The 72,089-nt window shown below is 46.5% G+C and overlaps 1 protein-coding gene and 1 long non-coding RNA gene across 2 annotated transcripts; one reads left to right on the top strand and one right to left on the bottom strand.

Annotated features, from left to right (window-relative positions):
• Positions 1–12,274: 12,274 nt before the first annotated feature.
• LOC127348211 (uncharacterized) lies at positions 12,275–12,787 on the top strand. Its single transcript, XR_011750219.1, has 3 exons — positions 12,275–12,368; positions 12,477–12,529; positions 12,641–12,787. It is a non-coding gene; the product is annotated as an uncharacterized lncRNA (long non-coding RNA).
• A 36,071-nt stretch (positions 12,788–48,858) lies between these two features.
• LOC139834520 (disease resistance protein Pik-2-like) lies at positions 48,859–70,099 on the bottom strand. The gene is made up of 5 exons (XM_071824846.1): positions 69,961–70,099; positions 69,398–69,806; positions 52,781–53,236; positions 49,572–51,766; positions 48,859–49,355 (listed from the first exon to the last, which is right to left on the bottom strand). The coding sequence occupies exons 2-4, from the start codon at positions 69,595–69,597 to the stop codon at positions 49,606–49,608; spliced, it is 2,817 nt and encodes a 938-aa protein (XP_071680947.1). The 5' UTR covers positions 69,598–69,806; positions 69,961–70,099; the 3' UTR covers positions 48,859–49,355; positions 49,572–49,605.
• Positions 70,100–72,089: the final 1,990 nt, after the last annotated feature.

Genomic DNA, 72,089 nt, shown 5'->3' with positions numbered 1-72,089 from the left:
CTACCTTTGTACAAGCTGTTGAAGAAAACAGACAAATTTGTCTGGGACGACGCAGCAGACGCAGCACTTCAGGGGTTGAAAGAAATTCTCTCCTCCCCGCCTATATTGGCATCTCCGGAAGAGTCAGAGCCTATGCTCCTCTACCTGGCAGCTTCCAACAAGGTTATCTGTCTCGTCATCGTGGTGGAGCGAAAGGAAGAAGGATATGAGTACGGAGTCCAAAGACCAGTCTATTACATTAGCGAGGTCCTGACGGAATCCAAGCAAAGATACCCTCACTTTCAGAAGCTAGCCTATGGAGTGTTCCTAGGCAGCCGGAAGCTGAGAAACTACTTCCAAGAGCATCCCATGATAGTTGTGAGCAAAGCTCCATTGTCAACGATCATCAACAACTCCGACGCAACAGGGCGCATAGCGAAGTGGGGAATAGAACTTTCTGCCTTCGATATCAACTACAAAGCCAGAACTTCAATCAAATCTCAGATTTTGGTAGATTTTTTCTTCGATTGGACTGAAGCGCCGGAGGGCACACCTGTGCCGGAACCTGAGGCTTGGGTCATGCATTTTGACGGATCGAAGCAGCATCAAGGCTCGGGGGCTGGAGTTACCCTGAAGTCACCTACCGGAGAAGAACTGCAGTATGTTCTGCAGATTCACTTCGAAGCTACAAATAACATGGCGGAATACGAGGCTCTACTACACAGTCTGCGTATCGCTAAGGAAATTGGGATCAAGCACATCATATGATGTGGAGATTCTGACTTGGTGGCACAACTAGTAGCCGGAACCTGGAACGCCAGAAACTCCATCATGGCGGCCTACAGAGATGAAATTGATGAGATCGCCAAGTGCTTCCTCGGATACGAAGTCAAGTACGTCAGGAGAGATGACAACACAGCGCAGATATGCTATCCAAGCTCGGATCCGGCAGGAAACCCATTCCGCCTGGAATTTTCCTTGAGCACCTACGGATACCCTCAGTAAAGGGCGCTAACCCGGAAAACCCAGATGTGGCAGTGTCTCCGGCTAAGGAGGTGATGGTTATCATTCCGGCTTGGATGCAGCCTTTCCTGGACTACCTCATTGATCAGAAGCTGCCGGAGGATGAAGTCCTCGCGCGACAGATCATTAGACGAGCAAGGTCCTACACAATAGTCGATGGACATCTCTATAAAAGAAGTGCCAACGGGGTCTTTATGAAGTGTGTCTGAAATCAAGATGGCATCGAAATCTTGAGAGAGATCCACATCGGTGATTGCGGGCATCACGCCGCTCCCAGGTCCCTCGTGGCAAAAGCTTTCCGGCAAGGATTTTACTGGCTAACAGCTAAAGAAGATGCTGAAAAGATAGTCAAAACCTGCCGTGGTTGCCAGTACTATGCTACACAACCAAATGCTCCGGCTCAGGAGCTGAAGACCATCCCTATCACTTGGCCGTTCGCGGTCTGGGGGCTTGACATGGTCGGAAAATTGAAGAAATCGTCTCCTGGCGGTTTTGAGTACCTCTTGGTCGCTATTGACAAGTTCGGTAAGTGGATCGAGGCAAAGCCAGTGAGAAAAGCCGATGGTGCTATGGCACAAAAATTTGTTTGTAGCCTCGTAGTGAGATACGGCATCCCACATAGCATCATCACAGATAACGGCACGAACTTCGCGCAGGGAGAATTGAAGGATTATTGCAATGACGTAGGGATCCAGCTCGACCTTGCCTCTGTGTCTCACCCACAGTCCAATGGACAGGTCGAACGAGCCAATTGCCTCATACTAGCCGGAATCAAACCTCGCCTTGAAGAACCGCTGCAGCGAGCAGCCGGAGTTTTGGCTGAGGAGTTAGACTCTGTTCTGTGGAGTTTACGAACTACCCCTAACAGGTCAACTGGATTTACGCCTTTCTTTCTAGTATACGAATCTGAAGCTGTGTTGCCCTCCGACATCATCCATGATTCCCCGCGAGTTTCCGCCTACAATGAAGAAACTGCTGACGAGGCTCGACAGCTATCTGTGGACCTGATCGAAGAAGCTCGGAACTTAGCTGACCAACGTTCCACCATCTACTAGCAGAAACTCCGACGCTATCATGGCCGTCGAGTTCGGAACCGCTCGTTCAAGGAAGGTGACTTGGTCCTCCGCCTTCGGCAGGTGAAAGAGCATAAGTTGCAATCTCCATGGGAAGGACCTTTTGTCGTCAGCAAAGTGCTGCACAACGGATCTTACTACCTCGTTGATATCCGCGAGTTAAAGGATAGACCTGCCAATTGGCATCGGAAACGCAAGAGGGAGGATCCGGGTGACGTATACGATGAAACAGACCGTCCCTAGAATATAGCACAGCTACATCCTTTCCACACTTAGCAAATTTTGCATTACATACTTTGTAATAATTATGATACATGATCGATGAAATAAAGCATATGGTTCACTCTTTGAGTCTTTTACCTCCTTTACTTGTTCATTTTTGGATCGTGTTTGTTTTCCGACTAAAACCGTACAGCTGGATCTTTCCGTCTAGGCGTGTATGAAAGTTGTGATTTTCAAAATCGTCCATTAGGAGGTGAGCTTAAGTTTTCTGGTGGATAAGTTTTTTGTTGCGAACTTGTGGATTCCTGGTAGCGACTTCCGGCACCTTGGCTGGGGGCTTGTTTCCGCGGTTATGGACGGACTGCCATTAGGCTTCGTCGCCGTCGGCGAGCGTTTCCGGCTAAAGGTCTTCCGGCTCGTGGAAGGTCAAATAAGTAAGCCGGAAAACATAGAAACTAGCACTTGCTTTCCAAACAAATGAAACATGCATATATAATTTAAACGGATCGCAGGATAAGTTTTTTCCGCCCACATGCATATGTTTCGCCCTAACTACTTCAAATACTTAAAGTTTTATTACAAACCCACGAAGGGGCCAAAATGATGCGTCTCATTGTTTTTCAGGAATCACTCTGAGGACTCCGTCTTGTCGTCGGAGGCTGCGTAGGTGATGTCATTGTCAGAACCATCATTGGATTCATCGCCTGACTGATGCGCGCTGGACCCGGAGCCTTCCGCCTCGTCATCTTCCTCGTCGTCGGAGAAACCAGCGGGAATGTCATGCTTCTTGTACCACGACGAGTGATCCACTCGCTGGGCAAAGAGCGTGTCAAAACCTTGAGTCTCCGCGAGGGCTTGCTTGACGTTGGTGCCCTTGGGGACTCCGCGTGCGATCGTCGCGAAGTTCATGGCGGGAAAGTATGCTTTCGACAAGGCTAAGGCAATCGAGGCAGCTCCGCGAGCTGAGGACTCTTGCCAGTCCCTGATAAGATCCGGTACCATCTTCATCAGCTTCGTCATGGTATCGATGACTGTGGTGCGGGCCCTTTTCAGGGACAGCTTCCGTGCAATGCTCCGACAAGCGTCAATAAGGTCGCCAATGGAATTTCTGGCTTCTTCATAGGCTTCGGTCTGGGAGAGTCCGTCATCTTCCTTCCATTCAAATCCCAGACATGTTGATATGCACAAATTAGAATGCAATCAGGTTCCGGGTCGGGGAGAGAAGAATACAATACATATCGGAATTGTGAAGTCCTTACGGAAGATCAGCTCATCGATATCCGTCGCCTCCGCCTCAGCCGCCTTCAGCTTAGTTGACAGAGTCTTGGCTCTGCTGTTGCTAGCCTTGAGCTTCTCAGCCATCTCCGACATAGCCTGGGCATGCTTCTCCTCTAGCTCTTTTTTGTTTTTAGTCTCACGTTCATGAGACTCCTTGAGGGATTGCTGGAGGGATTCATGCTCGGACTCCAGAACTTCGAGATTGGCGGCGAGTGCGTCGACGGAGGGACGTTTGGCAAGCTGCTCTGTAAGGCGGAAAGCAAGTTCAAAGTCAAAAACATATTCAAAATAACAAGAGTGCGTTGAGGAACCTTTGGCATGGCGGAAACATACCCTCGTTGTTTTTCAAACGAGTTTCAAGAAGTATGATGGCTTGCCGGTCCTCCGCCTCCCTTTTGTTTAGCCTCTCAATCTCCGCCTTCTGCTCTAGAACTAGCGTCCGCAGGTCCTCAATTAGTTGACGGGTGTTCTGTGAAGAAAGTAGGAATGGTTAGCCGGAAATTTAAAATCTGGGGGGCTGGACGCGAAGTTAAAATTCTTCTTGTGCTAGGAAATTTCAAGTTTCCGCCAAGATTAAACCAAGATATACAGTTGAAGCATCGGCTCACACATTTTTACTTGGAAATATCTAAACCAATGCTTGGGGGCTAGTGCTACCTGGCGCACGGCTTTGTGCTTGGCAAAAAAGACCCGGAGATTGTCCTCTAGGGTTGCTAGGTCTTGTTGCTCCGTGTCCATCGACCCCCACACTTCATTCATCAGTTTGGTCATTTCCGTATGACGCTGGTGTAGGGGAACCTTTTGAAGTACCAGAAACAAGTGTGGGTGCGTTTGGGGCGTACCAGTAGCACCACTTAGCAGCAATTTCTTTGTGGCATCATTAGCCATAGCTTCAGCCGAGGTGGATTCAGGCTCTTCCGGCGGAGGTTTGGACGAGGAGGCGTCTTTGCCGGAATCTGCGGTAGGTTTCGGAATATCATCAAGATTGATGACATTCTTCGGATCCGGAACAGCAGAGGAGGAGGGCTTAGGCGGAACCTCCACTTCCAGGGTAATTGGCATAGTGGCAGGCGAGGGCTTGGACTTCTTCTTTGGGGGCTTGTTTCCGACAATCTTGCTGCACAACAAAAAAGAGCGTGGCACTTAGCAGATTTTGAGTCAAGTCGCAAAACGTAAGTCGGAAACTAAGTTTTTACCTATTCTTGTGGAAGAATCGTTCGAGGCTGGCTTGCGAGCACGGCGCTGGGAGTCTCGCGCGCACGTTTGGGTGCCGACCCGGAGGCTGCGCCTCTCTTCCGCTTTGCGGGAGGAGGGCCTTCAGGATTTTCCGCGTCAGACGCGGCTTCCGGGTTCGTGGTGCCGGAGTGCGGGACCCGGGTCAAGGTCCCAAGATCCTTCTCCTCGAGGGCTTTGAGCTGTGTACACAAGATAAAGTCCTTAGACAAATTCGCAGGCATCAAGGGAATGATGATTAGTCGAAAGACTTACCGCGGTGCCGGCGCCATCCGTGTAAATGTCAAAATAACACACGTGAGAGTGAACGTCACGCGGAATATTGATCATAACCCGGATCCGCTTGTCCAGGGCATCGGAGGAAAGATTGTCCTTGGTGGCGTGCATGGTGTCATCGCGGCTGCTGTACTCGCAGATCAGACGATCGCGGTGTTGGAGAGGCTGGATCCGCTTGGTGAACCAGGAAAGCGTTAGGTCCTTCCCCGACAAGCCGGACTCCGTCAGCTTGCAGATCCGCCGTACCATCCTTGTCAATGTAGGTGACTCGAAGATATGTGGACAATTAGTCCAGGCGGGGGTCTCGCTGGCGGGCCCGTCCTTGAACGCCGGCAAAGTCTTCGGGCTGGCCGGATCTGAGACGTCCTTCACGTAGAAGAACCCTCCGGACCAATACCTCACGGATTCATGACGGTCCGTGTGAGGATAGACGCGGCCGGGGCGGATCTTGAAAGTTATGCTCCCGCAGGTGGCGAGCGATCAAGTCCGCGGGACCGTCTCCTTCTTGACGGAGAAAAAATATTGAAAGAGGGCTAAGTCCGGAGTTACCCGGAGATGACCCTCGCATAAGGTGTCATGGTTGGCGATGGCGAGGACGCTGTTGGGCGAGATGTTGTGGGGTTGCAGATTGTATTCCCTGAGGATTTCTGAGAAGAAATCGCTCGGGGGCAAGGAAAATCCGCGCTCTACCAACGCCCTGGTCAGCACCCATTCTCCGGCTTCGGGCGCTGGAGTCAGGGCACCCGGAACCACTCTCCAGGATCCGGGTTGCAGAAATCCCTCCGCCTCGAAGCTGCGGAGTTCATCTTCAGTGGTGGTGCAAGGCCACCATTGCCCCTTGACCTCGCCTTCGCGAGATCGGGCCTTCAATTTCTTGGCGGCGACTTCTTCCACCTTCTTCTCCATTTGTTTCTTTCCGGCCAAGTCCGCCGGATTGGAAGTGGCTCCTTCAATGGTCTTGTCGGATCCCTTGGTAGGATCCAACTGGACGGGGATGAATGGCGGAGGAGATTGGCGTTGCCGCGATCGGTTCCGATTGCGATGGAGGCGGAGTAGAGGAAGACATCTACAAATTGAAAGAAAACTAAATTAGTCGGAACTACTGCTACACACTAGTCATCCCTACCAGCACCGATGAAAGCTCGAGGCCGGGATACTTACTGGAGATGGCTGCTGCGGTGGTCGGAGTCGCCGGCGATGAGGTATTGGCTGCGGTGGCTCTCCGAAGTTAAGAACACGAAGAACTCGACGCGGCGGCGCTGGCTCCGGCGAAACTCCGACAGACTCCGGCACAGCGGAAGCAGGAGCTCGGTGGCGGCGCTCGACTGAGAGGTGAATCGGGGGAGAATGAGGTGATTAGAGTGTGCGGTGGGGATATTTATAGGCGCGGGATGAGATTCGTGCTCCGCATCTTGTGGTCGGAACGCAAGCGTCACACCGTTGGATGATGGACACGTGTTGAAAACCCTAGCGGTAAAAATGGCTAAGGATCAAAGTTACCGTTTGAATTACCCGAAAATGGCGCCAAGATTGGATGGAACCGTTTGAACCTTTCAAGGTTCCGGGTAAGGATTTCAAATGACAAGCCGTTGTCTCTGCAGGGTAGTAACCCGGAGACTCGTTGTAATGATGAGGTCGATGGATGAAGTCCCGCGGGATGAAGGATCTTTCCGGCATGCAAGCTGGAAAAGTAAAGTTTCATGAAGTCGGAGTTCTTCAAGTTTCCCCAAGTTTCCGGGAAGATTGCCAGACATGAAGATGGTTCGAGTAAGACGGAAAAGAAGAGGTGAATCTCGGAGAACTCTGGGGGCAACTGTTGTGGGTATACTTCATGGGTGTACCATCGACAGTGGCTAGATCCGGCAAGCCCGGGTGGCCCATAGACGGTGATGGTGGCGTATGGCCCATCGGGCGGCCTAGTTGCTGTTGATCAAGATGGAGGAAGTCCAGCCCAGGAACAAGGAGCCGGATCCACCGACCTACTCTGGAAGTCGGATCCGGCCTGGCCCATCAGGGGTATCTGGATCCAGTACGGCGTATAAGGAAAGGCGGATCCTTGACGTGCACGGCAATGTATATTCCGTAGTTAGGCAACTTGTATTCCGGCTAGGACTCTTCGTGTAAATCCTATATCCTGGCGCCTTTATAAGCCGGATCCCGGGAGCCCTAGAGGCAAGACAACAACTCATTGTAACAACGCGAAAGCGCCAAGATAATTCCAGACAAGCAGCAGTAGGCCCTGTCCTCGAGCAGGTGTTCTGAAGCTGGGTAAATCGCGTACCACCATCCCGAGGACTCTCCGCCCAATGGCCCCTACTTCTTCTCCCCCTCGTGAGGATCCCTCCTCCGAGGTACCGTCGAATAGGAAACGACAGCCGCCATTGCAGACCCTAGCCCGGGAGGGTTCTGAAGCACTTCCCGACACCCTGTCGGAGGGGGAAATCATCGCCGGAGGTATCTACATCGCCATGCCCGCCTCCGAAGTGATACGTGAGTAGTTCATCCCTGGACTATGGATCCATAGCAGTAACTAGATGGTTGTCTTCTCCAATTTGTGCCTCATGTTTAGATCTTGTGAGCTGCCCTACATGATCAAGATCATCCTTATGTAATGCTACATGTTGTGTTTGCTGAGATCTGATGAATATGGAATAGTATGTTGAGATCGATTATATATTCTTCTCATATGTTATTTGTGATCTTGCATGCTCTCCGTTGCTAGTAGATACTTTGGCCAAGTAGATGCTTGTGACTCCAAGAGGGGGTATTTATGCTCGATAGTAGGTTCATGCCTCTAGTTTTCTAGAAGAGTGACAATAACTTCTAAGATTGTAGATGCGCTGTTGCTACTAGGGAGAAAAAAACAATGTTTTATCCAAGGGTAATTCTATTTTTTACTTTACACACATTGCTTAATGCGATAATCTGTTGCTTGCAACTTAATACTGGAAGGGGTTAGGACGATAACCGGAAGGTGGATTATTAGTCATAGACGCAGTTGGATTACGGTCTATGTATTATGTTGTAGTGCCCAAACGAATCTCATAGTAATCATCTTGTCATCTATAGTCGGTATTCTGTCAATTGCCCAGTTGTAATTTATTCACCCAGCATGTTATTTATCTTTATGGAGAGATACCTCTAGTGAACTGTGGACCCTGGTCCTTTCCTTTACACTGATAAATTCAACCACTGCAATCCTGCTCTGTTTACTTACTGTAAGCTCTGTTCTCTTTAATTACTGCAAACATCTTCTTCCACTCGATACATTTAATTCTTTGTGTTCAGCAAAATCGGTGAAATTGACAACCTCAGTGTAAGTTGGGGAAAAGTATTTTGGTTGTGTTGTGTGCATGTTCCACGTTGTTGCTCACGCCGATAGTGCGCCCTGCCACTAGTCAGGTAGCAACACCTTCAGAAGTCACGTCTTTCTCCTACTGGTCGATTAAACCTTGGTTTCTTACTGAGGAAAAACTTGATGCTGTGCTCATCATACCTTCCTCTTGGGGTTCCCCAACGGTGTGCAATCTGCGCTCATCAATCGGTTATATAGCCTGAGTCGGACATAAAATAGCTTCGATTTGCATTATCCATAGGACATCTTATATGTATCAAAATCGATATCAAAATCAAAAAGATGAAAGTTGTACGATCCAATTTCTCGATCCAATAGAAACCCGAAGAGATGCATATGGTACCGAACTAAGAATAAGATAGATATGTCAAAATCAGTCTGATTACACCTATTTCTAATCCTAATCTGATTACACCTATTCCTAATCCTAAATAGAATGTAAAGACGTATGTATTTCTATGAAAATGGATTGAACTTATAATCTGATGATCGAGTTGGTTTCGTGATTATAAGTTCATAACCCTAGCGCCCATTTCCATTTTAAGCGAAACAGATCTACTAATTCTTTTATTTCAGTTAGTAAGAGAGATCTTGAACTAAGAAAGAAATAGACCTAGCAGCTATATAAAAGAGGGTATCCTGAGCAACTGCAAGAATCAAAGAATAATAGTCAATCTCTATGTATTTCGTGCGAGAATGAAAAACTAGATTATAGATAGGTAGAACCCAAAATATCACACCATAAACCAGGATTTTCCTTGAGTTTGACACCAAGTTCCTGGAGAAGAGCTTCAACCCATATCAATTCAGAAGTAGAATTTGCAAGAGCCTTGTATTCAGCCTTTGTACTCAAATGCGAAAGTATGCCTTATTTTCTAGCACTCAATGAAACAAGGTTGGGACTATCAATGCTGGGGGAACCGGGGTTTCCCGTGCACCGTCCCCGTGGGCCAACTAAGACTGTCGCACGAGCCGTGAGCGAGAAGATGCTCCAATTAACGGAAGGAGGGCCCTAACCGGGAATCTCGGGAGAGCCGTCACAGCGGTGGCCGACCCGCTTAGGCAGAAGCAGGGGGCGGGCCCAGAATTTTGATTATGGGTATTCAAAATTATAAAAGTAATTATTATATGAAACAAAGTTAAAAAAATGATTTGATTATATGGAGTAATGATCACATATATCTCATATTTTCTTGCGAAACCCTCACAATGAAGGATATTTTGTGCTTGAGAAACATATGAATTTACCAAAATAAGTATATCGAATGTGTAAATTCTTACAATTTCTAACAATTGGAGTTAACATGAAAACGTAAGAGTAGAACAAACACTATATGATCTTACTATAACAAAAATAGATGTCCCCAAGTTATTTTGCAAAATGCATACGTGGAGGTTGAACTCAAGACCCATTGAATAGATAGTTCAACCAAACCATCCGCGCTCCTCAACAGTCATGTCATAATAGGACCGTTTTGATTTTTATATATTCTCTAGAACATGTATATGTATACATATATATCAATATTTTTTTAAAATTATTTGGGTATTCATTGAATACCCTTGACTTGAAGTGGGCCCGCCCCTGGGCAGAAGGATCGTCCGCGGAGGCGCATGTGTCTCGTCCTCTGCCTCGCCGCAAAGCCACCAGCTACTCTATGTTGGGCCGCAACGAGCGCACAGAGCCTGCACCTCCCCCCCTCCGTCTTCGCCTCCGGAGCCGGCGAAGAGCTGGATCCCGTGAGACACCTTCGACGCAGGCCTCAGCGAAGCCGATATAGCGGAGTCCATCCTCTAGAACGTGCAACATGATGTCGACACGGAACGGGAAGGAGAAGAGAAGTAGGAGACTAAATTACATAAAACTACCACATTTGGGGCAACTGTTACCGCTTGGTACCAATGCTGGTAATTTTTTCACATAAATACCACTTCTGGGGCATGTCGCAACAGATTGTACAAATTTTTGGTTGATCAAGTTTTAACAGCACAACTGACAGGTTGGGCCCACATGTAAGCGATGACTAGGCAGTACACATACACTAGGAACTGAGGTGGATGTGCGGCCCACCTGTCAGTGCCCCATCTGATATCCCCTTCTCTTCTTCCTACACCCGACCATCTCCCTCCGGCCAGATCCTTTGTCACATGCCCTCCTCCGGCGACCGGCGCCGCCCGGCCACTGGCTACCGGCACGGCCCCCGCTGCCCTCCTCCGGTGAATGGTGTAGCCCCTGCGCACCATCCCTCTGCCGACTGCAAACCATTGCCCCAGCGCGCCGCCATTCCCACCATCGGCGGCGGACCGACGAGAAGCAGGACGAGAAGAGCTCACCGCTGGTCGTGGAAGGCCGAGGCACCACACCGCGCTCAGGCGCGAGGACCAGGACGGGAGGGGGACGCCGATCGCACCGCCGCAAAATCCCGATGTCCGGCGACCACAAACTCTTGCCCCAGCACGCCGCGATTCCCACCATCGACAGTGGACCGACGAGGAGCACGACATGACGAGCTGGCCACTGGCCGTGGAAGGCAGCGGCGCCACGCCCCGCTCGGGGACGAGGACCATGACGGGGGGGCGACACAGATCGCGCCGCCGCGGAATCCTGATGTCCTTCCATGGCGGTCCTTCCTGGAGCAAATTATGCGGGCTTTGGCTGCGGCATCGGCTCTTGGCCGCCAGTGCAGGGGAGCTCGCGGCGAGGCGAGCTGCCGTTCCTGCCAGCGAGCAAGTGACCTACCTTCCCGACGGCAGGGATTCAGACTTAGAGAGAGACCAGGATAAGGATGACAAGTACGGTCCACTGCCAGTTCAACATAATATCCACCTGGACTACCTAGTCATCACATACATGTGGGCCCAACCTGTCAGTTTTGCTGTTAAAACTTAATCAACCAAAATTTTGTGCAATCTGTTGCGACATGCCCCAGAAGTGGTATTTATGTGAAAAAGTTACCAGTGTTGGTACCAGGCCGTAACCGTTGCCCCAAATGTGGTAGGTCTATGTAATTTACTCGGAGTAGGAGCCAGTGGTCGACCCGTAGCAGGCGACGATACTCGAGTCTTACCGCTTGGCGCACGACCAAAGGAAAGCCTCCTACACCCAAGAGCGGGCGGACCAGCAGCTTCTCCAGCGCGCCATGGTGGTCTTCCGCAAGCGGTTGGCTACCGAGGAGGCTGGGCGGCTCCTCATGGAGGCCGAGCGACAGAGGATCCTTGAGCTAAACGCTCATACGCTCGCCAAAGAACGTCGCCGCGAAGATGAGCGGCTCGCCCTCAACACCGAGTTCACCATGAGGCGGTGGTTCACGTTGATCCAGCGGACCGCCTCTGCTCCGTCGACCTCCGCGAAGAACGACGGCGAAGCTGGACCGTCGCGATCGCCGACAAACGACTAGTAGGATTTTTTATTTTAAATTTAGTTGCTTTCATTCAAAACATGTAACATATAACGAAATTTGAATGAAATTCTCATTTTCTACCGTGTTTTGTTGACCATATCATCAAAAGGCTCCAACCCGAACTCAATGGGTGGCGCCGCGGTGGTGCCGTTGGACGCACTGTCTAGACCAGCCGAACCATGAGATGCATCCTAACCATGGGCCGACCCAAAAGAATAGAAACAGATCGTTTGGGTCGTCGGTTTGAGTTGGCCCGCTGGAGATGTCCTTAGGAAGGTCGGTCTTTCGCACGTATCAGCCCGAACAGAGTCGTGGCCCATCAGAACATAGTCGTCGTCCAAGATGGGCCTGAGCCCCGAGGCAGGCAGACAGGCGCCGCCGATCGAGGGCCAAGTGAAGCTAAGCAAACTCAAACCCTCGACGGGACGCGACGACAGCGGAGCGGCGAGAGGTCGGAGGCCAATGCTGCTCCGGTTCCTCGGCCGGATCTGCGGCGACGCCGTTGGGTCGGCGGCGAGGAGGCTCCACGTACGTAACCCTCCCTCTCCACTTCCCCCCCTATCTCTCCTTGCGCGTGGTCCGTGTTCGAGGGATCAGGTTCACGGCCATGGCTAATTAATCCATCGACCCGTGCAGAGAGACGTCGGCGACGAGGTGCGGGAGTGCTATCGCGCCCTTTACCACCACAGGTTATTGACTTAATCGTCTCTCTCTCTCTCTGTCTCTGCTGCCCCCAAATTCTCTCCGATTTCACTCCAAACATCCGCATTTAATTCGGTTAGGTTTTCCTTCCACCGCAGGAGGTGCGTTCAATTTCGCGCGGAAATGGATCTCTACGCGGGGGTCTGCCACGAGGCCGCCCGTTCCGCTCGAAAGCTGCGCAAGAACGTGGAGGACGAGGGGGAGAGCTTCTGCCGCGACCTCTGGGCGCAGAGGTTCTTTTGTTTCTTTCCACCTACTAGTCATTATAATTCATAAAGAAGAAGAAGAAGAACTAAATCTCACTCCGCGGTTTGCTTTTGTCGGTGCAGGTGTAAGTGGAGCGTGGGCAGGGAGACACGGCAAACGGCGACGTGGTACAGCTCCCTTGCTGGCTTGGCTGCTGTGTTGGCCACGCATGGGGGGCTGTATGCGACATGCGTGTTTTTTTTTCTTTTTAATCTGCCGACTCAGCGGAGCGCACGCAGCTCCCTTGGGTGGATCGCGGTCACGTCGCCCGTACCTAGCTTCTTTAATTATCCGTTGAGCCAGCCGAGAGTGGTGCGCGCGGCGGCTGGCGACTCTCTCTCTCTCTGTAGCATCCGCATTTAATTCGGTTCCGTTTTCCTTCCATCGCAGGAGGTTCGTTCGTTCAATTTCGCGTGCGCGGGGGTCTGCAGCGAGGCCGCCGGTTCCGCGCGAAATGGATAAGCTCCAAACCGGACAGCAGCGTCTTGCCTCCAAGAGCTTGAGGACGAAACAAATCTGAGGAACTGGAGACGAGAGGAAGGAGGTGGAAGAAGGCCGCCTCCCTCGACCTTCTCTCCTCGCCTCGCCTCCGGGGGAGAAATGAGGCACGCACGGCAGCCTCCCTCCTATTTCACAACTCGCTCTGGAGAAATAGATTCGGTTGTCTCTCCAGTTTTAACCCCGTCCCGTACGACCTTCTCTCACGACGCGTGGGACAGGCCAGCCGTGGGTCCACACATCAGTTGGCGACCAAGAGAGGGTCACTACATATTTACCGCTCTGGCCCTCTGCCCACTCTTTTTTCTTTTTGACCATCTTTTCCGTAGGGGTAGCCGGTGATGTGTTGTTTGTCTCATTTCGAAACCCCTTTCACCATTGGGCATTCACTTCTTACCAGTTCCCAGTCTATAGGAAATCTGAAAATTATTAAAATATAATTGGTAATGTACTTCCTTCTGAAATTTACCTCAACTTTATCAAATTTTGCATGTATCATAAAAAGATATCGAATATTTGTCTAAATTTGGATATAACTGTACATAAGATTAAAAGAGTGTCACGTCTAAATTTACACAAAATTACCACATTCTCTTATGGACAGATGAAGTAAATTGAATCCAAATTCAACGCACCATCTGGAAATGAAAAAGAAAAGGAGACAAATTTAACCATGGATAATGCCTAATGTTATTTGGGCCATCAATTTGGCCCCAGTGACTTTGTTTCTCCACCTACATGTTCAGTTTCGTTTTGAAATTGCTTTGACATGGCAGGCGGGTACAAGTTCCGCTAAAAAAAAGCAGATAGATTCAAAGCCCTCCAACTGGATTATTTTTTTAGAATCAATTGGATATAAGTTGACACCAGGACTTCGTTGAGATAAACACAGTACAAAGCATTACTAGGACATGCACTAACAATATCACAAGCTAGCTAGGTTCCGCCACAGCAACAATTTGTATCCACTACATATTTAAGGGATGCTACTCATTATACTTAGAGAAGATGTTCATCAGTTCACAGGAACTGCCATTCTAGTCATTCACGTACACAATAGATCGATATCGCCAGAATGCATCAAACTTTTTTCAACCTCACGCGTCTACAGAAATCTTGCTAGGTTCCATCTCAGAATTGCCCCGCCACCCTCCACGTCTAGACATCCAGGGCACATTTCCATGGTCTTGTACATGCAGTCGTGCTCCATCATCAAATACTCCTCGTATCTCCACTTCATGGCTTCCTCCTTGAGGATATCCTCAGCAGCAACTCTCTGATGCCTGCGATTCAGTACAAGTCAGAGGACGGAAATTCATTGATCTGGTTAACTGTTTTAAAACAGCTAGGAATGCCAAATGTACAGATATCCAAGGCAGGCAGATTAATTCCGTACCTGCATTCAAGAACATAATTCACTTGTATCCAGGATGTCTTTACTGCAAAGGATCGAAACTTGAGTAGTTCAGATATTGGGAGCAGAATTGTCTCTTGTTATTGCTGTCTGGTGATAGCTTAAACGATCAATAATTCATCTTGCAGTAACTGGAATTAGTATCATTTTTTTTGTGAACTGCTGCATTCGTGGCAAAAATGCCAAACACCTCTTAGGCTCTTGGACTGGCCTCTATAGTTGACTATCCAGGTAACTTTGTTCTTATACGGCAAGGATCATCACCGTTTCACTGATAGCTAAAAACCAGACAGGAACAAGCTAGACCTAGTTTTTAACTGGTGTTACACTTTTCTTCAAAGAAATATGGGGTACTATGGAAGCTGTAAACTAATGATATGGCCGGTAGATATCTCTCTAGTGGAGGATGTATTATCTAAACTTACACAATGTGGGGCTTGGTTTAAAGATTCTCATGGTATAGTAGCTAGCTAATTTATATACTCCTACATCTTAATCTTAATCTTAATCAGACCTGGGCATATAGTAATTTATAAATCAAATGTCACCTTCTGCATTAATATTTAATCTAACACAAACATTCAATGACCGCAATGAACAGAACATTCTCCATAGCTAGTTCTAAAAAATATGTAGCTATAACAGCATTAGATGGCAGCATACACGACCATTTCAATTATGTATGGAGAAACAAAACATCTTTAATAAAATTTACTGACGCTCCTGCATGCCACTGGATAGAAGGGAACATGCTGTTCCGGTGCGGCAAATTTGAGGACATAGTTTATTCCATGCAAGCCAAGGTAGGTATATCCATTTCCTTTTCGTTGCAAAGTATCAAAACTTGAGCAATTCAGATATCAGGAGCACAATTGTCTTGTGTGATTTTTGTTTGCTGATAGCTAAAACAATCAATAATTTGTCTTATTGTAACTGGAATTAATATCTTTTTTTGGTGAACTGTCGGATGCATGGCAAAATGCAAAACACCCCTTAGGCTCTTGGACTGGCCTCTATTATTGACTGTCCAAGGTACCTTTCTTTCCCATATGGCGAGGATTGTCACCGTTTGATTCATAGCTAGAAAAAGAATGACAGGAACAAGCTAGACCCAGTTTTTAAGTGGCGTGACATTTATGCTGAAAACATATATACGGTACTGTGGAAGCTGTAAACTAATGATATGGCCGGTAAATATCTCTGATGGAGTTCAACCATTAATTTAGCTGATTATTTGGGATGGAAATCCAAAAATAGATATGTTTGGCTAGTGGAAGAAACCGAAGTAGGCGTCAGCGGTCTTTGCCTTTAAATACCTCGACCGATTTCCATTGTTTTCCAGCGCAAGTACGCGCCCCTGCTCTACGTCGTTGGGCTCCGGTTTGGTGAATTATCTCTCTTAGCCTTGTGAATTAATTTCTCTCGCAGTCTCACGCCATATTCTTTTCTAGGATCGATGGCATGGGGAGGCCTCTTCCTGAGCCTTGGCCGCCCCTCGCCGGAGCAGCAGAAGTCCTGCCTCGCATCCGCCAGCGGCTTCAACTACGACGCTGCTCTCCATGGTGCTTCAACTCCAAAATCAGCAACTGCATTAACCTCTGAAGACACAGACAGAGCGCTCGCAGACCGCGGTTTCTCGGTGAACCGTTTGCGTGTCCTCGTCGGCTCTGGTGCCGACACCTTCCTCCGCGCCAAGTCGGCCCTTCTATCTTGGAAGTAATCCTGAACTAGAATTATTAAACCTAACTATGATTATGGAAGGCGTTGGGTACTGTCAGTTTTCATCTCACGATCTCACCCAGGGAGAAGCTGCTCCTACTCTCCCTTTGGCAGTCCATCTGCACTGTACGATAAACATAGTCTTAAGTCGCGAATATTCACGCGAGCGCACGCGCTATTTGTGTGTGATTCATGTGCTTCTACTACTATCTAGAAGACAACAAAAAGCTCCCCTTATAAGTTGGTCTTCATCCTCTTGGCTTAGCAAGGTGGGACTAAACATTGGAGTACCCTTCTATGTTGCTCTCGTATTGCCGTTTGGGCCTTTTACAGGATTCTGCTTGGGCTTCCACGGAAGAAAACTGAATTGAAAATGGACCTCGCCTACTTGTTTTCTCTACCTTGCCGCAGGCCCACCTTGTGTAGCCTGTGAGTGAGTGTGACACGCACTATTTAATTCCGTCAACTGCCTAGATTGTAATACCTTTATATAACATGCATGCAACATGCAGCTCACGCTTGAACGTGCATACATGCTCCTAATCTCTTTCACAAATACTTTCTCTATTCACAAATAAATGTTGTATATTTGTCCGATTTATATCTAAAGCGCTTCTAGATCTATGCGAATCAGATTACGTCACTTATTTACGAATGGAAGGAGTAGAATGGAAAAGACATTTCTCGAAAGAACTCCGCTAGCTCTTGACTATCCAAGTATTGTGCCCTTATGGCCGGCGTGTGCCGGCAAGACACATGGCGTCATTTGGCCGCAGTTCCTCGACTCGACGCCGCAGCGGCCCGCGAGAACAAGCTAGCATGGCGTGGTGTGTTCTTAGGTAAAACCATCCCAACATGCATCTCGCTGCGTGTGATATCTTCTGCGTCCTGAAAATATGCCTACTAGTTCAGCTTCATGCATCTCATAGCGTGTTGAACATCGCCCATTAGCTGATGGATCTAGAGTGTTGGCATATATAGTTTCTACTGCCGACGTCGACGTTGTGCCTAGGGAGCCGCTGAGCTGATGGATTCTGCCATGGCATATATGTAGCTACTCTATTTTCCGGCAGGCCAAGTGAACAAAAAGATAGCTAATTAGACTTTTTTTAGTTGCTATAAATTTTGATCAGCAGATCGATGATTCTAAACATTATGCATTCACATTATTCCAGAATCAACAGATCGATGATTCTAAACATTTTGCATGCATGGCTACCTCATGTTTATACGATGGCATGCGACGATTACCATCAATTTATTCTTCACGGAATTAAATTGCAATGATCACTTGACATCGATCTCCAGCCGTTATGGATCGAATATGAGCCAAAGAACATGGAATAATTAGCCCAAGCGGAATGCTAGTTGATTTTCCCCCATCGGCTCGCTTTTTTGAGCATTTTGAGCGCACCACCGGTACCGGAGTAGCATGATTATTCAGCGAGGAACAATATGCTAGAGCGGTTACCGAGACGTGTTAAAATTGTACTCCGGCCCAACCCCAAAGGCCTCGGGGCTACCTCACACCGTTCACACTCCATCTACCCTTCCGCCCAAACTTCGGGGCATCCCCCGAGACCAATCTATTGTCTTTGCTGGTTTCCCGCACATTCTCTGACTGGACCACATCACAGTACTCTCTGCATGGGTCATTCATGCCCGCCTTTATTTTTCCCGCCGAAAGTTGCACCAAGACGCTCGTGTGCCCTAACTTTTGCATACGACATCCAGTCTTGCCAACGGCTCTACAAATCTCTCGGTAAGCTAGGGTCCCAAATACACACGCAATGAGTCCACTTGAAGAATCATAGATAATAGAAGCATAAAATCTAGTTGAAGCTCGAATTTGCATTTTAAATTGATTGATTGCAATATACTCCAGTTTGAGAACTTTTTTTCATCTGCATATGCTTGTCCAAAAAAAGGGATTATTCATGCCCACTCGCATGCCAATTCATGCCCTGCCGCGAGAACACCCAATTCGTCTGATGCATGGAGACAAGTGAGAGCTCACGTAGCCACACTGCAGCGACTAGCTAACGTATAAAGCGTAGTAAAAAAATGATTGCCAACTGTTTCTTATCTATGCGGACTCCCAAATGACAAAAGAATATCCCCTTCATCTTTCATAAATATATATAAGCACTAGTTATACTAGTTAATCAATACAAAACTATATACGAAAATTCGGCATGACCACGCCTATTTTTAGACATCCAAACCTGCACAACAAACGACCCATATATATATATATACCTCAATTCAATTTAGGCCACAACACAAGTGACAAGCTACAGCACACACAACCAACAAGAAAACTCCACAGCATCAGAGAGCAAAACAACAAGGCAAAGCTGATGAACGTCATCATCAAAGTTTTCCGCAGTCCCATCCTAGGACAGGCGGTTATTACAACACATGAACGCATGAATGGTTGCTGTTGTTAAGGGCTTCTGCCTTTCGGATCTGGACAACCATATGTCTCACGGACCAAGACACGTGAATGATGGTGTATCCCTTGGATTGTTTCCTTCCGAGTGATGGATGTATGCCCTCCTCCTTGTTGTCCTCTAACAAAGAAGCAGAAAAAATGATGGTCAGCTCTATAGTGAACTTATTTACCAAGACTAAATATGTTTAGAGCAGATTTAGTTAGTAAGATACAACAAGACCATGTGCATTCGTGACTCAAAAGTACTCCAATGTCAGATAGTATCCCAACCTACACCTACCAGGGTCATGAGTAACAACATAATATATAGTTAAACGGATTTTAAAAATAGCATCAAGTGCTTCAACTAGTAACAGGTGAGAGATGTATATATATATATAGACTAGCACTCCAACTCAACATCACCAGTAGAACAGAAGATATAAGTTCCAAAGAAGAACAGAGCATATAATCTTTAGAAAATAAATACTCAATTTTTCAGTGTCTAGACCAGCAATAAGTTTCTGTAAATTAAGTAAAACTTCACGCACAAGATTTGAGAAGCCCACGAAATTGCTAGCTATCCCAATGAAAAAAAAAAGATTCTGATTTTCTACCTATCTAGCTTGAATGTTCTGCCAGTGCAACAACAAGCACACGTACCAACTAGGTAGCTAGCTATATTCTCACCCATTTCTTCTCTACACCGACTTTTCAAAAAGATCACATGAATTTCTCCTCGATCTTCAATAATTATATAAGTACTATTTCTGTTTCAAAATAACTGTCGCAATAATTACTAAAATGCGGCACTTATTTTGGAGCGGGGGTAGTACCAATTAAGTTAGTTAATCAACGCAAAACTAATTCGCAAGGGCGTCCAAAAACTCGGCATGAGCTTGCTTGTTCTTTGGACATCCAAACCTGCACACCAAACAATTACATATACTTCGGTTCAGACTAGTCACAGCACGTGTGACGTGTACAACCAACCGGAAAACCCCGCAGCATCAGGCAGCATAACGACAAGGCAAAGCAGACCCACATCATCAAAGTTTCCGCAGTCCCATCCTTCCACGGTTATTACAACACATGAATTAAATGATTGTGTTACGGTGCTTCTTTCTGATCTGAAATCTCGGGAAGAGGCTCGATGCGTTATGACCTACCATATGCATAGCAGACCAAGGAGCATGACTGATGGTGTCTCCCTTGTTTCCTTCCCAAGTGAATGGTGCAACCAGCTGCAGGTTCCGACTACTGCCCTCCTCCTTGTTATCCTCCATCAAGAAATAAAACATGGTGGTCAACTCTAAAGAAAATTCACCAAGACTAAGATAAATTTGGAGCAGATTCAGTAAGATAGAACAACAGCATGCACAGCAAACTCTAAAGCAAATTTAACAAGACTAAATATCTTTGGAGCCGATTTAGTAAGATACAACATCAGCATGTACAACAAATAAGCAATCCAATGCCAAATAATATCCATACCTACCAAGATCAGGAATAACAACTTTTTTTTTTGAACGGCTCAACGGTGGGGCAAACACCCACCTGAAACTTTTTTCATTATTTTCAAAACACGGGCGAGATACAACGGAATGAGTACAAAGTTATTACAGGGGACACACGGGCAGAACACACCGAGGGGGGAAACTCACGCACACATGAGGCTAAACGAGCGAGTTTAAGGCCTCACACACGCTCGCACACCAAGCTTCCACGGGCAGACGGGGCATATAGTTAAATGGAAAGAACATCAACTGATTCAACTAATAACATGTGCGACATATATATCGACATCCAAAATAGATATATGAGTACATAGGGAAAAATAAGAGGACGATGTTCTAAATTGATTAGCAAAGGTCATTTGAAAAACCGGCATAACCTCTACTGTATTTTGAACATCGAAACCTGCACAGCAAACTAATATACTTCAATTCTGAAAATTGATCAAACCAGAGATTTTGCAATTGATGCAGCAGCTACAGGTTCCAGCTGCCTTACCCTTCCTGTGTCATCTTGTCATCCTCCTCCTCTTTCTTGAATAAGAACAAAATAGGATGGTCAGAACCACAATAGTAAAAACTCCTAAATATATGCCTATGTAATTTGAACCTAGACAGATGAATCAACAGAGAATAACATCACAAAATTGTATTCCTGATTTACTAACACTACTAGGCTAGCGCCACCAATCTGGTAAATTCTTGTAAGTACTAACAAGCTGCTCCAATTTTGCTGAATGAATCGTTAATATGACCATCTTCACATTCTGAACCATGAACATTTACAGCTAATAACACAACTATAAAATCTAGGCTACAAGATCTACTATGCCATATCAGATGGAATCTTCTTTACATTTGTAATCTGCACACAGATTTACCGTGATTGAACAAGACACCCAGAATATTTTAGTGCAGCAAGTAAACTGCAGGAAGCACCATATATACGTGACTGACCCCAACAGAGACTCACAAATTCACAATGATTTGTAGTACTCGTTTTCACTAGCTCACATGTTAGTCCATCCTCAAAATACAGCTGTGTCTTTTATCAAACTTGCAACAGAAGATGGGGAAGAAAAGCAAAGAAACTACCTTTGGTTGCTGCTGGGCGTCGTGGTCGGGGTCGGGGTCAAGCTGCACGAGCTCTTCCTCCTACTGGTACAGTCAGCACGCAGCAGCTTCGAGCGCCTGCCTTGGTGTCCTCCTGCACGAGCCTCTCCTTGGCCGTGCCGGTGAGCACAGACCAGCAGCAGCTCTTGATCTCGTCCATTTCTGCACCGGAACAAGGTTGAGAGAGACGAAATCGAGGTCCAGAGGCAGGTAGGAGAGGATATCGAGATCTTACCGTGGGCGGCGAGGTCGACGTCGACGCCATGGAGAAGTCCAGCGCGTCTCCTCTGCCGCTGCAGGTGCTGATTGGGCGCCCTGCCCTCTCCATGGCCGGCCGTGGATGGCGCAGCTACAGCCGGAAGACGGTCTCTCCTTGCTACGGCGGCGGCGGGTGCCAGCACCGGGCGGAGTTCCTCGACGCCGGTCAGGCCTGCATCTAGGGTTTCGCGGCGGCGCACGGAATCGTGCGGGACTTGGGGGGAGGGGGCAGCTTTGTAGTAGAGGAGGAGGGGCGGCGAGGTTGGGACGGCGCGGCAGGCCGGCGAGGAGCATCACGGCGGCGAGGATGAGACTTGGTCCCGTTAACAAAGGGGATTAAGGAGTGAGGAGGATGAGGATTGAGCAGTTCACTGTCGCGCTCGCGCGTTTGGTTTGGCCCCGAAACTTCGCGCGCCGAACGAAAACCTCCAATTTCGTGTGCCCGCTCAATATTCTCCATTTTTGGCGTGGAGTATAGTGAATTTGGTGCCCTACAAATATTTTCGAATTTGGCGCAGCGGAACCCGATTTTTTCAAGCAATGGTCTCACTTTTCTTCATGTTGAAATCTCCAAGAAAAGCAAATGCAATTTCACCATGTCAAAAACTAACGGCTCCCCCGCCGAGGGTCCTCTCCCAACTATATCTCACCGATCATCGTATTTTTAGGGTGTTCCTTTCATCTTCTCGTAGGCTGAGCGTATTCTTGCATGTGACACATCTAGATACCTGGAGATCTTTTCATGTGTCGTAAAATTGAAGGAGATTTTTTTTTCACATAGTGAATTAAAACTTCCCATGTAGCTACATATATATAGCATGCACTGATTTTACGTATGCGCTTGCAAAAAAAGAGATAGCACACATCAGGTTGGTTTGAACCGATATAAGGTGGATCGACACATGCCCACATTGACACCCTAGAAGGTAACGATGATAATTGGTTTGCAACGACGAACGGTGCTCACCGGTATGAAGTTGATCTTTTACGATGAGCATCGATCGAGATTGATCTAGTTAAATTTTTAAATAGCAAACTTATTACCAATTACTACGGTTTCCTCAGTTTACTACCCTGGAAGGTAACGACGATGATTGGTTTGCCACGACAGACGGTTATTCAATTTTATTACCAATTACTACATTTTCCTCAGTTTAAATAGCAAATCACCTAATACGTGCAAGATTGATCTAGTTAAATTTTTAATTTTCTTGTTCATTATCATGGATTTTGGATAGGTAATCAATTGTACGTGTCTTGTACTTGATCAATCTGGAGTAGCTAATGAAGACAAGCGAGAGCTCCAGCGGTCGATCGTGTCAATCATTTGTAACTAGCTACATTTATCGATATGCATGCAATCATACAGACCTAGCTAGGCTATATTCACATGCACCAGATCGGAGACCAGCGGCAGGCCCCACTGACATGCTCATGCATGCAGCAAAATTTATTTACACTAGTGCACATGGATTAGTTCAACAAAAGTGACCTTAATTATAAGGAATAAGAGCATCTCCACCGGCAGCCCCAAAATAGACGCCGGCAGGGGCGCCGGCACTACCATATGGGGGCACCGGCACAGCATCCTCTATTTAAGGACGCTGCTCCCACACCGGCGCCCCCAAACCGGCGGCCCCGATAGATTTAGAAAATCAAATTCAAATTTTGAAAACGATATTCATACGAAGTTCGAACAAAATTTGTACAAATTTAACGTGAATTCAAACTAAAAAAAACTAAAAAAAAACATCTAGCGGCGCTGGGAGTCGAAGGCGCAGAAGTCCAGGTCGTCGCCGCTGGATGACCCGAAGGACCAGCTGTCGACGTCGTCGGCCTCCTCCTCGTCGGCCTTCTCCTCCTTTGGCACCGGCAGCTCGGATGGTCCGGCGATGTCGACGTAGTTGGTGCCGTGGTCCCTGGCGGACCACACCGCCGCCTGCCGCGGGTCGATCGCGATGTGCAGGTAGTCTTCGTCGACGGAGCGGCCGACAATGTACTGTAGGGCGGGGAACTCCTCCTCATCGCCGTTGCCACGGAGGGCCGCCTGCGCCTCGGCCTCCTTCTCCCACCATTGCTTCTTCGCCGGCGGAAGTGGTGGCGAGGCATACTCCTCCTTGACGCGGGAGCGGCGGCCCGACCCCGTCGTCCGATGAGCCAGAGCAGAGGACGCGCGCCTCGCCTCGTCGCGGATGACGACGCCTCTGGAAGGAGGCGCGGGCGTGGCCGAGCGCGTGCGCGCGACGGCAGATGACGATCCGGTGCGCGAGCTTCCGGATGCCGCGGTCCTTTCTGGTGCCCTCTGCAAGGTCGGCGCCGGCGCCATGTTCACCGCATGCGCGGCTCCCGTTGCCCGCGGACGCGCGGACGGAAGCCGTACTGGCGGAGCGTGTCGTCGACGGAGCGGCCGTACCACCAGGCACGGCGGCCAACGTTGTTGAAGCGGCCGCCCGAGCGGTTGTCGTTCGCGCGAGCTCGAGGGCGCGCTCATCTTCGAAGCGCCGTGCCCAGGACGGGTTGTCGAGGGCGTTGCCCGGCAGGTTCCTCTCCTCCGGCGTCATCTAGGCCCGCCGTTCCCTGGCGAGGGCCCGCATCTGTGGTCCTGGCGGTGGCGGCGGCGGCACGGCGAAGCCGCCGTTGGAGACGTGCCAGCCGTGCAGCAACTTGTAGTGCACTGGCACGGGGATGAGGTGCCAGAGTACGTCGGCCTCGTCGAAGGTTAGCTGCGCCGAGCGGAGCACGCCGCCGCCGTTTCCGCCGGCCTGGTTGTTGTGCGCCATCGCGTCGGCGGGGTGCGTGGGAGGTTCGCGCGGAGGTTGACGGCGGCGGCTAGGGTTGGACGGCGGGGAAAAGCGAGAAGTGTGCGCCGGTGGGGTTTTAAGGGAGGCGGCGGACGCGCATTGAAGGTGCGTGGGTAAGGTAGGTGGACGCCGCGTGGCCAGTCGCCGCCCTCGCCGTTTGGGTTTCCGCGCGGGAGGCCATTAACGCCGATGACCAACCTCCCCGCGTTGTTTCCGATGCGAACCGCCGCATCCTCTCGCTGACAAGGCGCCCCCACCCGCGAAAATCGTCGTTCCGCGAGGCGCCGGCGCATCCAATTCGCGCCCTTGGCGAAGGGGCCTGCACGGGGTTGCCGGCGATTCTATTGGGCTCGAAAATTGGCCGGCGCCGTTTGGGGCGCGCCGGTGCGAGCCCATTTTCGCTCCCGGCCCCTAAAACGCTATCGGGGCCGCCGGTGGAGATGCTCTAAGGAGCTAGCTAAAAAAGAGCTACTCTTTTCATTTATGAATGGATGTCGAATATTTGTCTAAATTTTAATCTTTCTATACACTAAAGAGTATCTATATATATCTAAATTTAAATAAACTTACAGTATCATTTTATGAACAGGTGTAATATACTAATTGTCGGGCGTGAAGATGACCCAGCCGGATACTTCTTCCCAGGATTAACCAAGCGTATACACATGTATAGTGGGCCGGCAGCATGATTAATTGGGTTCTATCCTTGCTAGCTAGTTTGGATAGTTGAGTAGTTGACCCGTGTCTGAAGACAAGTGAGAGCTCGAACAATGGACTGTGTCATCGATCTTTAGCTATAGCTTAATCACCTTAATGGGCACTCCCTCCTATCTCGTGGTTCTGGAGGACTATGGTAGTTAGCCACATCTACGTACTAATCCAAGATAAGTTAGCTAATTTATCTAAGGATCCAAACGGGTGACAAGTAAATTGATCTAAACATGTTAAATTAAAAAAATCTACTTTTTCCACATTGAGTGTTGATTGGGCTTATTTTTTCAGTCGCTATTTTTTACTCGAGGGATCCGAACAATACATTTATTGGCAAATAATGGATATCTCGATATTTGACCGTCCTAACTAAGTTACACAAATTTCAAGCTCGAAATTTTTACGAACAAAACTACTATCAAGCAGTTGATTCCAACCAAGGATGGCATATGCGCGTCCACTATCGACCAACCACCTACTGACCCTAGGAGACGCAGACCCATTTTAGCGGGTTTTCTTATTTATCTTGCCTACAATATAGATGCATATCCGTTTATATAGATCTTAATCTTATGTTAGTAGTGGCTCCCTCCTAAATAAGACATATATATTTCTTACGTAAATTCCATAATTTTTCCACTGGTAGTTATTAATTAGTATCTCACAATAGTCATTAGTGTGTCAGTTACTAAAGCTGGTATAGGATTGTACCGGGCCACGTGTCTCCCCAGGGAAACTTGCAAGGTGCATAACCTTGCCACGATCGATACCTGCACTCCCCTCCTCGCTAAATAGGCTACCGAAGGTGTACCTATTTTAGCTACCACCGACGCACTAGCGTATGCCACGATAACAGTCCGGTGGTAACCAGTTACCGCCGGCATAAAGAGTCGGTCCGCCATCGATAATTGAGAGATATCCCTAGTGCAGAGGTAGTGCGCCGTCGTTATTTTAGTTTAGGATTAAAAAATCTCGTCTCTTTGCGTGTCCTATTTAATTTTATTTAAACTTGTACTACAACTTTCCAACTAGGCCCCTAAAGAAACAACTCTAAAAGCAATCGGGTCCTTAGAAGGCTCAACGTCGGCTTCGCGTCGGTCGGTGCTACCTCCCGGTGCGCCATCAGAGTCGTTCTCGCCGTTGCCCTTGGGCCATCGAAGCGCGAGTCGTACCCCCTGTCATGGTGCGTGTCCTCCACCGGTTCTCCTGCACATGCGCCTCTTCCCATCGCTCCTCTCGAGCCGCGGCGCTCTGGTCGCCGCCGGAAGCAACAACAACAAGCATGATGGAGCACTGACGTGCTAGAGCACGCTGTTGTAGGGTCGTTGAGTCGCGCCTCGATGGTGGCCGCACCTGGAAGAGGCGTATGTTGCATCTGATCCCGCTACCTCGATCTAGACCCACGTCGCTCCTCGATACAGGGAGGACGCCTTCCCGCGGCAGATGCGAGGAGCCCGTCCGTGGACTTGGCACATATATAGTGGATTTGGTGTACCTCGCCATTGCCGAGGAGGAGCAACGGCGACGTGATGGGGCCCTCCGCAGCACAAAGCAGCAAAATGGTCACGAGGCCCATCAACGCGACCAGTTGGGAGGGATTCCCGTGGCGGTCGTCTGCAGGATTGGGTGGGTGGGGTGTGTCCGCGTTGTGCGTTGAGCATGTGTTGGTGTGCGTTCATGGGCTGAACACCGTATGAGTGGAGGACAGGAGGGTTGGGTCAAATATTTTTTACAGCCCAGCAGTGTCGGAGGGTCGTTTTAGGGAACACCGGTGGTGTTGACATGCACCCGTATACTCATATATTGCTGGGTAGGACGTTTTTAGGTACGCCGGTAGTGTCATGTTATCACCAGCGCATCGAATAAGTGCTACGCCGGCGGTAAATAGCGCTGTCGCACCACTTGTTTGGTGCGTCGGTGGTACATGTGCAGCTATAGGCTCTTTCATAATAGTGCCTCCTTCCCTATTATTCGTCATCCCCTTCGGTGGTCCCCACGACATCTTCCCCTAGATTTCCTTCGATGAAATTGTGCGATGAATCATGGGAAACCCTTACTCGTTTACGTTGTGAAATGATATTGTAAATAAATGTGGTTTAAAGAGCAAAATCCTTAACATAACTTTTAATTCCCAATTTATTCCATGAAAAGCTAGGGGTAGATACCTGTGGGCCCACTTAGGACGGTTTCCCATGATTTCGCGCGAGAATGGGCAAAAATGTTCTTGCCATTTTGCATGGGGGTCCAACCGAAGCTATATAGTGTTTATGTTGCGAGACAAAATCAATGTAACATATCATTCTTATTCAATTTTCTAAGAACTTTGCCACTTTTGGGGCTTTTCATATTTATGTGACCTAATAGAACACAAAAAAGTGTAAATTTACATGGAATCACCACATTCGATGAAAATCTATGTGGTGGACATCGTGGCTGCTATCGGATAGGGGGCGCATGAAATCACACGAAGAAGGGTCAAAAACCCTTACTCTTTTGCATTCGGCCATACTATGGGTATGTAAGGGTGGTACAAAAATGTAAATCCAATACACATCTTTAAAGTAAAACTTGCTTCACAAACATGACTATACCACATGAAGATTCTAACTTATAGTGGATAACTACCATTTCATGGGCACCGACCCAGTTTTCTATGAACTTTGCCACTTTGGGGGGTTTTCATGTTTATGTGACCTATTAGAACACAAACAAAGCGTAAATTCACATATAATCACCACCTTCGATGAAAAGATAGTGGGGTGGTCATCGTGGCTGCTACTGGACAGGGGACACATGAAATCACACGAGGAAGGGTCGAAAACCCTTAATCTTTTGCATTCGATCATACTATGGGTATGTAAGGGTGGTACAAAAATGCAAATCTAATACACAACTTTAAAGTAAAACTCGCTTCACAAACATGGTTATACCGCATGAAGATTCTAACTTATAGTGGATAACTACCATTTCATGGGCACCGACCCAGTTTTCTATGAACTTTGCCACTTTGGGGGGTTTTCATGTTAATGTGACCTATTAGAACACAAACAAAGGGTAAATTCACATGGAATGACCACCTTCGATGAAAAGATAGCGGGAGACATCATGGAGCCTTCCGAACAGGGGCACATGAAATCACGCGAACAAGGGTCAAAACCCCTTACTCTTTTGTAGTCGGTCATAAAATGGGAGTGTAAGGGCCGATTTAAAGTATAAATGCTTCACAAACATGATAATACCACATGAAGGTCCTTACTTATAGTGGATAACTACGATTTCATGGGCATCGACCGAGTTTTCTATGAACTTTGCCACTTGGGGGGGTGGGGGTTCATGTTTATGTGACCTACTAGAACACAAAAAAGTGTAAATTCACATGGAATCACCACCTTCGATGAAAAGATAGTGGGGAGACATCGTGGAGCCTCCCGAACAGGGGCACATGAAATCACGCGAAGAAGGGTCGAAACCCCTTACTCTATTGTAGTCGGTCATAATATGGGAGTGTAATGGTGATGTATATAGGAAAATCCTAGCACCACTTTAAAGTAAAACTGCTTCACAAACATGATTATACCGCATGAAGGTCCTTACTTATAGTGGATAACTACCATTTCATGGGCACCGACCCAGTTTTCTATGAACTTTGCCACTTTGGGGGTTTCATGTTTATGTGAACTATTAGAACACAAAAAGTGTAAATTCACACGGAATCACCACCTTCGATGAGAAGATAGTGGGGAGACATCGTGGAGCCTCCCGAACAGGGGCACATGAAATCACACGAAGAAGGGTCGAAACCCCTTACTCTTTTGTAGTCGGTCATAATATGGGTGTGTAAGGGTGATGTATATAGGAAAATCCTTGCACCACCTTAAAGTAAGACTGCTTCACAAACATGATTATATACCACATGAAGGTCCTTACTTATAGTGGATAACTACCATTTCATGGGCACTAACCCTTGCCACATGGGGCGGGTCATGTTTATGTGACCTATTAGAACGCAAAAAAGTTTAAATTCACATGGAATCACCACCTTCGATGAAAAGATAGTGGGGAGACATCGTGGAGCCTCCCGAACAGGGGCACATGAAATCACGCGAAGAAGGGTCGAAACCCCTTACTCTGTTGTAGCCGGTCATAATATGGGAGTGTAAGGGTGATGTATATAGGAAAATCCTTGCACCAATTTAAAGTAAAACTCCTTCACAAACATGATTATACCGCATGAAGATCCTTACTTATAGTGGATAACTACCATTTCATGGGCACCGACCCAGTTTTCTATGAACTTTGCCACTTTGGGGGGTTTTCATGTTTATGTGACCTATTAGAACACAAATAAAGTGCAAATTCACATGGAATCACCACCTTCAATGAAATGATAGCGGGAGACATCGTGGCTGCTACCGGACAGGGACTCGTGAAATCACACGAAGAAAGGTCGAAACCCTTACTCTTTTGCATTCGACCATACTATGGGAGTGTAAAGGTGGAATAAAAATGTAAATCCAATACACAACTTTAAAGTAAAACCGGCTTCACAAACATGACTATACCGCATGAAGATTCTAACTTATAGTGGTTAACAACCAATTCACCATGTATTCCATATGGTATATTGACATGACTTCTACCAACGCCACCGAGACACATCGAGGGGGAGGCGACTATAGGGGGCTAGGATTCGGCTGCCAAAGGCACCCTTGTGAGTTCAGTATGGGTCTAGCTAGCCCCTCTTTTCCGAGTCTCACTGGATCATGCAATGGTGGAGCCATGTGATATCGTTGTACCTTCAGAACGCATCAGTTACATTCCCTCCATCCCTTGGGCTCTGGCCCCAAGGTAGCTATGCAATGTTCATAGTGTCTCATGGTAGCGCGTTTGTTTTGGGCACAAAATATGTCACATGTTCAGATCGTTTCATCCCTACCTATTACGCCATTACTTCTTTATGGCCAGTAGAAAAGAAGCCGATAAGAGTAAAGTGGTTATAACATGATTTGTGGAGACTTTAGGTATGTGAGATATGTTACAAATAAAAGAAATTGTACTTAAATGAATAAAAGCGCTCTTAGTTTACTTCAGTAGATCGCGAGTCTCCAAAACCTGATGCCGTAGGTTCAAATCCTGCGGAGTGTGAATCCATCTATCTTGTGTCGAAGTAGAGTAAAAAGTTGCGTAGGCATCCTGTGTATCCTTGATATTCGACCAGGGTGACAACGCTTGAGTGCCTCATGGTCTTGTTGGTGTATTGTTATCCGGCTTCGCTTGCAGCACAATCGCGTAGTCTCGGCCATCGAATGTCTTTCGGTCATGCCGATGCGGCTAGCTCATGGATGTTCTTGTGCTCGGTGTTTGCATACTTCCCTCGTTTCTTCCGGGTCTCCGAGAATCTGGCAAGTTGTCACGAGGTGTCCTCTCTTGCATGTGGTCATATCGCGCAATTAACTAATTTGTGACATGCCCGTATTGATGAATATACACACATAGAGCTAGCCAACCCGTTCTCACCACCACCACCACCCCCCCCCCCTCCTCCGGTGCCGACCATCCGTTTTGTGTCTTTCGAGCTCATGGTCATTGTTAGCCAACAAGATGATATGAACTGTCCATCCTAAATCGATCCAACGCTTCCCGGCTGTCTCCTCCGAAGCCAAAATATTAGCTTTGGCGCTTAACAAATTTAGATTGACCAGGCGGGAGACTCCGAAGCGGAAATACTAGGACTGGATTAGCCGCGCGGGAAGATAGATATATTTTGTGGCCCTTCCCGAGTCCGAAATATCTGCTAAAAAGACAGATATTTCGTGGCCCATCGATAGACCAGCCCACTTCCACGTTTCTTTCACCTCCCACCCACACCACCTCTCCTCTCTGTCCCCACCATCTCCGGCAGATCCTGGCCAGCTCCGGCCACCCCTCCCGCCGCAGACCACCGCCTAGCATCCCCTCCTCCACACCTCCCGACGTCATGGCCTGGAGCCACCCATTCACAGCCGCCCATCCGAACAACATCCCGGCTACCCAACCCCCTCTGCCGCCGGCCACTCACCCCGCTCTCCCCAACCACCGGCACCTCCTTCCCTGCTCCCGAGATCCCTTGCTCTCCGGATTCCATCTCTCGCGCGAGCCCCCTCCGCCGGCTATCATCTCCCTCGCCGGCGCCGCCCACCCGCACCCCTAGCACGTCCCCTCCGCCTTCCTCTACTCCCAAAGCCCCCAGCCTCTCATGGACGACCCCTGCAGCAGATCGACGACGCATGCGTTCTATCTCGTGCAGCAGCACCCCACCCGCTGGCCGGTCAGTGCATCAACGTCGCCGGCCCACGACGACGCCGGCTCCGGGCGCCTAACAGCACCCACGCGCGCCACGGCAGGGGAGTTGCTGTTCCGGCGTCTACACTAGGTACCTGCTGCTGTCGGGGTGGGGAAGCAGCAGCAGCTGCCGGCGTTCCACGGTCGAAAAGTCGGCGTCTTCCAGGACCTCTAGCTGCTGCCGCCGACCACCTCTAGTTGAGCACCACCAGTACTCCCTCTCTCTCTCTCTCTCTCTCTCTCTCTCTCTCTCTCTCTTTTACATGTTCATTACTGGTGCCATGAAGGTGGACTGTGCTGCCTGAAACGGGGCTCCAAACTGTTGGTTGGTTTGGACTGGAGCCACGATTTCGTGGTTGCTGGTCAGCATGTTCAGTGCTTCGATTCATACGGGCCTGCTCTCAGATGTATTAGCAATTTGGAATCCACTTAAGAAGAAGGGTGTCAGTTGTAGACTAGATTGTGGAGGATCCTGTATGGTGATTGCAATTTAAACTTACTTCAATGTTTTTGATGTCTTGCTGATTGTGAGCATTGAGTTCGATTCAAAAAAAAAAGTCCACCATAGTAGTGCATAAGTTAGATATAAATCCATTGATTCTGGAGTCCCCAAGAGAATCCTGTAGCATAGCTACCTGTCCGCAAACGATTTTATGGAATCCGAAAGCAGAGTGATTGCAAAGTAGTACGTACCAATGTTCACTCGTGGACCATATATATGGAATTGTTTGTGTGCAGAAATACTAGTTGGCATTGCTTTTGCTCGTATTCTTTGCATCATACATACATACATACATACAGGAGTGTCACTGTTGTTTTACTTGCAATATAAAGAGACATACAAGTATTGCAATGTGCTGCGTATTCTTGTGTCTGAAGCATCATGGCGTGTGAACCAACTACTAGTCATTTTAATTCATAAAGAAGAAGAAGAAGAACTAAATCCTCATTCCGCGGTTTGCTTTTGTCGGTGCAGGTGTAAGTGGAGCGTGGGCAGGGAGACACGGCAAACGGCGACGTGGTACAGCTCCCTCGCTGGCTTGGCTGCTGTGCTGGCCACGCATGGGGTGGTGTAGGCCACATGCGTGTTTTCTTTTTTCTTTTTAATCTGCCGACTCAGCGGAGCGCACGCAGCTCCCTTGGGTGGATCGCGGTCACGTCGCGCGTACCTAGCTTCTTTAATTATCCGTTGTTGACCGGGTCAGCCAGCCGAGAGTGGTGCGCGCGGCGGCTGGCGACTCTCTCTCTGTAGCATCCGCATTTAATTCAGTTCCGTTTTCCTTCCATCGTAGGAGGTTCGTTCGTTCAATTTCGCGTGCGTGGGGGTCTGCAGCGAGGCCGCCGGTTTCGCGCGAAATGGATAAGCTCCAAACCGGACAGCAGCGTCTTGCCTCCAAGAGCTTGAGGACGAAACAAATCTGAGGAACTGGAGACGAGAGGAAGGAGGTGGAAGGCCGCCTCCCTTGACCTTCTCTCCTCGCCTCGCCTCGCCTCCGGGGGAGAAATGAGGCACGCACGGCAGGCTCCCTCCTATTTCACAGTGTTAGTGAACATCCAGTTTGCTGACCTAGAAGCCCTGGTGGACTCAGCCATACAGATGGAAGGGAAGCTGCATCAAGCCAATGAGAACCGCAAGCGCAGGATGATGAACCAGAATGGACCCAACCATGCACAGAAGTACCGCAGCAATTCATCGGGAGGATTTACCCCAAGACACAACAAGCCACCTGCTCAGACATACCGCCCAAACTACCCCACCAATAATGGAGGCCACCCGAAGCCCGGAGGCCACAACAACAGCAACAACAACAACAACCACAGCACCAACAACAACAGCAACCACAACAGCAACAACAACCACCCCAATGGAAGCAACAACAACCCCAATACTGCCCCGAGGACTGGAAGCAACGCTGTTCCCGTCACCCCCAAGGACAAGTCAACAATAACTTGTTACGAATGTGGAATTGTGGGTGACTACTCCAATGAGTGCCCCAAAAGGTTAGCCAAGACTGCCCCCAATACCGCTGCACCTGCCCAGCAACAGCGCCGCTTCGCAGCTAGAAGGAACCCGAACAACCGCAACGGCCGTCTCTACCACATGAGTGCCACCGAAGCACAGGAAGCACCCAATGCCATGCCAAGTATGTCTCCTGTTAACCCCTCTGCCCAATCTCTCTTAGGAACCTAACTTTTCTTAAAATCTCGGGACGAGATTTGTTTAAGGGGGAAGGGTTTGTAACATCCCAAAATTTTCAAACAAAGAAGAAAAATAAATTTCCATTTTCCAAATTTTGGAACCAACAAAAACTTTTATTAAACTAAGTAATATGCATAGTATTTAAGCATGTAGGTGTGATCCTTGCCATGATAGTTGCTTGATATGTTGGAGCATATTTTCTAAACCCTAAACCTCACCCTTCTTGTCACCATCCAAGATAAAACAAATAAAAAGAAATTTAAATTAAAAAGAAAAGCCTATGTGGCATATAGCCATAATGGCAAATCTTGACCTAAGCCCTCATACCTTACCCAAATGGTTTGAAAACATTACCAAACCCAATCTAACCCTAAATGGACCCTAAACCATGCCCAAGTAAATCAAGTGAAACAAAATAGAAGAAAAAGAAAATTAAGAATATCAACTCATATGTGCTTATGGCCATTTTTGTAAATCTTCAACCTAGGCCATTTTGAATTGTGCCAATGGTTGGGAAACATCAATGAACCAATAACAAACACTTTGGAATCAAGAAAACCCAAATCAAATCAAAGGAAAAATGAAAATCAAGTGACATATGATAATGGTCACTTGTGCCATTTTTAACATCTTACCCTCTTTGAGCCCCTGGATTAAGAGTTTTCTAGACCAAACACTCCCAACTCTTTGCACCTCATCCAAGACCTCATCAAGCCGAACACTTTTGATGTTGACCACTTTGACTAGTTCCTTTTCTATTTCTTAATATAAGGATGCAAAGTGGTGACATTGAATCAGATTCTAGATCATACACTTTTTGAATTTTCACAAACCACTTCCATTTTTGCACCCCACCACCACCATTATGTGCCAAACATTGTTTAAACCATCTCCATAAAATATTTTTTCAAAATTCAAAAATATTTCTCTTGCGGCCATTAACACAAACACTTGGTGTGCACTTAATGACTTTGATCATACTCTCTATTATTCACTGGATTTTAGACTAAACCCTCACACTTTCTGTCATCATTGACCTCCTCTTACACCCAGTACACCATGCTAGGCCTTAGTACCACAGTACCATCAAAGAAATGATCAAAACTCAACCATGCCGGCCATCATTGACACCACCATGCCATCATCAGCTCATGCACTCTCTGGCCACCCTCACATTGTCAAATAGGCTCACCTCATCCTCCTAAGCACGCTCGTACCCTCCCTGGCTGAAGACAAGCACGGCATTGGCCAGAAATTGACGTGCCCAGACGCGCCCACGACGCCCAGGCCATGCCAGAGCGCGCACGGGCACGGTACTGGACGCGCCAGTGCACACACTCGCCTCGTCGTTGTCGTCCTCTCGCCTTCTCCTTTCACACACGCACGCGCCTACGCACCAGCTAGCTCCTGGACAACCCCACTGGCTCGCGGAAGCCCTGTCGCCGTCGCCATGATCACCGATTTCCGCCGCAGTACCGCACGGCCGATGACACCGCCCGCACGCTCCCGTCTCCCTTTTGCTGCGCCGTCACGCTCACGCTGCTCGCCATGATGTCTGCAACCTCACGCACCCACTCCCTTGCCTCTTCGCGCACCAGAGCAGCCGCGCCATGGACGACCTCCACGGGCACCCACAGCACCCTCGCGTCGCTATAAATAGAGCCTCCCCCGAGCCTTTCTCTTCACACCATCTCGCTCCCCACCTTCTTCTCAATCTCCTCGACCCTCTTCCTCTCCACATTGTCGCCGGAGCAGCGCCAATTGCACGCCGGAGCCCCGCCAGTACATCTGCATGCTCGCCGTCGATTGCCGCCGCCCCAGGACCCGCCGCTTGTACCAGACGCTCCGCCACCCTCGACAACCTCCCCCTGCTTCCTCGCCGACGACCGCCGACCGCCGGTGAGCTCCCCTACCCCCAACCCTCGCCGCGCCAGTAGCCTCCTCTCGCCGGAGACAACGACGCCTCTCGCCCGTCGGATCGTGTTCTAATCGTGCGGCTAGCTTTTCACGTACCGCTTCGGTGCGTTAAGTGCCGCTGACGCGTGGACCCCTTTGTCAGGCGGCCCGCTGCGTGCGAGACGCGCTAGCTGGGCCGGCCCTTTTCCTTTTCCCTCTCGCTGGCCCAATTCCTTTCCCGCGCAAGCCCACTCGTTTGAATTCAAATGAAATCAATTTAGTCAAATTCAATACTGGTACTGTTTTCAAAATTGAATAGAATCAAATCTGCTGAGCCAAATTTGATGAACTTGATATGGTTGGAAAGCCTGTGAAATTATCTATCCAACCACACCAGTCTCAACTTTAGATTTGTGGTAGAAATAATGTAGTAAAAATAACAAGGCAGGGCCTTTTTAAACTTCAAACTTTATTTAAAATTCAACCATAAGTGATTTTGAGGTGATTCCTGCTTGTGACGGTAAAGCACACGTCCGTTGGGAACCCCAAGAGGAAGGTGTGATGCGTACAGCCGCAAGTTTTCCCTCAGTAAGAAACCAAGGTTATCGAACCAAAGAGGGGAGATGAAGGCCACGTGAAGGTTGTTGGTGGAGGAGTGTAGTGCGGCGCAACACCAGGGATTCTGGCGCCAACGTGGAACCTGCACAACACAATCAAAATACTTTGCCCCAACTTAACAGTGAGGTTGTTAATCTCACCGGCTTGCTGTAAACAAAGGATTAAACGTATGGTGTGGAGAATGATGTTTGTTTGCAAAGAACAGCAGAGAACAATGATTGCAGTAGATTGTATTTCAGATGTAAAAGAATGGACCGGGGTCCACAGTTCACTAGTGGTGTCTCTCCAATAAGATAAATAGCATGTTGGGTGAACAAATTACAGTTGGGCAATTGACAAATAGAGAGGGCATAACAATGCACATACATAACATGATGACTAATATGAGATTTACTTAGGGCATTACGACAAAGAACATAGACCGCTATCCAGCATGCATCTATGCCTAAAAAGTTCACCTTCGGGTTAGCATCCGCACCCCTTCCAGTATTGAGTTGCAAACAACAGACGATTGCATTAAGTACCGTGCGTAATGTAAACAATACAAATATCCTTAGACAAAGCATTGATGTTTTATCCCTAGTGGCAACAGCACATCCATAACCTTAGAACTTTCTGTCACTGTCCTAGATTCAATGGAGGCATGAACCCACTATCGAGCATAAATACCCCCTCTTGGAGTTACAAGTATTAACTTGGCCAGAGCCTCTACTAGCAACGGAGAGCATGCAAGATCATAAACAACACATATATGATAGATCAATAATCAACTTGACATAGTATTCCATATTCATCGGATCCCAACAAACACAACATGTAGCATTACAAATAGATGATCTTGATCACGATAGGCAGCTCACAAGATCTAAACATGATAGCACAAGAGGAGAAGACAACCATCTAGCTACTGCTATGGACCCATAGTCCAAGGATGAACTACTCACGCATTAGTCCGGAGGCGGGCATGGTGATGTAGAGCCCTCCGGTGATGATTCCCCTCTCCGGCAGGGTGCCGGAGGCGATCTCCTGAATCCCCCAAGATGGGATTGACGGCGGCGGCGTCTCCGTAACTTTTCTCGTATCGTGGCTCTCGGTACTAGGGTTTTCGCGACGGAGAGAATAAATAGGCGAAGGGGCAGAGTCGGGGGACGCTCGAGGGGCCCACCCCATAGGGCGGCGCGGCCAGAGGTGGGGCCGCGCCCCCCTAGGGTGTGGCCGCCTCGCGTCCCCTCTTCGTCTCCTCTTCGGTCTTCTGGAAGGCTCCGTGGAAAATAAGACCGTGGACTTTTGTTTCGTCCAATTCCGAGAATATTTCCTGTGTAGGATTTCTGAAACCAAAAACAGCAGAAAACAGGAACTGGCGCTTCGGCATCTTGTTAATAGGTTAGTGCCGGAAAATGCATCAAAATGATATAAAGTGTATATAAAACATGTGAGTATTGTCATAAAACTAGCATGGAACATAAGAAATTATAGATACGTTTGAGACGTATCAAGCATCCCCAAGCTTAGTTCCTACTCGCCCTCGAGTAGGTAAACGATAACAAGGATAATTTCTGAAGTGACATGCTACTATCATAATCTTGATCAATACTATTGTAAAGCATATGAGATGAATGAAGTGATTCAAAGCAATGGTAAAGATAATGACTAAACAACTGAATCATATAGCAAAGACTTTTCATGAATAGTACTTTCAAGACAAGCATCAATAAGTCTTGCATAAGAGTTAACTCATAAAGCAATAAATTCTTAATAGAAGGTTTTGAAGCAACACAAAGGAAGATATAAGTTTCAGCAGTTGCTTTCAACTTCAACATGTATATCTCATGGATAATTGTCAACACAAAGTAATATGATGAGTGCAAATAAGCAAGTATGTAGGAATCAATGCACACAGTTGACACAAGTGTTTGCTTCTAAGATAGAAAGAAGTAAGTAAACTGACTCAACATAAAGTAAAAGAAAGGCCCTTCGCAGAGGGAAGCAGGGATTAAATCATGTGCTAGAGCTTTTCATGTTTTGAAATCATATAGAGAGCATAAAAGTAAAGTTTTGAGAGGTGTTTGTTGTTGTCAATGAATGGTAGTGGGCACTCTAACCCCCTTGTCAAACAGACTTTCAAAGAGCGGCTCCCATGAAGGACGTTATCTCTACCAGCAAGGTAGATCATCCCTCTTCTCTTTTGTTTACACATGTACTTTAGTTTTATTTATGGATGACACTCCTCCCAACCTTTTTCTTTCACAAGCCATGGCTAACCGAATCCTCGGGTGCCTTCCAATATTTCACATACCATGGAGGAGTGTCTATTTGCAAAATTAAGTTGCTTACTAATGAATCAGGGCAAAACATGTGAAGAGAATTATTAATGAAAGTTAATTAATTGGGGCTGGGAACCCCGTTGCCAGCTCTTTTTGCAAAATTATTGGATAAGCGGATGTGCCACTAGTCCATTGGTGAAAGTCTGCCCAACAAGATTGAAAGATAAAACACCACATACTTCCTCATGAGCTATAAAACATTGACACAAATAAGGAGTAATAAAGTTTTGAATTGTTTAAAGGTAGCACATGAAGTATTTACTTGGAATGGCAGAAAAATACCACATAGTAGGTAGTTATGGTGGACACAAATGGCATAGGTTTTGGCTCAAGGTTTTGGATGCACGAGAAGCATTCCCTCTCAGTACAAGGCTTTGGCTAGCAAGGTTGTTTGAAGCAAACACAAGTATAAACCGGTACAGCAAAACTTACATAAGAACATATTGCAAGCATTATAAGACTCTACACTGTCTTCCTTGTTGCTCAAACACTTTTACCAGAAAATATCTAGACTTTAGAGAGACCAATCATGCGAACCAAATTTCAACAAGCTCTACAGTAATTCTCCACTAATAGGTTCAAACTACATGATGCAAGAGCTTAAACATGATCTATTTGAGAGCTCAAAACAATTGCCAAGCATCAAATTATTCAAGACAATATACCAATTACCACATGAAGCATTTTCTGTTTCCAACCAAATAGCAATAAATGCAGCAGCTTTCAACTTTTGCCATGAACATTAAAAGTAAAACGAAGAACACAGGTGTTCATATGAAAAAGCGGAGCGTGTCTCTCTCCCACACAAGGATTGCTAGGATCCGAATTTATTCAGAGAATGAAAATAACAAAACGAAAATAAAAGCACACAGACGCTCCAGGTAAAGCACATAAGATGTGACCGAATAAAAATATAGTTTCACTAGAGGTGACCTGATAAGTTGTTGATGAAGAAGGGGATGACTTGGGCATCCCCAAGCTTAGATGCTTGAGTCTTCTTGAAATATGCAGGGATGAACCACGGGGGCATCCCCAAGCTTAGGCTTTTCACTCTTCTTGATCATATTATATCATCCTCCTCTCTTGATCCTTGAAAACTTCCTCCACACCAAACTCAAAATAATCTCATTAGAGGGTTAGTGCATAATAAAAAATTCACATGTTCAGAGAGGACACAATCATTCCTAACACTTCTGGACATTACCCAAAGCTACTGAAAGTTAATGGAGCAAAGAAATTCATTCAACACAGTAAAAGAGGCAATGTGAAATAAAAGGCAGAATCTGTCAAAACAGAACAGTCCGTAAAGACGAATTTTTTCGAGGCACTTAACATGCTCAGATGAAGAAGCTCAAATTGAATGAAAGTTTCGTACATATCTGAGGATTACTCACGAATTGTTTCAGAATTTTTAGATTCTCCTACAGAGAGAATAGCTCAGATTCGTGACAGCTAAAAATCTGTTTCTGCACAGAAATCCAAATCTAGTATCAACCTTACTATCAAAGACTTTACTTGGCACAACAATGCAATAAAGTAAAGATAAGGAGATGTTGCTACAGTAGTAACAACTTCCAAGACACAAATATAAAACAAAAATTGCAGAAATAAAATAATGGGTTGTCTCCCATAAGCGCTTTTCTTTAACGCCTTTCAGCTAGGCGCAGAAAGTGTAAATCAAGTAACATCAAAAGAAGAAGCATCAACATCATAATTTGTTCTAATAATAGAATCAAAAGACGACTTCATTCTCTTTCTAGGGAAGTGTTGCATACCTTTCTTAAGAGGGAATTGATATTTAATATTTCCTTCTTTCATATCAATAATAGCACCAACAGTTCGAAGAAAGGGTCTTCCCAAAACAATAGGACAAGATGCATTGCATTCAATATCCAAAACAACAAAATCAACGGGGACATGGTTATTGTTAACCGTAATGTGAACATTGTCAATTCTCCCCAAAGGTTTCTTTATAGAATTATCAGCAAGATTAACATCCAAATAACAATATTTCAATGGTGGCAAGTCAAGCATATCATAAAGTTTCTTAGGCATAACAGAAATACTTGCACCAAGATCACATAAAGCATTACAATCAAAATCATTGACCTTCATCTTAATGTTGGGCTCCCAACCATCTTCCAACTTCCTAGGAATAGAAGTTTCAAGTTTTAATTTCTCTTCTCTAGCTTTAATGAGAGCATTTGTAATATGTTTTGTAAAGGCCAAGTTTATAGCACTAGCATTAGGACTTCTAGCAAATTTTTGCAAGAACTTAATAACTTCAGAGATATGACAATTATCAAAATCAAAACCATTATGATCTAAAGCAATGGGATCATTGTCCCCAATACTCTGAAAAATTTCAGCACTTTTATCACAAACAGTTTCAGCAGTTTCAGGCAATCTTGCATGTTTTGTATTAGGAGTAGAAACATTGCCAACACCAATTATTTTACCATTGATAGTAGGAGGTTTAGCAACATGTGAAGCATCAACATTACTAGTGGTGGTAATAGTCCAAACTTTAGCTACATTATTCTCTTTAGCTAGTTTTTCTTCTCTTTCCCACCTAGCATGCAATTCAGCCATCATTCTAATATTGTCATTAATTCGAACTTGGATAGCGTTTGCTGTAGTAAGAATTTTGTTATCATTATCCTCAGGTTTAGCAGCCATTTTATTAATTAAAGAAGCTTGTGACTCAGACATGTATGAGATTCGGTTTTCAGCATTTGAAAGCTTAGTTTGCAAACCCGAAATTTCCATATTCAAATTTTCAAGTTGATTCCCTATATTTTTCAACAAGGCAGATTGTTCATTCATAGTTTTAGTAAACAATTGATTTTGCTCATATTGTGATTGCATAAAGCTCTTAGTAGCTCTTTCAATTTCTAGCATCTTTTCCTCACTAGGCAAAACAGATCTACCATAAGAATTACCATAAGAATTACCATAACCATTACCATTATTAGAAGGATATGGCCTATAGTTGTTGTTACCAAAATTATTCCTATAAGCATTGTTGTTGAAATTATTACTTTTAATGAAGTTCACATCAACATGCTCTTCTTGAGCAACCAATGAAGCTAAAGGAACATTATTAGGATCAACATTAGATCTACCATTAACAAGCATAGACATAATAACATCAATCTTATCACTCAAGGAGGAGGTTTCTTCAACAGAATTTACCTTCTTACCTTGTGGAGTCCTTTCAGTGTGCCATTCAGAGTAGTTGATCATCATATCATCCAGAAGTTTTGTTGCGGCACCCAAAGTGATGGACATAAAAGTACCTCCAACAGCTGAATCCAATAGGTTCCTTGAAGAAAAATTCAATCCTGCATAAAAGGTTTGGATGATCATCCAAGTAGTCAGTCCATGGGTAGGGCAATTCTTTACCAAAGATTTCATTCTTTCCCATGCTTGGGCAACATGTTCATTATCCAATTGCTTAAAATTCATAATGCTACTTCTCAAAGATATAATTTTAGCAGGAGGATAATATCTACCAATGAAAGCATCTTTACATTTAGTCCATGAATCAATACTATTCTTAGGCAAAGATAGCAACCAATCTTTAGCTCTTCCTCTTAAGGAGAAAGGAAACAATTTCAGTTTTATAATATCCCCATCTACATCCTTATACTTTTGCATTTCACAAAGTTCAACAAAATTATTAAGATGGGCAGCAGCATCATCAGTACTAACACCAGAAAATTGCTCTCTCATAACAAGATTTAGTAAAGCAGGTTTAATTTCATAAAATTCTGTTGTAGTAGCAGGTGGAGCAATAGGAGTGCATATAAAATCATTATTATTGGTGCTAGTGAAATCACACAACTTAGTGTTCTCAGGAGTATTCATTTTAACAGCAATAAAAATAAGTAAAGCAAACTGAATTAAATAAAGTAAATGCAAGTAACTAATTTTTTGTGTTTTTGATATAAAGAAAGCAAACAAGACAGAAAATAAAATAAAGTAAAGCAAGACAATAAACAAAGTAAAGAGATTGGATGTGAGAGACTCCCCTTGCACCGTGTCTTGATCTCCCCGGCAACGGCGCCAGAAAAAGAGCTGCTTGTGATGGTAAAGCACACGTCCGTTGGGAACCCCAAGAGGAAGGTGTGATGCGTACAGCAGCAAGTTTTCCCTCAGTAAGAAACCAAGGTTATCGAACCAGTAGGAGATGAAGGCCACGTGAAGGTTGTTGGTGGAGGAGTGTAGTGCGGCGCAACACCAGGGATTCCGGCGCCAATGTGGAACCTGCACAACACAATCAAAATACTTTGCCCCAACTTAACAGTGAGGTTGTCAATCTCACCGGCTTGCTGTAAACAAAGGATTAAACGTATGGTGTGGAGAATGATGTTTGTTTGCAAAGAACAGCAGAGAACAATGATTGCAGTAGATTGTATTTCAGATGTAAAAGAATGGACCGGGGTCCACAGTTCACTAGTGGTGTCTCTCCAATAAGATAAATAGCATGTTGGGTGAACAAATTACAGTTGGGCAATTGACAAATAGAGAGGGCATAACAATGCACATACATATCATGATGACTAATATGAGATTTACTTAGGGCATTACGACAAAGAACATAGACCGCTATCCAGCATGCATCTATGCCTAAAAAGTCCACCTTCGGGTTAGCATCCGCACCCCTTCCAGTATTGAGTTGCAAACAACAGACGATTGCATTAAGTACTGTGCGTAATGTAAACAATACAAATATCCTTAGACAAAGCATTGATGTTTTATCCCTAGTGGCAACAGCACATCCATAACCTTAGAACTTTCTGTCACTGTCCCAGATTCAATGGAGGCATGAACCCACTATCGAGCATAAATACCCCCTCTTGGAGTTACAAGTATTAACTTGGCCAGAGCCTCTACTAGCAACGGAGAGCATGCAAGATCATAAACAACACATATATGATAGATCAATAATCAACTTGACATAGTATTCCATATTCATCGGATCCCAACAAACACAACATGTAGCATTACAAATAGATGCTCTTGATCATGATAGGCAGCTCACAAGATCTAAACATGATAGCACAAGAGGAGAAGACAACCATCTAGCTACTGCTATGGACCCATAGTCCAAGGATGAACTACTCACGCATCAGTCCGGAGGCGGGCATGGTGATGTAGAGCCCTCCGGTGATGATTCCCCTCTCCGGCAGGGTGCCGGAGGCGATCTCCTGAATCCCCCGAGATGGGATTGACAGCGGCGGCGTCTCTGTAACTTTTCTCGTATCGTGGCTCTCGGTACTAGGGTTTTCGCGACGAAGAGAATAAATAGGCGAAGGGGCAGAGTCGGGGGACGCTCGAGGGGCCCACCCCATAGGGCGGCACGGCCAGAGGTGGGGCCGCGCCCCCCTAGGGTGTGGCCGCCTCGCGTCCCCTCTTCGTCTCCTCTTCGGTCTTCTGGAAGGCTCCGTGGAAAATAAGACCGTGGGCTTTTATTTCGTCCAATTCCGAGAATATTTCCTGTGTAGGATTTCTGAAACCAAAAACAGCAGAAAACAGGAACTGGCGCTTCGGCATCTTGTTAATAGGTTAGTGCCGGAAAATGCATCAAAATGATATAAAGTGTATATAAAACATGTGAGTATTGTCATAAAACTAGCATGGAACATAAGAAATTATAGATACGTTTGAGACGTATCAATTCCACCTCTCATAATTCACATTTCAAATAACCTAATTGTTTATGCAAAAAGATAACATAGTTGTTTGCATGATCATGGGCTAGAGCAAAATAGTGGCTATGTGGCCATTTCTAGTCCATTTAAGTTATCCAAATTTAATGGTTAAATGGTATGAGAGGTTTCCTCTCATTTAAATCTTTGTCCCAAGTGATTCAATATGAGGAAATGATCTTAGCTATAGCACCTCATACTTGATTACTTTGAGATATTAAATTGTTGCAATAGTAGTGTTTAAAATGCATGAGGTGTAGTACCTCATTTAAATCCTTTTTCCCAAATGATAAATGTGAAGTGTTGACCTTGGTCAACATAATCTCACACTTATTAATTGAGGAGATTAAATCTTAATAAGATTCAATGAGAGGAAATTATTTCTCCAAAGGAAATAAATAGAAAACCCTAATATATTCAATGAGAGGAAATTATTTTCCTAACACTAAGTAGAAAAACCCTAGTTTTGGTTAAGTGATGATTGTGATGATAATAGATCATCTTGATTGAGCCATTAGGGCTAGCTAGTCTACTTAAGTATTGATTGGTGTTTGTTACCTCGTATCCGTTTATAGACGCTAGTACCGAGGACTACCAGGAGGAGGAGGTCTTCTACCAAGAAGAAGAAGAGAACTTTGATTACTACACCAATCAAGGCAAGCTATATTATTGCAAGCTATTACCAAGCTACCCTAATGCAAAGCTCTACTAGAGCAAGGCATGATTGCACTATTATTTTTAAGGATCCAATCCCAAGTTTTACTCTTTACAAGCTTTACTTTGGTTCATCAAAGTTTATTTTTGACTCATGATTCACTTGGTCTAGATATGGAGTAGTACAAGAGCATCACACTTAGCCTAGAGAGCTACAAGTTAATTAGTACCCCTCATGACTAGTTGCTAGTGCTAAAACTAAAAGTGACTACTCTAGATGGGAACATGTGAATCAAATGACTTTGAAAACCTTGGAATGATGAGTCATTCTATTGAAAGATTTTGAAGGTGAATATGACTTGTGAATGACATGGTGAATTTTACAAAAAACTGATGGTTGGGTTCGGATGCGATACCATTCCAATTTTAAAGTACCCCCACAATACCTGATCATGGGTAGGGCTTAACTGGAAATTTATGTGTTTTAGTATGGGTTCCCTCTGAACAAGCGTCATAGGGGTTATGCCGAGGCTGCCTCCGTAAAAGGTGAAATGACGTGAAAATGAGGTGAATGTCCTACCCAAGCCCTGTGCAGTTCCCGAGATAACAGTTGGCTATCACCGGGAGGCCAAACTCATGGGGAGAGGTGCCTATACTAGAGTATGTAAGTGAAAGGTTATGGTTGGTAGTCCGCACACGGAGTGTGATAAATCAGGGCCAGTTAACCCTGACGGATTATTTCAAATGTTGTGGCAAAAGTGTGCGACCTCTGCAGAGTGTAAAACTATTCGAATAGCCGTGTCCACGGTTATGGACGGTTGGAAAGGCCATACTGTTCCGTCATCAGACCCATTTCAAAAATGTGACATGTGAAGGGTGACTTGTGACTTGTAACTTGAAAGGTGAATTTGACTTGATCACAACAGAGTTGTGGGAATGACACTAATGTTCCCACTTGAGTTAGTTAGGCAAATAAAGAGTCTTTTATTACTAAGTGCTTATGAAATAAAACTGGCTTTATGCAAATAAACCTAGAGCTTAGAACCCCCTTACCATTGTTGATAGTGCTTACACTAGTATTAGTTTGCGAGTACTTTAAAAGTACTCATGGCTGTGTCCCTGGCTATTCAAATGACCAGACTATGAAGAGGAGCACCACTACCAGGAAGAAGGACAGCAGGACGTCTACGATAACTAGGACCACTCCTGACGTCAAAAGTTGCCTGTGGAACAGATGGACCGCGACCACTACTTCGCTTCCGCTATGTGTTCTGTAATTGGATCTTTAGATCCACTATGTTGTAAGACTGGATCATGTGATCCTCTTTTGTAAGACTATTATGGTATGTAATGAATGATGTTCTGTGATATCAATCTATTATGTCTCGCAAAAACAATATTCCTGGGATTGCGATGTACGGCATAATGGGCATCTGGACTTAAAAATCCGGGTGTTGACACATGCATTGTATCCCTTATTTGTCTGTCCTGAAAGGTTACTAAGAGCAGGCCAATCATTGATGGTCACGAAAAGCAACGCTCGTAGGTCAAATGGCTCCTGTTTGTGCTCATCCCAGGCATATACACCTGGTTTGGCCCACAACTGTAAGAGTTCTTCAAATAATGGTCTTAGGTACACATCAATGTCGTTGCCGGGTTGCTTTGGGCCTTGGATAAGAACTGGCATCATAATGAACTTCCGCTTCATGCACAACCAAGGCGGAAGGTTATAGATACATAGAGTTACAGGCCAGGTGCTATGACTGCAGCTCTGCTCCCCAAAAGGATTCATGTCATCTGTACTTAGACCAAACCTTAAGTTCCTCGCGTCACCTTCAAAGTCCGGGAACTCTCTATCGATTTTTCTCCACTATGACCCATCAGCGGGGTGTCTCACCATCTTGTCTTTCTTACGGTCTTTTTTGTGCCATCGCAACAACCGCATGCTCTTTGTTTCTGAACAGATGTTTCAACCGTGCTATTATAGGAGCATACCACATAACCTTGGCAGGAACCCTCTTCCTGGGGGGCTCGCCCTCAACATCACCAGGGTCATCTCGCCTGATCTTATACCGCAGTGAAGTGCATACCGGGCATTTTTCCAAATTTTCGTACTCCTCACCGTGGTAGAGGATGCAGTCATTAATGCATGCATGTATCTTCTGCACCTCTAATCCTAGAGGGCAGAGAACCTTCTTTGCTTCGTACGTACTGTCAGACAATTCGTTATCCTTTGGAAGCTTCTTCTTCATTATTTTCAGTAACTTCTCAAATGTCTTGTCACATATACCAGCCTCTGCCTTCTATTGCAGCAACTCCAGTGTGGTACCGGGCTTTATGTTGCCATCTTCGCCATTTGGGTACAACTTTTTTTTGTGATCCTCTAACATGCCCTTTAACTTTCACTTCTTGTTTGCACTTTCTGCTTCTCTGTGTGCATAAGCGATGGCCCGGCGAAGATCATCATCAACGGGCTCATCTGATCCATCTTCATCTTCAGCTTCCCCTGCCTCTTCATCTTCATCATGCCCCGTTGCAGTATCATCGTATTTATGGTACATATCATCATCCTCTTCTTCTTCTTCATTGTCTTCCATCATAACCCCTCTTTCTCCACGCTTGGTCCAACAATTATAGCTGGGCATGAAACCTTTCCAAAGCAGGTGGGAGTGAAGGACTTGCCATTTAGAGTATTGCTTTAAGTTCGGACAATCAACACATGGACAACACATAAAACCATCCGCATGTGGGTTTTCCTTAGCCACACGGAGAAAATCTTTCAGGCCTGCAGTGAACTCGGGTAGGCGTCGGTCAACGTATATCCATTGCCGCCGGTTCATCTACATCATATAATTAAGTTTATCAAAAAACCATTACAAAATATCATAAATAGTGAAATAACCACTGTATAAATGAAGGGGTAAAGTTGCTTACCTTGATCGAGGAGGAAAGAAAGAGGAGAAAGCTTAAGTGTCGCTCCGGCACCTCATATCATTTTTGTTTTGTGTGAAATCAAGCGGCATCACTCTCTCAGACATTTCATCGAGCACCTCTTGTGCATGGGAAAGAAAAACAAACAAGCACACAACCCTCACACCTTCCACCAAGAAAAAATAGAGAGAGGGCTGGCTGGGGTGAGCTGAATATATAGGCAAAAGGGGGCTTTAGCACCGGTTCGTGTCACGAACCGGTGCTAATGTTTACCTTTAGCTCCGGTTCGTGACACGAACCGGTGCTAATCCTTTAGTACCGGTTTCACGCCTGCCACGTGCCTGGCGACAAATCTGTAGCGTCACGAACCGGTGCTAAAGGTCCCGCACGAACCGGTGCTAAAGCTCGGCTGGTCCCCTGCGACGTCCTGGCCGCACGAACCGATACTAATGCAACCTTTAGTCTGGGTTCGTAGCTCGACCGGTGCTAATGCTCTTTGGAGCAAAAAACCAAAGCCCTGTTTTCTACTAGTGTAGTCCTGGTTGGGAAACCGGGACTAAAGCCCCTCCAGAACCGGGACTAAAACCCCTCCAGAACCGGGACTAAAGGCCCGTTTTCTACTAGTGTATTGTGCTTTCCTAGTGTATGAGACCCAAAATAACACACTTTCGATGAAGATCATTGTTGCCTGCAAGTGCACATGGTTGTTCTAGCTGTGTACATCTACGTAGAGTTAGTGTAAAATTTATGAATTGTATCAACATGATGCTAAGTTATGAGTTTAATATAGCATCTTTTATCTAAAAACAAGCACAAACGATTGTACATTTTATGGTCTCGACCAATAAATGCAGTGATGACACAACAAAAATACACATGATAGTGAAAGAAATCCATCTCCAAATTAACGATCTAGGCATACACGCGGGACTAATAAATCGGGATGGAGGTAGTAGTACAGTAGAACTCCATAAGAAATGAATGTCACTATAAATACAGAAGTGTCATGCATAATTGGCAGCGAAACATAAATGTGGGACGGAGATGTCAATTAATACATAACAGCTCTCATTGAGTTACTACTTAATCAAATAGGAATGGTATGTCTTGCTGGTTTTACAATTTGAGAAGATCCATGATACCGTATAGTAAGAGAATTCATGGACAGAGATCCATGATACCGCATGCGCACGGTGGAGTTCACCAAGAAAAGAGGCATGGACTCCATATCTTGAGAGCATCCTTCAGTTCACATATTCATGTGATTCGTACGCCAAACTTTATAGTCAAAGCTGGGTAGCTGACCGAGAGATTTTTCTCTGAGGAAATACACACCCTGGCTTGATACGTGATTCTTCAGAAGAGAAGTGAGCAGTAGTTGGAAAAATGGATGACTGCTTCTGAGAAACTTGTCCCTGTTCTGCAGCACAAGAGTTACTGCCTTTTGCTGAACAAACAAGCAGAGCATTAGGCAACTGAAGACAAGAGTAGTCCACTATATATTGAGGAATCTACATGAGCAAACTATATACACTGCCAGCAATACCAAAAGGAGGTATTTTGATCAATTGATCATATTTTGCTAAGATTATACATTGATTGAAGAACTAAGCATGGTTAAGCTCTGAAGGCCAAAAGGAAAGAAGGGAAACGTGGTGAATACCTTTAGATGTTGCAGTGGACAATGAGACAGCTAGCTAGTTAAATGACCATCTTCTTACTTGTTTTGGTATCAACTTATGCTCCTTCGTGCGCCCCCTCGCTATTCGCTCAAAAATATTCTCCCCCACCTCTACATTTTGTTTCTTATCTTCCTCGCCAATTCTTTTGATTTCAAGTTTGGGGTGGTTGGGAATGAGAGTGGCGGCATTTCTTATTGCTGCCTCCACAGGATCCACCTCGCAAGCCCACATACCCGAACAAAGGAGGGAAACTTCCAGATGCTGGAGAGATTTAATGTGGTGGATGCCCAAATCAGAGCCAACACCTTCCAAAGATAACATATAACCTCCAGGGCATTCGATCTTTAGCAGCTGTAGCTTCCGGACTGCGCCTTCTTCAAACATCAAAGGCCCACAAAGCCTTGTTTGAATTTCCACATGCCACCCCATATGGTTTGTTCGGATGGGGTCATAAATAATGGGCATGATAAAATCAAATCTCTTTAGACTCTCGAATCCATCGTTGCTGATGGTGAATGCTTTTGTGTATACTTTTACTGGATAAAATAGTTCCTCACTGCTTGGACAACCTACTTGCAGTATGAGGTGTACCAGGACTGGCAATTCTTTGAGTGGCTGCAGATACTCCCGACCAACCATATGTACCACTTTGATACTGAGGAATACTAGGCTGGAGAACGAGGGAATCAACCGATCAATCTTGATGGAGAACCAGTCACCCATATTAAGATAGTTGAGATTGCGTGGAGGAGGGCACCATGAGTTGAGCAACCAATCCGTTTGGCGACACGGCATCGAGCTGCTGATTGATAGACACTCGAGGCTGCTTCCTACTAGCTTGGACAGTGACGACACAAAAGATTTTTTGTAATTCTCCAAAGACTCTTCATTGAAATCCCAAACTATGGCTAGTTTCTTCAGTTTGACTAAATTACCTAGCTCCACTACAATATTTACAGAGTTGCTTCTGCAATTTAACGCCCACAACTCCTGCAGGGCCCTCATGGTGCCAATACCGCTTGGGAATTTTACTTCACCAGGCACGAACAGCCGCACCAATTGTTTTAGCTGTACAATGGTTGCAGGCAGTTCTGTTACATATGTGCGACTTAGGTCTAGCGTCTGCAGTAGTTGTAGCTTCTGAATTTCTCTAGGGACCTTGGTGATCTGGCGACATACATATAAATATCTCAACTGAAGTAAACTAACAATATTCTCAATGTGCCCATTATCCTCCCTTGAATATGAATGATCCAGTAGATCCAGTACCCGCAAAGTTTGAAGGCCCTTGAGCGGTGGAAGCTGCATACAATCACCAAATACATTGAGTGACCTGGCATGAGAAAAGTTTCCGATGCCCAGCCATGCCTGATTCTCTTCACAGTTTCCTTGGAGGGAGAGACGACGAGTCTTGCTAGTTGAAGATGTCAACTTTTTGCTATTCACTATAGTAACAAAATTTTCTTCAGATGATAGGGATATGAGGATTTCCAACATGATATCATGGACACGGCAACTAATCCCTCTGCCAGTTATGTCGGCTTCCACTAACTGGATCATATTTCTGTTGACAAGCTCATTGAAGTATCTTTCTCCAACTTCATCCAGATTTTGACCATGTTGTCCGATAATGAATCCCTCGGCAATCCATCTCCATATCAACTGTTCAATGTCGATTATATGATCTTCGGGATATACACTTAGATACAACAAACAAATCTTCAAATGATGAGGTAGATCATAGTAACTAACGGAGATTGCCCTTTTAACCACATCTACCTCATAGTCTTGATTGAGTGGAGAGCTAAAAGATTCCAGAACCCTCTTCCATTCCTGCCGACTAGCTGCTTTGGTTGCCAGTAGGCTAGCTATATTAATTATAGCTAATGGCAAGCCATCACACTTTTTAAGTATTTCACCAGCAACTTCTTTCAAATCTTGAGAGCATTCTTCCTCACTAAAAAATAGTTTTTTGAAAAATAACCTCTTGGAGTCAACACTTGTAAGGGGTTTCATAAAGTAAGCATACTTTTCTTGTGGGAAGCAACAATGCTTAGCTACATCATTTATGCGTGTAGTTATCATTATCCCACTTGTATAATCATTCTCAGGAAATGCATATTTCATGGCTTCCCACGCATCTTTGCTCCATATGTCATCAATTAAAATAAGATACCTGTTAACCGATTAGTGCAAATTGAAGGATTAGGAAGGGGCCTATACAATATTACTACCTCCATCCCAAAGCTTAAGGCTTATATTTTTTTTAAGTCAAACTAAGTAAAGTTTGACCAAACTTTTAGAACAATCTATCAACAAATATAATATTTTGTAGATACCATACGAAAATATATTTAATTATCTATTTAATGATATTAATTTTGTATTTTGCATGTTAATGATTTTTGGTAAAAGCTTAGTCAAACTTCACATAGTTTGACTTTCAAAAAATAATATAAGCCTTAAGATTTGGGATGGAGGTAGTAAGTGTAAAAGCCAAATAATAATGCACTTGAGAGGAATCGAAGTCCGGATATAATTATTCAAAACCAATTATAGAATTAAAACGTGTTTCTCTAATAAGAAGAAATATCCTTGCCATATTCTCTCCTTGGATGGAACATGCAAACTGTCAAATAACTAAGTAACTATGCATGTGAGAAGCATCATAGATTTTTCTGTTGAACTATCAGATGTAGGATGTTTATAGCTTTTTGTACTTTCAGGACAAACACAACAAGGTTATCGTAGATCCACTTTGGTTAAATGTCAAAAAAAATCAAAAAAAAATTAAATATCGGGTGTACATCTACATATTCCATGTACCATATCCTTTTAATCATGAAAGAAATGATTTAGTCTCTCTCGACTAAAGTATTCTTCTCGATCTCCTCTTCCTCCTAAGGTTCCATCCCAGTCAGGTGGTATGTGTCCTTCTTAGGCTTACTATGTTGCCACAATTTTTTACATTCTTTTTATGGTAGACGACATGGCCACAAACCCAAAAAAAATTAACAATTTCATTTTCCTCTCTACTTTTCGAATCTTAAAAAAATCCGACAAGGATGTCTTTGAAATCTATACGTAGTAATGGAAATGGAGCATATAGCTCGAGACAAACTAATTAAGCTAATTACCTTTAATTAGAATCATACAAGTATGTAAACTTAGGAGTAGTGCACTTGCGTACCTGCAGTTTTTTAGAAATTCTCTAATCATGCATATGAGTGTAAGATCTTGTATTGGTCCCAGGCCGAGTTTACTCTTTATTGTCTGCTTGAGCTTCCGCTGATCAGCCGATGCATGGCTGCTTGTTTCTAGAACTTGCAAGAGTATATCCTTAAGAATCTTGTTAGTGTCAGGATTCTGGGACACGGATACAAAAGCCGTACAATCAAAAAGGCTTTTGATTTCCTTGTATACCAGATTCGCTAGCGTGGTTTTACCAAGACCACCAGATCCAGCAACAGAAATGACCTTCCACTTCTTGATGTCTTGAGTGAGCCACTTCACTATTTCATCCTTCGAGGCCTCCACACCGACGAGTCTATCCGCCTCTTCAAAAAGCGCAGGCAGCCTCGGGTCGATAGACATGGCGTTAGTAGTGGAAGTGGAAGTGGAGGGGGACGTCATATTGAACTCAAACCTGAAGCATTGAGTAGTTCAGGCAGTGGTTAGCACACCTGATATATTTATTCATCTACATAAATTATATAATAAATTAAACTAGCTAGCTGAATGTCTGTGCAATGTTACGGAAAAAAAATACTCTCTCCAATCTATAATAAGCATTGGTGGCTTAGTGTAACTTTTTACTATAGTTGTACTCAGCCACCCTCACTAATTATGTATCGGAGAGAGAGTTCATGTAACGTATAGTAATTAATTGAAAGTTATTTACTATGGCCTTTAAGTGGGCAAATATGTCAAATTTGACATTGACGACAAAGTTTACACAAAATGGACCCTGACGGGGGACTTGGGTATGACCCCAAGATGCAACACTTGAAGCGTATTTGTTTGGGGGATTTGCAGCAAGGGAATGGGAGTATAGCAAGCGGACATCTCCTGCTTTCCCCGGACAGGCGGGGAGCAAAACTCTAGCTCAGCGGTCCAACGCAAAAAATAAATCTGTTCGCGGCGATTCAATTGTGGCTTAAATTTGGGCTGAAATTACATCGGCGCGGACGTGACGTGAACGTTCTGCTGTCCTCGCTAGTTGTTAATGGACTTGTCCGTTAGTGAGATATTCGTTAAATATTTATTGGCCAAAATAAATATCTTTACAGAGATGGTTACAGTGGATGTTTAACCTAATCTATGACGGCAGTATCTACCTGTCGTCGCGCGCCCTATCACGGCCGGGGCTACTCGCATTCGTACGGGCTACTGGTCGTCGGTGTGCCCTGAGGAACCGGCGCCGTCACTGCAATGACAGGAGCCCCCTTTGGGCGATTGGGACCTCCGTCCTGTCGAGCTCAGGCTCGTCCGCCTCCACCCTCTACCACGCCTGGATCTCCGCCAGAGCGGCGTTAGAGCGGGCACTCTCCGCTAGCAAGGCCGCCTCTATGTTGGCGTCGTAGGGAGCCTGGTCCCTCGCCACGGCCTCCACTGGCCCTGCCATCACCGCCGCCGCCTCATCCGTCTCCCTGTCCACACGTGGCTGCACAAGGCGCCTCGTTGCTACCACCTGCTCGCGCGCCGCACGCAAGGCCTCCGACGCGGATACTTGGACGGCTTCCTACTGGGCCGCCTGCCTGGCCGTCGCCCTCCGGTCGTAGCCGACCTGCGATGCGATAGTGATCTGCTGCCGGTGGTCCGCGTCACGCCGGATGGTCTCGAATTACGTGAGCAGAGCGCACTGCTCATCGCTCACGTGCACTACGTAGTCCTCGAGTTCGCCTAGCTCGACGGGCGCGTGTGGCTGCACCCCCGATGCAATGGAACGCAAGGGCCTCCTGCGACTCCCGGAGCTGCAGTCGGGTCTCAGCAACCATCGCATGTGCCTACGCCATGTCAGTGTCGGCCTATGCCCTTAGGATGCTCACGTTGACGAGCATCTGCGACGATGCCGCCATCTCGTGGAACATCGCCGCCTGCACCAAATGGCCCCGCTTCTTGATGCACTCGTTGTGCGCCACGTCCTCCCCCTCCTAGGACACCCACTCTGGCTCATCGATGACGGCTTAGTTCGCCGTGGCCTCCGCCTCCTCCCCCATCTCCTCGACGACTGCCTAGTTCGCCGTAGCCTCCTCCTCCTCCCTCATCCCCTCGATGTACGGCCCGTAGAGCTCGTCCTCGCAGGCGTACGCGACGGTCTCCTCCGCCTCAAAGGCCGCCCTAGGGCGATCTCGGCTGCCGCCTCATCGACCGGGTAGCGGGTGCACGCCGTCTCGCTCAGGTGGCTCTAGGCGCGACTATGGTCTAACATGGCTGCTTTCTAGGGTTTGCCCTTCTAGCCGGCAGCGCCGTCCATTTTATAGCTGAGTGGACCAAGAACGGCCGAGCATGCGCATGAATGGGCCCACGAGCAGCAATCGAGTTCGCGCGCATGAAAATCTGCGGTGGGAAGTAGCAACAAGATGTTAATCACTCTGGCCGTCAAATTACGGTGGCCAAACGAAAAAATTATGCGTCGAGTTCTTGGAGTTGCCCCCAATCCAAACGGACACATGTGGCCGGCAGCCGATTTAGTGTCCGTCACCCAACCCAAATAGACAAAAAAAGACACATTTGGTATCTGTAATAGGTCGGACATTTGGTGTCTGAAATAGATCGGGCCAATGGGATGCCCTAACATCCGTTGATAGGTTCTTGGATACAAAAATTGAATAGGGTAGGGGAATGGGACTTCATAGCCAAACCCCCTTGTATCTCTGCCCAGCGCCTACCAATTCCCCATCCCACCAACCTCCATCTCCAGCGTTCCTATTTTCTCGCCGCCGTTTTCTGCACTGCTAGCCGGCGCACCGTCGAGGCCTTCATGACCGCCGCCAACCCCTCCTTCTTCACCGCGTGCATCCCGCCAAATCTCACAAGAGAGAAGTCATGGTCGGTGGCAGCGAGGACGAGGACTGCGGCTGGACTCACCACGCCGTCGGGGGCTCCCGCGGCGGAGGAGAGGAGGGCGAGGAAGCAGGCGTAGATGGCGGCTGCAGCGGGAGGTGGCGAGCTGCTGGTAGAGGATGGAGCGCGCGAGGGTATGGAAGGCGGGGATGAGGGGGTTGAGGTGAAGGCGGGGGCGTAGGTGGAGGCGATGACGGCAGAAAGGAGCGGGTCGACGGCGGAGAGGTGGCGTAGCGCGGCCGCGAGCTCGTCCGGGGCGGACAGCGCGGGCGCCGGAGCTACAATAGTAGATTTTTTTGCTCTATTTGTTATGCGGTTTTGATAATATAGTACAAATAGTTTGCTCCGATGTCTCTAGTGACGTCTCCAGTGAATTTGGATTTTTGCTACATTTTGTTTGACGACGATGCTATAATAGTATAAATCTTTTGCTAAAATTGTTCTGCTGTTTTGCTACCTTATTACGAAATTATTACTACAAGATCTCCGGCGAGGTATCCGATAAGTTTGGTTTTGCTACAATAGCACAATTTTTTGCTACAACATTTTTACAGTTTTGCTACAAATGGAAAATATGTTTGCTACTTGGGGTCTCCGGCGATGTCTCCGGTGAGTTCTTCGGCGAGTTCCCCGTCGATGTCTCCGACGATATCCGTTTTTGTTACAATAGCTCAGCCTCTTTCTTTTATTTCGTTGGTGAACTATTTTTGCTATACTGAAGCAAAAAAATCCGGCAGAAAAAGGACAGGTGTCAGCACGGAAACCTGGGGCTGGGAAATCAAATCGCCGGGGAATTCCTAGCACTGTCCATCCAAAAAACTTGATAAACACACACACGGGCGCGCACCAAAAAAGATAATCTCACCGGTAATTCCCATCACACGCCAAGCTAGGGAATGGCCGAATGGGAATAATAATGAACTTCCCAATCTAACCTCCTAATAAATTCCCTCTAAACTCCCATTCCTTTTCCCTAGTTTTGCCAAACGCGCTGTTAGGAGTTGGTCATCTACTTCGACTAGCTAGTGCCGCTACTAGAATCAACGGCCGTACAAGTGCAAGTACACCTTGTCAACAACACTCGACAGCCACACCGTCTGGACAAGTAGGGGAATAAATCGTCGCGGTTTTTTTGGAACATGGTTACTCTGAATCCCACATGAACAGTAAATATAAATAAATGCTAAATAAAATCGGAAAAGTACCAGCTAAATTTTTGCATGTAGTTGATGGCATGTATATGTGTGCTAAGTTACAAACTTAAATTTGAAAGCATGTAACTTGGGCAAAAAAGATAAAGTACCAGAAAAACATTCTGAGTTGCAGAATTTTATGGTGCATGTTAGGTATTTCTATTTTTTGTGTAGGCCAATCACGTACATATTTTTCCCCGAAAATTGGCACGCATAAGTATCAAGGCTACATGTAGGTGCATGATTTATCTTGAAAAAAAATTATACCAAAAATGCGGTTCTTTGTACTACTACTATTAGAGCATCTCCACCAGCGCCCCAAATAGGCGCCGGCAAGTGCGCCGGCAGTGCGCTGTGGGGCATGCCGGTATTTGCTCCCTCCACTTGGAGAGGATTATCCCGCACCGGCAACCCCAATCCGTCACCTCCAATAGGATTGTTTGATCAAAAAAATTAAATCTAGCAAATAGGGATAGAAATTTGATTGAAATTTTGCAAGTAGCAATTCAAATGTTGGCCCAAATCCAGCCATCAACTCGCTGTCATCGTAGTCCGTCTACCAAAAAACAACTTGGGCTTCATGGCGAAATGGATCAAAGGAAGGGCGTGAGCGGCGGTGCAACTTCCATCACAGGTGGTGTTGCCGATGCCGTCATGGATGTTGATGCCACCGCCACTGGGAGAGGAGGGCGGGAGCTAGAGAGGCGGGCGGGAGCTGGATAGGAGGGCGGGACAAATGAAGCGGCGGGCGGGAGAGGAAGGGAATTAGGGAGTAGAAGTAGAATTTTCGAGCTTTAGACTGCCAGGCGGGGCCGAGGGCTTCCATCCGACATGGCGCGCCCGTTCGGCAAAACGTGCGAAGGAGCCTGCACAGTGTTGCATGCGATTGTATCTGGCTCCAAAACTGGTCGGCTAGTTTTGGTCGGCCCTGTGTGGCCCATAAATCGCGCCAGGCCTTCAGATCGCTATTGGGTTTCACTGGTAGAAAAACAGGCTTCGGGTGAGCCCCATAAGTCGCGAAGCTGTAGGAACCGCGACTAATAGTACCTTTAGTCGCGGTTCGGGAGGCGAACCGCGACCAAAGGCCTGGGCCCAGGGCGCTCGGTGGCCAGCCGGTGCACGTGGGGGTCTTTAGTCGCGGTTGGCCTGGCCAACCGCGACTAAAGGTGCCCGAAGGCCTTTAGTCGCGGTTGGCCAGGCCAACCGGGACTAAAGCCCCCCCCTATATATATACCCATCCAGCAGCCAACACTTAGCCATTTGGTGCCATTCTCTTCACAAACTTCACAAGTGGGTGTTAGGTTTGCTTTTGGTTCCTCTTATGCACATAAGGTGTTTGATGAAATGCCCCAAGAGCATGAAACAAACATGATATGAAGTGTTGGAGCCACACTTGAGCTTTCTCATTTATTTTTCCTCCTCGATCGCGGTTAGCAACTTGAACCTTTGATGTGTCGTTGATAAAATGTGCATGTGCATGTGTGTAGTTCATTGTTTAATTTATATTGTTTGTAGCTAGTTAGTTTAACAAATGCATGATGGTTAATTATATATTTTATATTATAATAATGCAGATGAATCGACAATGGATGTACGGTAACCGACTCTCCGGCGAGTTCAGTACGGGTTTGAAAGATTTCCTCGTAGTGGCTAATGCGAACAAGCAGGGGGGTTTTGTTATCTGTCCATGTGTTAAATGTAAGAATCAGAATGGTTACTCTTCCTCAAGAGATGTTCACATGCACCTGCTTCGGCACGGTTTCATGCCAAGCTATAATTGTTGGACCAAGCATGGAGAAAGAGGGGTTATAATGGAAGAAGATGAAGAAGGGGATGATTTCATCGATGAAAGCTATCTTGCTCATTTCGGTGATACTTTCATGGAGGATGCTGAAGGTGAAGGGGAAGGTGAAGGGGAAGGTGAAGAAGAGGCACGTGATGATCCCGTTGATGATCTTGGTCGGACCATTGCTGATGCACGGAGACGCTGCGAAACTGAAAAAGAGAGGGAGAATTTGGATCGCATGTTAGAGGATCACAGGAAGGCGCTGTACCCCCGGATGCGACGATGGTCTGAAAAAGCTGGGCTGCACAATCGGATTTGCTGAAATGGAAGGCACGGGCAGGTGTAGCTGACTCGGCATTTGAAAACTTGCTGAAAATGTTGAAGAATATGTTTCCAAAGAATAACGAGTTGCCCGCCAAAGACGTACGAAGCAAAGAAGGTTGTCTGCCCTCTAGGTTTAGAGGTTCGAAGATACATGCATGCATCAACGATCGCATCCTCTACCGCGGTGAATACGAGAATTTGAATGAATGCCCGGTATGCACTGCATTGCGGTATAAGATCGGAGGCGATGACCCTGGTGACGATGTTGAGGGCCAGAAACCCAGGAAGAGGGTTCCCGCCAAGGTGATGTGGTATGCTCCTATAATACCACGGTTGAAACGTCTGTTCAGGAACAAAGAGCATGCCAAGTTGTTGCGATGGCACAAAGAGGACCGTAAGTCGGACGGGGAGTTGAGACACCCCGCAGATGGAACGCAATGGAGAAAGATCGACAGAGAGTTCAAAGATTTTGCAGCTGACGCAAGGAACATAAGATTTGGTCTAAGTACGGATGGCATGAATCCTTTTGGCGAGCAGAGCTCCAGCCATAGTACCTGGCCCGTGACTCTATGCATCTACAACCTTCCTCCTTGGTTGTGCATGAAGCGGAAGTTCATTATGATGCCAGTGCTCATCCAAGGTCCGAAGCAACCCGGCAACGACATCGATGTGTACCTAAGGCCATTAGTTGATGAACTTTTACAGCTGTGGGGCAGACCTGGTGTCCGTGTGTGGGATGAGCACAAAGAAGAGGAATTTGACCTACGAGCGTTGCTTTTCGTAACCATCAACGATTGGCCTGCTCTTACTAACCTTTCGGGACTGTCAAATAAGGGATACAATGCATGCACGCACTGCTTACATGAGACTGAAAGTGTACATTTGCCAAATTGTAAGAAGAACGTGTACCTTGGGCATCGTCGATTTCTTCCGAAAGGTCATCCAGTAAGAAAGAAAGGCAAGCATTACAACGGCAAGGCAGATCACCGACCGAAGCCTGCGGAACACACTGGTGCTGAGGTATTTGATATGGTCAAGGATTTGAAAGTCATCTTTGGAAAGGGTCCTGGCGGACAATCAGTTCCGAAGGGAGCTGACGGGCACGTAGCCATGTGGAAGAAGAAATCTATATTCGGGAGCTAGAATATTGGAAAGTCCTAGAAGTCCGCTCTGCAATCGACGTGATGCACGTTACGAAGAATATTTGCGTGAACATCCTAAGCTTCTTGGGCGTGTATGGGAAGTCAAATGATACAAAGGAAGCACGGCAGGACCAGCAAAGTTTGAAAGACCCTGATGACCGGCATCCGGAACGGTATCAAGGTCGTGCCAGCTACGCTCTGACCAAAGAAGAGAAGGTCATCTTTTTTGAATGCCTGAGTAGTATGAAGGTCCCGTCAGGATTCTCGTCCAATATAAAGGGAATAATAAACATGGCGGAGAAAAAGTTCCAAAACCTGAAGTCTCACGACTGCCACGTGATTATGACGCAATTGCTTCCGATTGCTTTGAGGGGGCTCCTGCCGGAAAATGTTCGAGTAGCCATTGTGAAGCTATGTGCATTCCTCAATGCAATCTCTCAGAAGGTAATCAATCCAGAAGTTCTACCACGGTTACAGAACGATGTGATCCAATGTCTTGTCAGTTTCGAGTTGGTGTTCCCGCCGTCCTTCTTCAATATTATGACGCACCTCCTGGTTCACCTAGTCGATGAGATTTCCATTCTCGGTCCTGTATTTCTACACAATATGTTCCCCTTCGAGAGGTTCATGGGAATATTAAAGAAATATGTTCGTAACCGTGCTAGGCCAGAAGGAAGCATCGCCAAGGGCTATGGAAATGAGGAGGTAATTGAGTTTTGTGTTGACTTTGTTCCTGACCTTAAGCCGATTGGTCTTCCTCAATCGCGGCACGAGGGGAGACTAAGTGGAAAAGGCACGATCGGAAGGAAATCAACGATATGTATGGATGGCCATTCTATGACTGAAGCACACCACACAGTTCTGACCAATTCCAGCTTGGTGGCTCCGTACTTTGAGAAACACAAGAATATTTTACGCTCGGACAACCCTGAGAAGCCTGAATCCTGGATTAGGAAGGCCCACATGGAGACTTTCGGCAGTTGGTTGAGAAAACATTTAATGAGTGACGATAAGGTTGTAGATCAGCTGTACATGTTGGCCAAGACACCATCTTCGACTATAACGACTTTCCAAGGGTACGAGATAAATGGAAATACATTTTACACGATCGCCCAAGATAAAAAGAGCACCAACCAAAACAGTGGTGTCCGCTTTGATGCAGCAACCGAGAATGGGCAAAAGGTCACATATTATGGTTACATAGAGGAGATATGGGAACTTGACTATGGACCCTCCTTTAGGGTCCCTTTGTTCCGGTGCAAATGGTTCAAGCTAACAGGAGGTGGGGTAAAGGTGGACCAGCAATACGGAATGACAATGGTGGATTTCAACAATCTTGGTTACCTTGACGAACCATTCGTCCTAGCGAAAGATGTCGCTCAGGTTTTCTATGTGAAGGACATGAGTAGCAAACCGAGGAAACGGAAAGATAAGAAAACGATCAGTACATCATGCGATGATCCAAAGCGCCACATTGTTCTTTCAGGGAAAAGAAACATCGTGGGAGTGGAGGACAAGACAGACATGTCAGAAGATTATAATATGTTTGCTGAAATTCCGCCCTTCAAAGTGAACACCGACCCAAGCATTAAGTTAAATGATGAGGATGCTCCATGGATACGGCACAATCGTAAGCAAGCAGGGACACAAGGGAAGAAATGATGTGTAATAATTTATTGTACCAAACTTTGTTGAATGAATCATGTGAATTATATTACCCGTGATGTGTTTGGTGTCCATTTTCGAATGATTCAATTGACTCGAGATAGCACTGATGATACATGAAATTTGGAGTGACTAAGTCATACTCCTTCATACAGGAAATTTGGAGTGACTAAGTCATACTCCTGCATACATGAAATTTGGAGTGATTTAGTCATACTCCTGCCTAGGCGTATAATATGCATACTCGTAGTCTTCATAGCCGCCGCCGTTGTACTGGTAGTCGTCGCCTTCTAAGTTGCCGGCGTCGTCGTCGCTGCTGTCGTCGGCTAATCGTCGGGCGGCGCTCGTGGCTCGAATCGAGGGTAGCGCAGCGGGGGATATCGCCGGCCGTGATGTAGTCCATGACGCTCTGCAGAGTCCGGCCGTACCACCATAGCCGACGGCCGGCCTCGTGGAAGTTTCCAGGAGGCAGACCGTCCTCCTCATACCTGGCGAGCGCCCTCTCACGCCGATTGATGAAGAAGGTGTCCCAAGTATGCTGGTTATCGGGATGCCAGCGGGGATTCATCCGCTGCTCCGGCGTGAGGTCGAGGTAGTAGTGGTTCGTGATGGCCGCCCGGCGCGCAGTACCCTGAGGGATGGGAGGGACCGGCACGCCGCCGGCGCTTAGGCTCCAGCCGGCAGGGACGCGGTAGCCCGGTGGGCAAGGGTAGTTCGAGGCGCAAAGCTCCTCCACCTGCTGGTAGGTTAGAGTGGGTGCGGTGGAAGCCATGAGAGAGTGATGAGAGATTGTAGAGATGTGATAATGCTGGCCAAGCCGGGCTACATATATGTAGTGACAAATGGCGGGAAAAATAGGAGCGGGAAGACAGGAGGCGGGAAGAAAGTGGCGGGAAGAAAGAGGCGGGAAGAAATTGGCGGGAAGAAAGAGGCGGGAAGACGAGGCGGGAAGACGGGGTCGGCGGAAAGACAGAGGCGGGAAGAGGGGGCCAACGAGAAGACAGATGCGGCCGGGAAGAAATTTTGAATTGAATTAGTTTTATTTTTATGAATTTTTTGATATATTATTTGTATTTTTAAAATTTTGAATTGAATTAGTTTTATTTTTCTGAATTTTTTGATATATTATTTGTATTTTTAAAATTTTGAATTGAATTAGTTTTATTTTTATGAATTTTTTGATATATTATATGTATTTTAAACATTTTGAAATGAATTAGTTTTATTTTTATGAATTTTTTGATATATTATTTGTATTTTTAAAATTTTGAATTGAATTATTTTTATTTTTCTGAATTTTTTGATATATTATTTGTATTTTTAAAATTTTGAAATGAATTAGTTTTATTTTTCTGAGTTTTTCTGTATTTTTAACATTTTGAAAAAGGTCTGTGCGCGCGCGGGAACGAAAAACCGGCGAAAAAAGCCTTTAGTCGCGGTTGGGCTGGCCACCCGCGACTAAAGGGTACCCTGTAGTCGCGGCTCTCCTCCCCACCCGCGACTAAAGGGGGGGGGGGCTATAAATAATTTTCCCGAACCGTCGCTCCACACATCGTCTTCTTCGCCTCGCTCCGTCTCTCTGCCCGATCGATCGAGCTCGCCGCACCGCGCCTCGCCGTCACCGCGCCTCGCCGTCGCCGAGCCTCGCTGCCGCCGCAGACGCCGTTGCCGCCCCGCCACATGCGTCGCCGCCGCCCTCCGCGTGTACCGCCGTGTACGTCGCCGCCGCCGGATCCGTGCGTATCGTCGCACCGCCGCCCTCGTCATCACCTAAGGCAGAGAAAGAGAGAGCGAGGCACCGGGGGCCGCCGCCGCCCGCTCGCTTCGCTCTGCTCGCCCGGCGGCGCTCTGCTCGCCGGCGGCCGCCGCGTGTGCGCGCATGAGAGAGAGAGGGGAGGAGCGCGCGCAGACGAGCCCCGGCCGGCCTGCCTTTTTCTTTTCTTTTTTTTAGTTTTTTTGTTTTATACTTTGTGTAACTATAAGTTTTTTTAATTAAAAACTAGTAAAAATGCAACTACAACTTTGACTTAATAAAAATTGAACTAAAATGGGTACTAAAAAAAGAACTAAAATTTTGACTTAATTAAAAACTTTGTCTTAATTAAAAACTTTGACTTAATTAAAAACTTTGTCTAAAAAAAGAACTAAAATTTTGACTTAATAAAAATGAACTAAAATTTTGACTTAATAAAAATGAACTAAAATTTTGACTTAATAAAAATTGACTTAATAAAAAATGAACTAAAATTTTGACTTAATAAAAAATGAACTAAAATTGTAACGCCTTACCGTCGCCAACGCCGTCAACGCGCCAACGCTACCTCTATTCATAAAAATGTAACGCCGTCAACGCTACCTCTATTCAATGCGCCAACGCCAACGCTACCTCTATTCAACGCGTCAACGCCAACGCCGTCAACGCGCCAACGCCAACGCGCTCGTCCTCGCCTCCCTCTTCCGCGACACCCTCTCCCACCCCTTCCTCGCCCCCTCCTTTTGCCACCGCTATTTCACCACCGCCACCGGTCTCTCGGTCACTTTTAAAATAACTTAACAAAAGTTTGTCACTTTTAAAATAACAAAAATAACTTAACCACCGCGCGTATACGGAGGGTGCAGCGCCACCGCCCTTTCGCCACCGCCCTTTCGCCACCGCCACCGGTCTCTCGGTCACGCGGTCACTGCGTCCCCCCTCTCGCCTCCCTCGTCGCCCTCTCTCTTTATATGTAGAAGAGATGTGATAATGCATATACACAATTAATTTGTTTTGACTACATGTTTTCAGGACTGACATATGGCGGACGATAGAGCTGACCCGATTCTGGACAACTATGATCCGGACGCTGAAGACCATATGTTCGGCATCATAAAAGGCGATATTCTATATGTGCCGACCGGAGAAGAAGAAGATGATATCTCTTCTTATCTGAACCTTGAGGGTGAAGATGAAGGGCGCCGTCAGCAAGCAGATGATGCCGAAGAAACGTCGATAAACGACGATCTTCAATTGGAAGTAGCAACCACCTCCGGCGCCGAGGTATATATATATACATATTGAGCGTCTGGTGATACAAACTAACCGATTTGAATAAATGTGTGTGTACTAACGCGCGCGACTCTCTTTCTTATTTTAGCCCTCGGCCGGATCGTCGAAAAAATTGAGTACGTCGTCAAAGCGTGGCGCAACCAAGACGATGAAACTAAACGAAACATGCACCATCGAGGTTGTCGATGAAGAAACCGGCAGGCCGCTGGAGCCCAGCAAGAACGCCACCAAGTTTGTCAGCCAATGCGGAGCCGTTGTTAGAGACAACGTCTCGATCACCGTCCAGGAGTGGAATGAGCCAAAGAAGGCACGTCTTGGTTTCACTTTTGTCGGTAAGAGAACAAAAAAAGATTGCTTCAACAAGCTTATGGAACATTTCGTTCTACCTCCGGAATACCGCAGATACGATGAGGCGGGTAACAAGATTCAGGAAAACAAGGAGAGGTGCAAGCTAGTCAAACAGTTCGCTCTTTCTAAGATGGCCAACGCATTCCGGAAATACAAGCAAAATCTAGCCCATGACTTTGTCAAGCAGGGCAAGACTCCGGATTTCACAGGACAATATGAGAAACTGCAACATGATTGGCCAGAATTTGTGAAGCAAAAGAAATCGGAGCAGTTCCTTGAAATATCCAAAAAAAATAAGGAGAATGCGGCCAAGAAGGAGTACAATCATATTATGGGGCCAGGAGGGTATCGCTTTTGGCAGCCTAAGTGGGAGAAGATGGAGAACGAGCTGAGGACGCGAGGAATCCGTCCAGGTACGGAGGGATGGGACCCAAGGGCCAAAAGCTGGTGGTACGGGCATGGGGGATCGCTGAACCCGGAGACAGGGGAGTGTGTTTATCAGGGCAAAATAATTACACCCACCCAAAAGCTTATTGAGGCAATGAGGGATGCTCAAGAGGGGAGGATCAAGTTCAACAGAGAGAACGACGCCCTGACAAAAGCCCTCGGGAATCCTGAACACGGAGGACGTGTACGAGGCATGGGGCCCATTCCGTGGAAAGTAGGGTTCCCCCAGAACGATGACCCGTACGGTTACAGAAGCCGTAAGAGAAAGATGGATCGGGATGCAGATGTTGTGGCGAAGTTGGTAACGGAAATGGATGTATTGAAGAAAACCGTGAATGTACTAGTCGCCGAAAGAGATGCAGCTCAGGCGCAGCATGAAGATCATCCAATGGATCTCGGAAGCCAGCAGCGGAGAAGAAGCAGCGTGGCTTCCACGGAGGCCTCACCGGCTGGTGCACCGACGATAGAAATTACTGCACCGGAGCCTCTGGTGGTCGAAATTACTGCACCGGAGCCTCCTCGCTACCCCGTGGACGATATAAAGGAGATGAAAGCATGTCATCTGTATTATCCTATCGGGAACATGTCCATGAAGGTAGCCATCGGCAGTGCTTTGCCACCTGGAGCACTCCACCACAACAACCCCATTCAAGATGGCTATGCTCGTGTCACGGTGGAGGACATAGTCCAAGGGTTTGAGGACCTGGACATTGACATTGCTACACCTGAAGGGGTGAAAAGACTTGGAGATGTCAAGCGCCAGTTCATTCTATGGCAGAAGAAATTTATCAAGTTTCCAGGCGAGGCGCCAACAAGTCCACCCCCGTACGGTGGTGGTGGTGGCGGTGGCGGTGGCGGTGGCGGTGACGGTGGCGGTGGCGGTGGCGGTGGCGGTGGTGGTGCTTCACCTACACCTCCTTCACGTCAGCCGACGCCGCCCCCCAATTCACCTCCGGCGGGTAAGCAGACGCCGCCCCCCAGTCCTCGTCCGGCGGGTGATCAGCAGACACCGCCCCCCAATCCACCTCCGGCGAAGAAGCAGAAGCAGTCCTGGATTATTAACCCGGACCCTTATGTACCTAAGACCACAAAGGTACCGGAGCCATCACTGAAGCCTCTCCCCACAAGGCCTTGGGAACGTACTGCCGAGGAAGTCGACGCGGCCGCGGCTGCTCACTATGAGAAATGGAAGGCGGACTGCAAGAAGAAAAGAGAGCCCGAGCCCAAGCCAGTATTTTCTGATGAGCAAAAGAAGTGGGCTAAGTCATTTTTGAGCACACCATCCCAAGCCGCGAAGAATCTGCCTGACGACTATGCACGTGAACTTCGCAGGCAGGCACTCATGTTCAAGGAGAAAACGGAATTAGAAAGTAAAAAAAGCGGGAAACGAGTTGCCCAGCTCGGGGAACAAAGTAAACAATCGATTGCCCCGCTTATAGTGAAAGCCGCCGGTCCGGATGACCCCGATATCATAGCAGCTGCGGCAGCACAGGGATTGACTGTAACGAGTGCCAGAGAACAAGCGGCCGACTTAGGTATCACTCTTCGTGCACTGTTAGGCCTTGATGAGGCGCCAATGAAGGACGTAGTATTTACATATGTGAAGAATGGCCCTCTCGTCGAGCCTGCGCAGGAAGAGGATCTACCTCGACAAATGAAAGGTCTGCTAAATTGGTACAAGGGTTACATAAAACATAAAAACGCCAAAGACTATATCTATGCGGAAGTTAGACATGAGCATCACTTCAAACATTACTATGTGCAAATTCATCTGAGTGAATTGTTCCAGCTGTTTAATCTGCGCGACCTCGACAAATCTATCATCAGTTGCTACGTTCTGTAAGTGATTTATTAATTTCTACCCCATCTCGTTCATTGTCTGCACTATATGTATATATATATATTGTCCTAACTATCTTGTTGTGTACGCTATTATGCAGAATGAAGACGCGGGAAATGCGAATAAGGAACATCCATGATGTTGGGTTCATTGACCCACAAATCGTTAATTCATATGTGTTAGAACACCACCCCGCCGACGTGGAGGATGACCTGTGGCGGTTTATTAGAAAACAGAAACTCAAAAGTGATATTCTATTTCCTTACCATTTTGGGTGAGTGTTTCTGTCTTGAGCACATTCTATTTTGTTTACTCCATGCATGGTATGTGGCTAATTGATGAGTTATGCATGACTGTGCATGTATCGTGTCCGCAGGTTCCACTGGATTCTTATGGTAATTCAAGTTCAGACCTCCTCAGTTCTCGTCCACGACTCTCTGAATATGGATCCGGCGCTTTGGGGCGACATGAGAAAAATGATGCAAAAGTAATTATTTTCATTCATTTGCGCTCTATATCGATCGGCCTATTTCGTTCATCATTTCCTAATATCAAGTAACTAATTAATAACTCTCTTGTTCATTTAATTTTCTTTGCCTCGTAGGGTTTGGAGACAGTTCGTAGATACCAAGGTCGGTGAATTCAAAAAAGAGCTACATTTTAAAATGGCAGTGCGGACGACTGGGGATATTCAGCCACCGGGGACCAATCTATGTGGATACTATGTTTGTGAGAGGATCCGGAGATACTGCAATGAGCGGGACCAGCAGTGTGAGAACAACATCCTGAGGAATAACCTCCGCAAGACGCTTAGTCCAGAAGCTCGCTTCCGACCACTTCAAGAGGAACTAGCTGGATGGTTGGCGAGGGAAGTCATCGATCCTAGAGGAGAACACCATTACGATGACGTAGAACTTTTTATGCACTAAATTATGGATGGAAACTTGTTCAAAATTGTATATGGCCATCCGATATTGAATATATATTGTATATGGTCATCCGATATTGAATATATATTGTATATTCCTCTTGAATTCTTTTTGGTTCTAATTTCAAATTTGTTTGAAATTGTACATTCATATGCATGTATGTAGTACCGTAGAATATGTGAAACTCCTTCAAAATTAAAACCCAAAAGAAATAAAACAATACAAATTAAAAAGAAACCAGATTTAGGGGGAGGGGGCTAAAACCCTAAACCCTGCGGAGGCCTTTAGTCGCGGTTGGCCAGAAGAACCGCGACTAAAGGTCCTCCGCCCTGGCGCTCGCCTGCGGCCCACGTGGACGGGCCTTTAGTCGCGGTTCGTAAGGAACCGCGACTAAAGGGGGGGGCCTTTAGTCGCGCTACTTTGGTCGCGGTTGCGCCACCGCGACTAATGGCAGTTGCCAACCGCGACCAAAGCCCCTTTTTCCACCAGTGGTTGCTATAGAACTCACCGGTGGAGATGCTCTTACCGGTGAGATCATATGTTCCCTCTTACCATGCACTTATTTTCGATGCAACACACATCAGCACGCACCCAGCATGGGAAAGCATACCCAGGCACCCAGCATACAAGCGCATGTACAGGCATCATATCAATCAGGTCCTGGTGATGGCATCGATGCATGGGCCGGTTAAGCTGCCTTTGGGCTTGGGCTGCTCCTTGCAGATGTGCTCGGTGCTAGTGCATCTACAACTACTACCTCTGTTTTAATTAATAAGACGTACATGTATTTCAAGACGAAATTTAACTGAAAAAATTGAGTAACAAAATTTTGATTGTATTGTACATTATTAGTATCGTTGGATTCGTATTGAAAAGAACTTTGCAGTGATGCTAATTTTATACCAACAATCTTTACATATTTAGAGTAATTTTTAGTCAAAAAAACACGCAAAACGAGGACACCTTATTCATTGAAATGGAGGGAGTAGTATTCACGTGCAATGAATAAAAAGACTTATACCTCTTGCTCCTACTGTGAATTTCTTCAGCCCGTTGCTTCAACACAGCGATCTCGTCGGCTATACTGTGACGTTTCCACAGGGTTATGAGACCATGAAAGGCCTTCCACATAGTCCCATAGGAGTCTTGGTTGTCGAGGTTTTGCATGAAAATTTCGATGCAATCCTCAGCATCGTAGGATAGCTCCCGAAGCTGACCCATCCAGTTCTTGGTCTTTGGGCTAACCTCCTCCTTGAAGACACCGCCTCCAGCGCGGTGTTCATGCTGCTCAGCTCGTCTCTGAGGAAGGCGATATCTCGCTTCACGCCCGCGAGCTTCCCAAACTCCCTCTCCAGTAGGGTGGAGAGCTTGCTGAGGAGAAGGTTCATCGCTCCAATCAAAGCGCTCGCCGTAGCCCCAACCATCTTCCCCTGCATGCAGGCGAAGTCAATGGCGAAGGCCAGAGATTCCGATCATTGGTTTCACGTCCTTGTACAAACCATTAATTATAAAGAGAACTGCGGAGGATGTTCCCTTGTCTAAAAAAATGATAAGAGTACGTACTAAACAGTGGTTTATCCTTACCTTGGTTTTGCTAGATTCCACACACCCAGCAGTTGCGAATAGTGGGGTGCGATGCGATACTGGAGCTACGTACGGTTCTCCTCATCTTATGGACAACCAGATCGCGCCAGTCAATCCCGGGCCACACACCGCACCTTATCTGCGGACTGTGGAGGGACTTCTGTGTCCATATAACCAGTGGACAGGAAAGACTTCTCAGCACCTAGTGTGGGAGGGAAATTGACGTGCAACAATGGAGGTTGACTGACTTGTCACACATGAACAGCTCATGCATGACGCATTGCAGCGGAAAGCCACTGGAAGCTACGAGCTTGTACACTACGCGGACAGGATTGCTCCTTCAGCGAGCGTCGTGTCGGGCCAACCTAGGATTAGGAAGGAGCCTTATCCCTTTGTCTCCCTCCTCTCTTCTTCCTCCCGGCCCGCCTTCTCCTCGGTTCCACTCCTCTTTCTCCCACACCACCTCGCGACGCCATGGCAACCCTAGGCTGCCCCGGTGGACAAGGATCCAGCGAATCGGAAACCGATCAATGAACTTAGGGTGGGGTGGGGGCGGGCTTTTTACACTAGTAGGAAAAAGCCTACCGCTCGCATGCTAAATTGGACTACCAGTTGCGGGCCCTGGCACACGACTGGTATCTCGCCAGTGGTAAGGACCTAATAGTCGCGTAGGACCGGGGCACGTGACTAGTAAACTCGTTACGTGTCGCGTGCCCCACCCACCCGCTGCTATTAAGACAGTAGTCGCGTCCTGGGGCACGCGACTAGTAATCCCATTACCTGTCGCGTGCCCGCTGCGCCCGCTGCTATTAATCTATTAGTCGTGTGTGCCCGCCCCCAACTGATACGTCGTACTGGCCACGTGCCTAGCCTGCCCGCTACCACTACTTGGTACTGGGTACCAATTCTGCTTCTTCGCGCCTGTTTATTTCAGCAATTTAAGCAATTTAAACAGGTATATGCATAACATAATCTATTCACATTAATTAATCCTCAATGGAGTACCAAAATAGTACATCAAGTTCATCACAATAATACACAAGTTAGTATACATGTAGATACATGCATCTAATACATTAGAATCACATACAACAAAACCGCAATCACAAGCAACATTGTAGAGACTAGGATGGTCTTCTTCCCGTTCTTCTTCCTCTTTTTCTCCTTCCTCTTTTCCTCCTTCATCTCTTCCCCTAACAGGTGCTTCATGTATGTAGCTTCCGCTACTGCTTTGCTCTTGTACCCTTTATTGTTGTTGCCCTTGAACCTGTTCACTTGCATCAGACAGTCATCCCACTCATGACTCATCGTACACTCCTGGAGCCCTACCTTGGTACATGACATACCACTTCTTCGGCATTTCTACACCCAAGATAGATGTGTCATAAGCCAAGCCATGCATAAGCCAAGCCATAAATAATATGAAACATAATATTAGGCAACAACAACAAAAATGTTCGCAATACAAAGCAACATAATTAAGCATGCATGATTCGTAATGCAAAAGCATCATAAGTTTAGGAATAAAGTTTACATCACAATTTCATAGTATGGGAAATAAGTTTAAACCAGAAGATCATAGTCAGAAGATCATAATAAAGTTTACACCCCATGAGTGCATCTTCACTTAACCGATTTCGCCTTGATCGATTTCGCCTTAAATGGGAGAATGCCACCTATCGTGTTGAATTCCCTGGTGTCACCCTGCTGTTCTAAGCGATCAACTATGTCCTATCGTTTTGGATTGCCGCCATGGAACATCCATTCGCGTCAAAGAACATCCTTGTAGATGATTGTCCCAAGACTCTGTTGGATGCCACATAACTCAGCTTTGAGATCTTCGACAGTGTGGTCCGCATTGTCTTTGCCCCCATTCCTCGAGTTGAGTTAGCGTCATAAGTTTTTGGTGATGGCGTACAATGTCCTTCATATGAAGGATGACATAGTACACATCCCTCGTACATTTAGGCGGCCGCTTGAGCCAGGTAAATTCGGTTTTGTAGCTGAACGCCTTCTTTCCTAATCTGTGTACAGTTTTTTTAGGCAGCCTCCCTTCATGAAGAAGCCACAGAGACCATCATCGAGAACATTCTTGAGTTCGCCGTACTCTTTCTTCGGGTCGTTGATCC

Source organism: Lolium perenne, unplaced genomic scaffold (genome assembly GCF_019359855.2).
Source record: "Lolium perenne isolate Kyuss_39 unplaced genomic scaffold, Kyuss_2.0 unplaced50, whole genome shotgun sequence".
NCBI lineage: Eukaryota > Viridiplantae > Streptophyta > Magnoliopsida > Poales > Poaceae > Lolium > Lolium perenne.
The sequence above is the reverse complement of the archived record's forward strand: the minus strand, read 5'-3'. Positions and strand labels throughout refer to the sequence as shown.

Coding starts and splice junctions, on each gene's coding strand:
- LOC139834520 (XM_071824846.1), bottom strand. CDS start 69,597: ATGGGTCAGCTTCGGGAGCTATCCTACGATGCTGAGGATTGCATCGAA. Junction 53,237..69,397: donor ATTCACAGTAGGAGCAAGAG/GTATAAGTCTTT, acceptor TCAATGCTTCAG/GTTTGAGTTCAATATGACGT. Junction 51,767..52,780: donor GAATTTCTAAAAAACTGCAG/GTACGCAAGTGC, acceptor ATCGGTTAACAG/GTATCTTATTTTAATTGATG.